General features: G+C 44.9%; 3 protein-coding genes, 2 long non-coding RNA genes and 1 pseudogene across 11 annotated transcripts in view; 4 read left to right on the top strand and 2 right to left on the bottom strand.

Annotated features, from left to right (window-relative positions):
- LOC136528767 (non-structural maintenance of chromosomes element 4 homolog A-like) overlaps positions 1 to 1,669 on the bottom strand; it is a 3,630-nt gene extending 1,961 nt beyond the window's left edge. The window contains exons 1-4 of the mRNA XM_066521749.1: positions 1,381 to 1,669; positions 1,178 to 1,258; positions 240 to 480; positions 60 to 153 (exon numbers count right to left, since the gene is read on the bottom strand). Of these exons, the coding sequence (XP_066377846.1) occupies positions 60 to 153; positions 240 to 480; positions 1,178 to 1,258; positions 1,381 to 1,525 (561 nt within the window). The 5' untranslated portion in view covers positions 1,526 to 1,669. The remainder of the gene's footprint in view (positions 1 to 59; positions 154 to 239; positions 481 to 1,177; positions 1,259 to 1,380) is intronic.
- A 7,250-nt stretch (positions 1,670 to 8,919) lies between these two features.
- On the top strand, positions 8,920 to 13,694 carry LOC136527881 (ribose-phosphate pyrophosphokinase 2, chloroplastic-like). The gene is made up of 8 exons (XM_066520737.1): positions 8,920 to 9,136; positions 9,232 to 9,423; positions 9,901 to 10,149; positions 10,875 to 11,018; positions 11,130 to 11,294; positions 11,672 to 11,741; positions 11,844 to 11,925; positions 13,127 to 13,694. Exons 1-8 carry the CDS (start codon positions 9,029 to 9,031, stop codon positions 13,305 to 13,307), a joined length of 1,191 nt encoding a protein of 396 aa, XP_066376834.1. The 5' UTR covers positions 8,920 to 9,028; the 3' UTR covers positions 13,308 to 13,694.
- A 1,422-nt stretch (positions 13,695 to 15,116) lies between these two features.
- On the top strand, positions 15,117 to 15,725 carry LOC136526303 (pre-mRNA-splicing factor CWC25-like). The gene has a single exon (XM_066519014.1). It carries the CDS (start codon positions 15,117 to 15,119, stop codon positions 15,723 to 15,725), a length of 609 nt encoding a protein of 202 aa, XP_066375111.1.
- A 17,144-nt stretch (positions 15,726 to 32,869) lies between these two features.
- On the top strand, positions 32,870 to 56,014 carry LOC136529703 (uncharacterized). 3 transcript variants are annotated; one of them, XR_010777394.1, is made up of 8 exons: positions 32,870 to 33,045; positions 39,947 to 40,156; positions 40,232 to 40,327; positions 40,448 to 40,567; positions 40,654 to 40,814; positions 40,898 to 41,055; positions 51,194 to 51,311; positions 55,735 to 56,014. It is a non-coding gene; the product is annotated as an uncharacterized lncRNA (long non-coding RNA). The 3 variants fall into 3 exon arrangements; XR_010777393.1 differs by lacking the exon at positions 55,735 to 56,014 and adding an exon at positions 52,384 to 52,591; XR_010777395.1 differs by lacking the exons at positions 51,194 to 51,311; positions 55,735 to 56,014 and adding an exon at positions 42,107 to 42,329.
- A 6,924-nt stretch (positions 56,015 to 62,938) lies between these two features.
- Positions 62,939 to 64,471, top strand: LOC136526302 (protein IQ-DOMAIN 19-like; annotated as a pseudogene).
- Positions 64,472 to 64,954: 483 nt separating this feature from the next.
- LOC136529847 (uncharacterized) lies at positions 64,955 to 68,177 on the bottom strand. Of its 5 annotated transcripts, none has more exons than XR_010777440.1 (5): positions 68,029 to 68,177; positions 67,662 to 67,789; positions 67,425 to 67,523; positions 65,343 to 65,627; positions 64,955 to 65,159 (listed from the first exon to the last, which is right to left on the bottom strand). It is a non-coding gene; the product is annotated as an uncharacterized lncRNA (long non-coding RNA). The 5 variants fall into 5 exon arrangements; XR_010777438.1 differs by having other exon boundaries at positions 65,343 to 65,624; XR_010777441.1 differs by having other exon boundaries at positions 65,343 to 65,624; positions 67,425 to 67,661; positions 67,734 to 67,789.
- Positions 68,178 to 71,307: the final 3,130 nt, after the last annotated feature.

The raw sequence follows: 71,307 nt of genomic DNA, 5'->3' as shown, positions 1-71,307 counted from the left end.
AAACAATGACTACCACATCAGCATATCTTCCATTACACTAATCATACATGAAAGGGTACCTGTTCAGGGCAAGCGCTTCCATGTGGCCTTGCAGTCCTCTTTTTCCTAATACAAACTCTTCGTGGCTTCACTTCTGTCTTCATGGGACCAACCCTGTCAAAACAAACCATGCAATTTTCAAATCCTTGAAATTAAAACAACCAAAGCTAACTTCAGAAAAAAAACAGTGGATCCATTACATGGTGGCACATCCAGATGCCTTCATGAAAACATGCGAGGTAGCAAGCCCAAGACGGGCCCAGTCCAACGAAACATTCTCATCATTGGGACCTCCTTTCTTTCCAAATTTCTTCAGCAGCGCAGCAATAAAATCAGAAGGTGTGATTCCCAGAACTGATTGGGACCTTACTGATGCTACCAAACTAGCGGTAAGGTCCAGCAGGGTTTCTGCGTCAGCTATTTGCTCCCTGGGCCTCTGAACTGCAGCAGAAAGACAGCGCACACTTAGTTTTTTAGTCAGATTTCTGCTAGCAGCATCAGTGATCAGCAAGTACTGTATGATATCTAAAATTCAAAACCAGTAAAAATACAGTACGGTACTAAAGCCTTTGTTTCAAATCTTTGAGAAATAAATGCAGTGGATATGATTATAGTATAGTTGAACGTTTGGCCATGAAGGAACTTCATGTATGTTATCCAATATGTTCAAATTTCAATAACATTTTTCCTAAAATGGATGTAATATCACCCTTATTAGTTACTGAAAAGTTCCCTGAGTTATCCCACTGAAATTAATTCCAAATAAGAGAGGGTGCAATTGACAAGCAACATTAAAACTAAGTTCACGAGTTACCTACTTATTACACAGAATTTTGCAAAATTCATTTGCATGTTTCTTAGAAACGTGGTGATAGCATGACCATATCTGTAACTCATTGACAGATGATGGAGCACTCAAACAAAATCACTAAACAGAAATTAGACTACATTGCATTTGCATAAGTGTAAAGCACACTAAGTCTCATCCTGTTGGAGGAAGACTTCACTCAAACGGTGCAGCTCACTTAAAAATAATAGTTAAATTCGCCAACACGATGGTTGCCAGTATAAGCGTTAAGGTCACCACCCAAATCATGAAAATCCGTTTCCACAAGCCAGCAAAAGCAATCGCACTTACCATGCTGGTGCAGGCTCTCCACCTTGTTGATGATGGAGCAGAACTTATCAGAGTCCACGCTCGCCATTTCATCCTTCTCATCTGCACACAAACACAGCCGCACAACACATCCCCAAAATCAAACCCAGCCAACAGCCGAAACAGCGATCGGAAATTTAGAATCACTGAATCAGTGCGAGTTTCGCACAGCAACACGGCCGTACCGCTGATTAGGCCCTTCACGGCGAGGTACTGCGAGCGCAACAGCCGCCGATCGTCCACCGCCTGGGTCTCCTCCGCCTGCTGCTCCTGCTGCTGCGCCGGCGGCGGCGTCACCGGCTCCGGCTCCCTCGCTCCCGTGTCCGCCATTGCGCTGGCAAGGCGAAGCACCGAGGCCTTCGACTTCCCAAACCCTAGGCTCCCGAACGAGGGCGAGAGGGAAGCTTGTTGTGATGGTGGTGGTTTTGGAGAATTTGGAGGCGGTGTGGTGTGCAGCGGAAGGAAGAGGAGGACGGGGAACGGCGGAGGCAGCGAGGGCACAAGGGGCCTCGGGGGTATTTGAACCACCGCTCCACGCCTCCACCCCACGAAAGCGTCCTGGAATTTACCCCGCAGCTTTAACAGTCTGCCTGAATTGTGGGTCCCAGAAGCGCGGTCGCCAGTATGGGCCCAGTGTCAGTGGGGTTGCTGCGGTATTTGGTGGGTGGTTTTCGCGTAGGGGAAGGACCGGTTCATTCGAAAAGGTGGGAGAGTTCCCGGAGAGAATTGCGTGAGCCGCGATGGCAAGGTAGGCGTGGTCTAGGTAGACAAGGCTCTTGGTTGGCCTATGGGCTAGGCTGTCAGGAAGAGGTTGGTTCATGGACGCGGTCTGCCTTCGCGGACTAGCCTCGCTTCGTCGTGTGGCCCTGTCGATTCCCGCCCGCGCCTGTACCTGTGCGCGTGCGCACGATGGTGTTAGACCGTGTCCGACAAGGAACCTATAGGGATCCAAATCTAAAATGAATAATAAGATATTTAAAATTAGTCTTTAACAGAGTACCTATATAGAAGATCTATTTTGGGTTGCTTAAGAGATACAACCTAAATATGGACATCCTCTCTCTTGGAAACCCATTTACATAAAGGATTCTCTTTTGGGTCTTGTTGCTGGAGAAGATGTTGAATATGTATTGAACCTTTTGCCTGTACAACCATAAACATTAGTGTATTAGTAGCAATATACAGTATAGTCATCAACCGACCTTCGTCGCTTACCTCAGAGCAAAAGATGATACTTATTATCCATTTAAATAACAAGAATCATTCACGCATTAGAGAAAATATGAATTAGAAGTAGCATTTCCTTGTTGAGCTATTTCAACAATTATTTCTGGAATGATTGAGACTTATTTTTCCCCTCTTAGTACTTAATTATATCAATAACCAACACTCTGATTATCAGATGGCATAAAAAACTTACACAAGAGCATTAAACTTTCCAACACATGGAATCACCTAAAACTAGTAATCGAAGAGAGGTAACAATGTAAAGCAGGCAAGTAGGTAACAGAGGAAGGCTTCATACATTTATTAGATCTTCATGTTAGGGCGTGTTTAGTTTCCAAATTTTTTTGCCTCATACAGTAAAAGAGCATGTTTGGACACATGCATGGAGTACTAAATGTAGACGGAAAAAAAAACTAATTGCATAGTTCTCGGCAAAAAATCGCGAGACGAATCTTTTTAAGCCTAATTAGTCCATGAAAAGCCTTAAGTGCTACAGTAACCCACATGTGCTAATGACCGATTAATTAGTATCATTAGATTCGTCTCGCAGTTTCCTGATGGGTTCTGTAATTTGTTTTTTTATTAGTATCCAAAAACCCCTCCTGACATCCTTCCAACACATCCGATGTGACACCCAAAAATTTTCGCCTCCCCAACTAAACACACCCTTAAACAAATCGTAGTAAGCCTCTGCTTCAAACTTTCAGATAATTATTGGATTGTGTTCCTCACACCTAGTGGGGTGGGGAGCAGTGGTACAGATTTCTTCAAAATTTATTCAAACTAAAAAAATCAATAGAAACTGTAGGGGTTTAGGGGGCTCTTGCCAGATCCAAACTCACAAGTACACGCTAGGGCTAAGAACATCAGACAAGCAAAGAAAACACTACCAGGCCCTTTAATTTGAATGGAGAAAATAGATCTCAGTAGCTCACAAACAAGAATACGCAGTACAAGGATTGTGCTTGTACCTCGGATAGGGTCGGAGGATGGCGAGGGGAGGGGAGCCGCGTTTCTTCCAAGCGGATGGAGTGCGCGGTGTTGCTTCCCGGCGGATGGAGAAGCGGCGCTGCTGGTACGAAGGGAATCGGGGCGGTGAGCGGAGGGGAGCCGACGTTTCTTCCGGGAGGATGGAGTGCGCATCGCTACTAGTACAAAGGGAGTTAGGGTCGGATGGAGATGGGGACAAGTGGCGCACGAGACTGGAAGTGGCGGCGCTCAAACCCTAGCCACCATGCCTCTCCATCCTTTGCGAGTCAGAGGCAGTCGACGAAACGAGCGAGCGAGACGGAGAGGCGATGGGAGACAGAAACACCACTCGGGAGATGATTTTTTATTCCCCCGTGGATCGACGGGGAATGGGCTGACAAGGCACGGGTCTTTCTTAGCGCAAGGGGTATCCAAACGGCAACGTGGAATAGAGGGGGTGCTGCTCCCATGGGCCTCGCGCTACCCGTGGATGAGGCGGGGATACCGACGGTATTGGGGCATCCAAAGGAGCCTTGAGCGTGCCACAGGTTAAGGACACACTAAGTTTCAGATTTTTCGAAGATGGTTTGTTATTTTCTATAGTTTAAATTAATTTCTGCGTGACAGTATGAAGTAATTAGATTTTGGTAGAGGTGGATGGAAAATTATATTATTTTGAGGGGGAATTCAACATCTTTTCTCTACTTTAACACAAAATAAATGTAATAATGACCAAAATTGATCAGGAAAATCTACGATTTTTGTGTGGGGCCATAATTTAGGTCTGCATGCTTGCCATAAAATTTTTAAATCATTTTAACAAAGTGGTACTATACGTTATTCATAAATGGACAGATCTTTCACATAGTTTATAACTATGTGAGAGACATTTGTGAGTAATGTATGGCATGTCTTTTTGAAAACATTATGAATTTTTTATTGGAACATTATACACCAAAAAACATATTGTCATGCAAGTTTGTAGAATTTTCTGTCAAAGTTTCTAATTATTACAATTATTTTATGTTAATTTGGAGATAGAAGGATGAATTATCTGTAGCAAACAAATGATTTTATTCATCCATTTCTAGATATGGCCTAGAGTGAAACATATAGCCTATTTTATGGTCAAAAAAGTTTGGAGTATGAAAGACATTTTGTAAAGGTTGTTTCACAAGGTGATTTCTCTATATACATGAATGGAAAACAAACATATATAAAAAAACCAAGAAACAATAATTGATATCCGAACAAATGTTGTTAATTGGTAGATCATGATTTTAGAAAGAACTAGGAAAAAGAAACATTTCATTTGGAGTTAGCATGAGGGAGAAAGACTAGTTATAAAATTTCACCACAGATCAAAAGGAGAAAAACCTTTGTTCATGTTCTTGATTTTCCAGTATTTTCTTGTGTGTTTTCCAAAAACCGTCGAGGTAATGTTTACTACCTGACGGTTTATGCAATAACCGTCAAAACAAATACGGAACCGTCAGGGAATTAAGAATTTCCCTAACGGTTATGTGTACTCACAGGTTAATTAGAAATTTTCTTGACGGTTAGTTAATTTCCCTGTGTGTTTCTCGGAAACCGTCAAAATAATGTATTTTCCCTAACGGTTTATGCAATAAGCGTAAAAAAAAAATTCAAAACCGTCGAGGAATTTCAAGTTTGCGGCAGTGATTGTTAATCGAAAACTCTAGATTGTGCGCGTGTGTCAAATTTTGCACCAAACCGAGAGTTACCTCCCCTAATAGAACATGGAAGAACACCCCGTTTACATCAGCCGACCATGCAGACATGCAGCTCGAACTAGTCCCAAGCTTCTGAAACGAGACATCCGAGATCGTTGTCTACTTGTCTAGGCCAAACAAGTACTGTTTGTGAGTGATGGTTTATTTTTATGATTGGCTTTTCGCTTTCTATGGTTTATATTTTAAAAAACACCGTGAGCTGGTATCATGAGATCGTTGGCCTGATAGCTGCCATGCTTCTGTCTTGTTTTGATTTTGATGCATGCGAGTTAAATGAAGAAACACAAGCTGATGTCTTATTTTCAGAAGGTTAGAAAGGAACTAGTTTCCCTAAAATTAAGGTTTGACAGTATAGTACGTATTAGGGCCGTTTGGTTATGTGGATCGATTTTGATTCTCCGATAATCATGAGACACAACACGAAGGCTATGAAAGCCAAGAAACGTTTCACGTTCTTTGTCTTCGCTCCTGAGTTAGCCGAAGGATGGTTTCGTAGCGACTTTGCTTCATTTCTTTTACCTATTGTATATGTATTAATTTTACCTTTTTAGTTACAATCTCTTTTTAATGCAATGAGTTGAATTGAATTTTATTTAAGTTGCCATTTGCCTGAAAAGTTTGGATTTTTTCAAACATATTTTTGGTAATATATTTTTTTTAAGAAAAGATAAAATTTTTCTCGTGAATAATAGAATCTAGCCTACTAGCTAAATAGTTTCATAAATTTAATCCAACCCATCTCCTAAAATACTTCCTGAGAGAATTCGAATTCAAAACTTATCTACGAGAGTCTGAATCTCTATCGGTGGTTTCATCTTTCATGTTTCAGTTTCTAATGCACCCATATTTTGAAAACCGTGCAAAAAAAACTCTCTTCACTTCTATGAAATTTTTATCATCCCTCTTTTTATTAATATACGTTGTCATATCATCATATTTAATATCTATAAAACTCTTATGAACCCTACATTAATACTGGCCGAACCAAGTAACCAGATGTTGGCACACGTGATGCTCTTGGGCCGTTGTTCTGCGTAGGAGTCCATCGTCAATTCGTCATCCTTGCTCTGCTGGTTGTAGTTCTGTAATGACGCAGCAAAAAACGGTAAAAGTCAAAAGAACAGAGTCAAATAGTTGTAGGTGGCCGTTGGCCCGTTGCCGTTTCGTCCTTGGCTTTGGCTTGGACTGGACCTGGACTCCCCCGTTCTCGGATCTCACAAGTCTCGCTCGCCTTGCCCGCGCGTGCGACGGGTAAACTGAGGTGGTGCTTCGATCACTGGTCCAACAACTCAAGTTTAGTCTCTAAATTTTAGTTTTATTGGACTGTACGGACTAAACTTTAATCCTCTAATCTACAATGATTGATTTATTCTTATTTAATTATCCATGCACAACCATGCATGCGAGCGACAGGAGGTATGTGACGTTCAGCGCCCGTCCCAAGAGAGTTTAGCCTAGTTTAAGGTCTTTTTGGAAGAAAAAAATTTTAGACTAGTTTTTAACATTTGCTCACTTTTAATGCCATGTCTGGCTCTCCGTCTGGAAAAAAAGCCTGGTGGCATGGCGTGGCGTGCCAAAGACCTGTGCGGCTGTGCCTACCCTGCCCAACCCGAAGGGGAAGGAAACGCCCGAAAGTCGTTTCGTGCGGACGCAGCCGCCGCGGACGACACGTGGGCTCCACACCAGCTGGCAGCTGGGGCCCACGCCGCAAGTTGCTCTGCGTACGACAAGGACGGTCCCGACGGTGGACGCGGTGGAGCGCAGACGTTGGCAGGTGGCCCCATGGCGCTCAGTGCGCTTTGCCACTTTGCCCCCTGGTTCATACGGAAAACACAAATGTTACCTCCTCAACGGTGCCTCAGTTTCGAGGATCCCATTTGAAGTTTTTAACCCGCTGAAAACAAACCATGGCAACACAGACTGACCTTTATTGGTGCAGTGCAGCACGAGGGGTCCTGCTTCCGTCCAAGGTCCACTACGATCGTTAAGAAGACAAGCTTCGCCTTTAGGACGTGTTTGTTTATATTAAGCGTTTTTCTAGGGAGCTCCAATGCTATAGGCAGAAGACAACGACGTTAGCCATAGGCGTCTGAAACCAGACGTATAGATATGGTGCCTGAGCAGCTTCGGCCAAGAGCAAACCAAATAGACCTTGATTCTACTCCATACATACCCCTTGGATCCTATAAAAAATAAAGTCCAATTTTGTTGTAAAAAAAAGTCCAATTTGTGCATCAAGAGGGCTCAAGCCTCAAATATCGGACATATTCTGGTGTTGGATTGAGCGATAACTTGTCATGTTATTTAAGATCTTGCATGCCAACCGGTTTCACAATGTCTTTGATCAAGAGCTTCCCTATAATCCTTTATATATATCTAGGTACATTTTTTTGAATACTTGTATGCGCAATATTACAGGATAGAGGGAGTACGTAAGAGAAACTCCACCAGATTCTCTTCCCCTTAAAATCATTTATAAAGAACTGAGAAAAATTGAAATTGTACTTTTAGGGACTACTATTGTTGCTGCAGAGCGAGAAAACCCATCGCTTTTTTTTAATTTGGGTGGGACCCACCTGTCAATGGCTAAAAAACATCTTCTTCTATCATGGTCTCCTCTCAATCTCTCATTCACGACATGCTCACCCAGCGCAGCAGCGGCTATGTGGCCCGCATGCTCGCTCGCGGTGGCGGTGTGCCTCATGCGCTCGCCCACGCGATGATGGCGAGAGATGGCCAGTGTGGGCCCGAGATGCTAGTGCTAGAAGGAGAGGAAAAGGGATTGAGAAAAAATGCCCTCTATTTTAGGGATTGAGTAGGGAAAGAGTACGTGCTCGAGTATTTTTTAACCTCATCCTCCTATATGACAGATTATAGGGTTTTTTTTCAATACGATGGAGTTGCCCTAAGGCCCTAACCGTAGAACCTATAATGTATTGTTCATTCTTGCACAAAATGGTGCCATTTTGTAACGAAATTTGTAGATAAATCCCTATATATCAAAGAAGCCCACAAATTTAGCGCTCCCTACAGGCTTCCACGAATTGACACGAAATGATTGGTTGCGACTGCAAAGTTGCAAGATTTCCCAACCGAAATGCTCAAAATAGCGGGATTCACATCATCAAAAAGCACGACCATGAATGCCCTACGCACCAAACCTCAGAACTTGTTCAGTTGTCTAAAGTTTAGGTAATATTTGGATACTAATAAAAAAATAAATTATAGAATCTGTCAGTAAACTGTTACTGTAGTATTTTATTGTTAAATCATGTACTAATTAAGTTTAAAAGATTTGTCTCGTAAAGTAGTCGTAATTTGTACAATTAGTTATTTTTAGTCTATATTTAATACTTCATGCATGTGTCATTTAATGAAATATGGTGTAAATTTTTAGGAGAAACTAAACAAGGCTCAATTTTAAACCGCAGAAAAGGAATTCATCCGACCATCCTTAAGGGGTGTATGGTTCTTTAGTCGCTCCTAAAATTCATGTCACATTGAATGTTTAGATAATAAAGAGCATTAAATATAGATTAATTACAAAATCAATTACATAGACAGAGGCTAATTTACGAGACGATTTTTTAAGCCTAATTAATCTAGCATTAGCACATGTTTACTGTAGCATAACGTTGTCAAATTATGGACTAATTAAGCTTAAAAAATTCATCTCATAAATTTGTCACAAGTTGTGTAATTAATTTTATAATCAGTCTATATTTAATACCGCAACGTCGGCGACGCGGTCACCACTCACCACTACGGCACCGCCGCCGCCGCCACCCTCGAGAGGCAACCCGGGGACGCCTCTCCCATCCACGCGCGCACCCTACCGCACTCCCCCTCCCAAAGACCTAGCCGCGCGCGCCACCCGCATCCCATGGCGGCCACCGCGGGGACCGGGTCCTCCTTCGTCTCCCCGCGCCGCAGTCACAGCGCCGCCGCCTCCTCGTCGTTCCGCGCCGCCGCCTCGCGCTTCCGCTCGCCGGTGAGCGTTCGTCTCGTTGTGGGGGCTTTCTGATTGATGTGTGATGCCTATGAAGTGTTGAGGTCTTGCGGTTGGTCTTCTTTTGGTGTGCGCAGAGATGCGTGCTCGGGAGCGAGCAGCTGCGTGTGGCGCAGGAAGGGAAGCGGATGGGCGGGGCCGAGCCCCGGGTCGCCGCGTGGACGCCAAAGGCGCCGGCGCCGGAGGCCAGGCTTGCTGCACTGCCAAGGGAGCTGCGGGACTCCAGGATGAAGATCTTCTCCGGCACGGCCAACCGCCCGCTCGCTCAGGTGGGGTCTCTGACTCTGTTCGTCCATGTTAGGCCGCTTGGTTCCGTCAGTTATTACAGGAAAGGAAAAACTTTTTTTTTTCATTTTTATGCAACCTGGGGACTATAGTGCTTTATTTCTTGTTCTTCACTGGTTTTAAGTCGTCAATGGCATTGTGCATGATAATTCTACTTATACAGTTACGCGCATAATTGCAGTTGGATTTGGTGCTTTACATGAAAGGGATGTCTCTGCAGTTGAAATTCGAGTCTTTTTTTAAACGTGCAAATTGTTTATTTTATGCATTTTATATCTTCCAGCCACGGTGAATACTGACTTTTGTGCCAGTACTATTAAAATAGTAGCTTTAAGGGGCTTGCACCTTTTCATTTGTATGGTTTCTAGATTTTGATGTTTGATTCACTATGGTTTGCAGCGACATTGCTTCTAAAAACACTACTGAAAATTGTAATGTCCTTCTCTGCATTTACTTTCTAGGAAATTGCTGCTTACCTGGGTGTAGACCTCGGCAAGATCCTGATCAAGCGCTTTGCTGATGGAGAAATTTATGTGCAACTGCAAGAGAGCGTGAGAGGATGTGATGTGTTCTTGATCCAGCCCACATGCTCTCCTGTCAACGAAAACCTCATGGAGCTCTTCATCATGATTGATGCATGCCGGCGGGCTTCAGCACGGTCTATTACCGTTGTTATTCCATACTTTGGTTATGCTAGAGCAGACAGAAAGGTATTAGCTAAATGATACAGTGATTTAGTTTATAACATAGTAAGTTCAGATTCAGAATTTAACGTAAAATATTTAAAAATCAGATTATTTTGAAGCGCATTGCTTCTGCTTTCAATGTGTTTCCTGCCAAAATGCAAATAAAAGCAACACCATCAAAGTAACCTTCAACAATTGAGCTCCTTGTCAAGGATAGCTGTAAGGGCAGTGTACACTGCTGATGAGGATTTGTGATAAAGTTTGCCACTTGTTTGGTGACCAACTTTACTATGGATCCAAAAAATCTTCCGATGCTGATTTTCATGCAATAAAGTTGGCATTTTGTCTTGTACCTCAGCTTTATTGTGGATCCAAAAATCAAGCATTCCCTGCTGCTGCCTTAACTTTGATAAAATCCATCTATTATGAATGATTTCTATTCCTCTATTTGTATTACTTTAAATACTGGTACCACTATGGGTTTCCAGGTACTCCCTCCATTCCAAATTATAAGACTTTTTTGGCTTTTCTAGATACATAGCTTTTGCTATGCACTTAGATACACTATGTCTATTTATCTAGAAAAGCCAAAATGTCTTATAATTTGGAATGGAGGGAGTATTAAGAAGGATCACAGCTGCCCAACTTAAATTAAAGAAAAAAATACTGCTCCATTTGCTTTAATATCTGAACATCTAGCTTTTCTTTTGTTTCTTTTGTTTAACTGCACAATGTCTTTGGTAACGCAGGCACAAGGGCGTGAGCCCATTACTGCCAAACTTGCTGCAAATTTATTTACTGAAGCTGGTAGTGACCGTGTCATTGTATGTGATATTCATTCTACGCAAGCGTTGGGGTACTTTGATATTCCTGTGGATCATATATATGGGCAGGTAGTGAGAGTTCTTTCTTTACATCGTTTGATTTGAATGTTGCATCTCATTGAAATCCTCATCTGAAATTTCTAGCTGATTACTAATTCGTGTCATCCTTGGTATCTGTAGCCTGTGATTCTGGATTACCTGGCCAGCAAGACAATATCCGAAGATCTTGTGGTTGTTTCTCCTGATGTGGGTGGTGTTGTTAGAGCACGTGCATTTGCTAAGAAATTATTGAATGCCCGTTTAGCTATTGTTGATAAAAGAAGACAGGGTCACAACATGTCAGAGGTTAGACCTTTGGATTGAACCAATCATTATTTCACAGCCCCACCCTTTTATCAAGGTTCTAGAAACGGGATAGGAGTTTTCCTGGTCAGCAGACTATAAAATCTGTCTTTTTTTCTTTTTCTTTTCTTTTTAAGTTCTTTGAGTTTGAAACTTCTCAATACAATGATTCACTATATTCTTTATAGCTGTATAATTTCATTAGTACTACAATTGTATGCAAGTATTTTTATCACCTGATGTTTTGTTAAGCTATCTATGTGGGTCATCCATGTTTCGACTTGTGTTGATCTGTGCAATAAAATTCAATTATAGCTTGCAAAATTACAGAGGCTTATATCATTTTGAGTTTCCTACTTCTCAGCACCGTTTTCCTTCAGGTCATGAACTTAATTGGTGATGTGAAAGGAAAAGTGGCTATCTTGATTGATGACATGATTGACACAGCAGGTTTGCAATCTGATTTTTAGCTTTATGGTTGCATGCCTGCATGTATTAGTCAGTTTATTCCATCCAATAGTCACATATTTTTAACATTTTGATCAAATCCAGGGACAATCACTAGTGCAGCGGCTCTGTTAAAGCAGGAGGGAGCAGAAGCTGTATATGCTTGTTGTACACATGCTGTTTTCAGGTTTTCTAGTTGGCTTTATTGGATATACTTCTGTTTTTGGTATTTTATGGCAGAGATCCTATATGTTGCGGCTTCATCGCTTGGCACTTTCTAATATTTCTCTGCAAGTACATTCATAACACCGTACAAAAAAGTACAGCAGCGGCAGTAGTTAGTAGTTAACATTTGTAGGTCATATTAACTTTGCTAATCTTGTGGGCACCCATATCACTAGCATTAGCAGCTAATCTTAATGATTTGATTGCTATAATCGTATGCAGTATGTTTTCTACCCCTTTTTTACTAGCATTTTCATGTGATGCTTTATAAAATACTTTCATGTATATTAGTGGTCAAAGTTCTAAAGTTTGCACACACATCCGTAATCATCATGCATCCGTAATCATAGCACTGTACAAAAAAGTACAGCAGCGGCAGTAGTTAGTAGTTAACATCTGTAGGTCATATTAACTTTGCTAATCTTGGGGGCACCCATATCGCTAGCATTAGCAGCTAATCTTAACGATATGATTGCTAGAATTGTATGCAGTATGTTTTGTACCCCTTTTTTTACTAGCATTTTCATGTGATGTTTTTAATTTACTTTCATGTATATTCAAAGTTCTAAAGTTTGCACACACATCCGCTATCATCATGCATCCATAATCATCATGCATTTGAGAATGGAGGGAATACTATCACCTATAATTTGGACTGCTCAACTCCAATTATAGAAGTAACCTTAAATTAGTTTTGCATGGCACCTTCCTGTTGTACATGTATTAGAGTACAAATTAACTCATGCACGGTTGAGTGTGAAATTGATTTGTGGTGGATGCCATTTTTGTTAAGGAAAAATTTCATATAGGTGAATATAAATTGCATTGTTTGCCATGGGTCACTCGTTAATCAAGGTTTACTTTGATCAGACTTGAAAATGGTGTCAATTTGCAACATCACAATCAGGAATACGAGGCCTCTGAACACAGCTCATGGTATTTTGTTGTAGGAAGGTGCCTGAGGAAATCTTGTCTGCGTCACTCGTCTAAATTTGACTACTTCTAATAAATTTGCTTGTTTGATGCTCAGTATGCTTGGTGACCTGCACTTTATTTCAGAAAGTAGCCGGATTCTTTATTTGGTTTGAACAGTTGTTGTCTTTATATTCTAACATGCTTATTTCCTTTAGAAGATTTTTATATTAACATGGTCGACTTTGCAGCCCTCCCGCAATTGAAAGGCTTTCTGGAGGCGTCTTTGAGGAAGTTATTGTGACAAACTCCATCCTGTTGCCAGAAGACAAATGCTTCCCTCAGCTGACGGTGCTTTCAATGGCGAACCTTGTAGCGGAAACAATTTGGCATGTTCATCGCGATGGCTCCGTCAGCAGCATCTTCCAATAGCAGAAACGCCTGACATCATTTCGTCTTTACATTCGTGTGGTATAGAGAAGGCACCCAGTGCCTGTGCTGTTTGCCTATTTTCATAGGGACTCAATTTTGGCGGCAAGATATAATAAGGTGGTATTGCCGATGTACGGGGTGATAATAAGGTGGTATACCAGGTGCTACGGTGTACGTGGGGATAATAAGGTGGTATGCTGGTGTATGTGGGTGATCAATTCTGCGTCATGTTACTAAAGTATGTTCAGCTCCTGACCTGCCTCTTATGTGGAGGCTCAGTCATAGTAATTGGATTGGATAATGTGGGGTGCGAGGGGTTCGGGTGTTAAATGTTCATGTGATCCTGACAAGATGACAATGACAGAGGGGGCTATTGCGTTCTTGCCTCTATTTTGAATCCCAATTGTGATTTTACCCTTATTTTCTTTCACTTTGTGTTTTTACCCCTGCTTTTTCAAAACGAAGGTTCAGTTTATCCCTACTCCGTGAACAGCAGGTAACGGTGTTAAAAAAGTTGAAAGATGACAAGTTTGCCCTTCCGAATATTGCGTTTTTGTCTCTATTTTAAACCCCAATTGTGATTTTACCCTCACTTTTTTTCACTTTGTGTTTTTACCTCTACTTTTTTAAAACGAAGGCTCCGTTTACTTCAATTCTTAATTTAGTTATCTACATTCGGATCAAAGCAATTAAAAATTAACAAAAGCCCTGTGAAAAGACAAACTTACCTCTTATCTCTCGGTCGTCTCTCTCAGGGTCGTTCCTCTCAACGCTAGCAGGCCGCGGGCGGCTGGGTGCGGCGGCGGTCGGGCCGTCGGGCGGGCGCGGCGAGCGGGCGCGTGCGGCCAGGCGGAGGAAGCGGCGCGGGCACGCGCAGCTTAGCCTGACGTGGGCGCGCAGCCAGGCACGCGGCTCTGCTTGGCGCGGGCGCGCGCGGCTTGGCCGGCATCGCGAGCGCGCGTCTCATGAAAGCAGCCGACCGTTGAGCCGAAGACCCGCCTCTCTCTCTCAACTCTAGCGGATGGCTGGGTGCGGCGGCGGCGGAAGGCCAATAGCGGGCCCGTCGGGCGGTGTGCGGCGAGTGGGCGTGTGCGGCCAGGTAATGGAGCGGAGACTGACAGGTCTAGAGCTATGATTTGGTACCTAGGCAACACCAAATCATAGCTCTGGACCTGTCAGTCTCCGGCTCCATTGCCTGGCCACACACGCCCACTCGCCGCACACCGCCCGATGGGCCCGCTGTTGGCCTTCCGCCGTCGCCGCACCCAGCCATCCGCTAGAGTTGAGAGAGAGAGGTGGGTCTTCGGCTCGATGGTAGGCTGCTTTCACGAGACGCGCGCTCGCGACGTCGGCCAAGCCACGCGCGCCCGCGCCAAGCAGAGCCGCGTGCCTGGCTGCGCGCACCCGCGCCAAGCAGAGCCGCATGCCTGGCTGCGCACCCATGTCAGGCTAAGCTGCGCGCGCCCGCGCCGCTTCCTCCGCCTGGTCGCACTCGCTGCGCCCGCCTGACGGCCGATGCTGCCCTTCCGCCGCCCCCTACAAATGGCGTGTTCGGGAGCCCAGAGACCAGCCGCCCCTACAAATGGAATAGCAGGGGCGGCTGGTGATACGAGCCGCCCCTACAAATAAATCAAATTTGTAGGAACGGCTCACTCACCAGCCGCGCCTACAAATGCTCCGACAAATAAATACTCGGAACCCGCACGCGACGCCGACCGTAGATCCTTCGTCTCTTTCTCCTCTCAGCCCTCCCTCTCTCGTTGGCGAATTGACTCAAACCCTAACCCCTCTCCTTGCCAATCCCCACCCATGGATCGCGACCGCTCCTCGCGCCGCACCCACGACGACGACGGGCACCACCGATCCCGCGACCGGGACGACGACCGACACCACCGCCGCAGTCGCCACAACACCGATGCTCACCACCGGCGCGACGGCGGGGACGAGGACCGCCGCCGCCGCCACTACCGCGACAAGGACGAGGGCGGAGGCAGCGAGGATGACCGCCGCCACCGTCACCATCACGACAAAGACGACAGCTGTAGCCACCGCTACCGCGACGGCGGGGACGACGATCGTCGCCGTGGGAACCGACGGTCCATTTCCCCGTCTGAGTCCCCGCCACCCTCGTCGAAGCGGGACCGCTCGTCTAGCCACCCGCGGGAGTCCGTCGAGCGCTGCAACTCCACCGACCGCGAGCCGTGGTCGTCATCGTGGAAGCGGAAGGGCCACGAGGGCAGTGGCGACGGGGACGAGCCTAGCCACAAAGGGGGAAAGCGGGTCAGGGCATCCGTAGATCCGCCTCCGCCCAAGGAGGAGAGGCCTAGGCGGGAGTGCCGGAGGTTTGAGGATGTCGATGCGATTGGGAAGAATGGTGATGTGAGTAAGCTGGGTAAGGAAATCTCATCTCATGAGTAGAAGAAGGGGGAGCTATCAATTAACGGGGATTCACAGAACGGCGATGCGCGTAATGTAAGTGTTATTACAGTTGCTGAGTTCCGTTTATTGTGTTTTCATGTTGATTACTAAAGCTTGGGCAAGAGAATGCTTATGAGTGCTAGTATATCCTTTTTGTCAAGTGAGCGATGGTCTTACTACTAGTTTCTGGGTTATGGAAACCTGGAGAAATGGAATGGCTAGATTATTGGGTCATACTATTTGCTTAGTTCATAGAATATCAGTTCATAATCTGTCATCTGTCTAGAAAATGTTGAAGAGCTTAAAGTCTTTCTGCAGAATCTGCGTTTTAAGGTTCATTTCTGCTCAAGAAGTTTATGCCATCTAAAAAATGAGTGGTATTGCTTGAATGTCTCCTTGTGAAAATATCTTAGGAGATTAACAGTTACTAAGCTTGATTTGATTAGCCACTGTTATTACAATGCCAACTTTTGCCCTAGATTCAGTAAGAATAAGGCAGCTATGGCAATGCTTCCTAAGTCATAATTATGACTCTTTTGTGCTGTCATAAGTCTACAGTATGCTTTGTTTGACACTTATCAGTTGGAAGTATGGTGCACTTATGCAACTTTTCTTATTATTGTAAATACATTTTAACATGCTACTCAACAGTCAAGACTTTAATGCAGTCCCCTATTGGTTCATGTTTGCCCAGTTATGGATAGTATAGTTATATTTTTGAGGAATCGAAATGATGTTTTAAATATGAAGTTGTTTGAGGAATGTCATAGTATTTTTGCCCATGCTATAATCTGCCTATTGGCTGCAGATGCTACTTTTGCATTTGGTCGTAGTCTCTTTACTCTCGCAAGGCTGTGGCATTTAAAGTGAATGCCTGTTAAAAATTGTTCATTTTGATACTTAGGGGCATCACCTCAGTTGGTTAGTATTAAGAAGGTTATCAATATTACCAAAGTTATACTTAGGGGCATGCATCACCTCAGTCGGTTAATATTAGCAAGGTTATCCCTAGAAGTTCAACTTGGTTGGCTGTGACCAGTTGGCTGGTGTAATAAAGTATCAGTTCGCCAAATTGGGTTCAACAAGAGCTTCTTTTTCAATGGGAGAAGCCCGATGACTAGTGGGGAATCTGCTGGTCTGCCCATACAGTGCTTGTTGTCATCTTGTTCTCATACCATATTTGTGATTACCTTTGGAATTGTTTTTGTGTACTGTATGTTTGGTACCAACCATTTTGACATATGTTGTAGCATAGCTATGGTAACTAGCTGCTGCTGGCTTCTTGGAATGTTTGATTCACTTGTTTGTGGGGTAGCCACTGGTGGGATTGGGCAGAGTTTTTAATAGAAAGTTTGTCCTCTATTTCTATATTTGTTTGAGCCGCAGCTTTTGGGCTTTTGCTTCTGATTGTTACCTCTTTGCTATTGGCTTTTGTAATGATTTTTTACCTTCTGAAGTGCTTTCTAAAGGTTCACAAAGGAAAGTACAGCCAAGTTTGGTGTGGTCTAAGAATGGATTCATTTCTTCGGGTCCAAATAGTTTGAACCGTCTGGTTTTGATAGGGGAAAACAGGCAAGGTGGATACTTAGTTTTCCTTCCCCTTTTTGTGCTAACTCTTTTAGTTTGTTAGACCTAAATGTTTGGGTGGTACATGTTTCACAATATTATTAGTTGGTGTTGAAAGGACCTAGGATGCCGCCTAGAGGGGGGTGAATAGGCGTTTCTTAAAAATTAACACCTTTAAATGCGGAAACGATTAGTAAAGGGAGTTTCCAAAAATAGAAACTCCAAATAAAGAGTAGTACCACCCCTCACAAGTTAGCCATAGAGTATACATGGTATAAAGAATGTATCTAGAAGCTACAACCCTACAACACAAAGTTAGAACTAAAAATAAATATTTTCTGCACAGAGCTCTAATACCGGACGTGTCCGGTATGAATACCGGACGTGTCCGGTATGCACGGTTTCTGCAGAATAGCCCCGAACTTGCTCCTTTCGATTTCTATCTTCAAACCAAACTGCAGGTACCTACTAGAAATATCAATATACACAGAGAACCTGCACAAGAGCTGGAGCAACACAAATATCAAATGAAATGCGAATTGAGACACGATATTTGTTTTACCGAAGTTCGGACTCGTTTGAGTCCTACTCTCGGTTGAGGGGGCTACGGGCGACCCAACGAAGGTCAGCCCTAGAGGATACCACGAAGGTCACTCTAGTCGGAGTCTTTTCCAACTCCTTTTCCTCCTTCCACTAAATGATTCCGAGGCGGCGGAATCGACCGTTACAAACTTCCGAAGCAACCACAATCTCTCGGTTGCTCTCCGGCGACGCCTAGCCATCTAGGACCGAAGAGTCCAAGAGTAACAAATGCAAATCACGAGATTGACAATATGCACAAGTGCTCAAGTGGTGGCTTGCTCTCTTTTTCAAATTCTCTCTTAACCCACAAATTGATTTTACAATTTGGATCACACACTCACTAAGAGAGGGTTTAGGAGAGTTGGCAAGGCTCAAAAACGTGTGGGTAAGCCAGCAGAATCAGCAGCCTCCAAAGGTGGAGGCTTGGGGGTATTTATAGCCCCCTTGAAAAACTAGCCATTTTATAGCCGTTGCCATACCGGACACGTCTGGTATGCATACCGGACACGTCTGGTATGACTTATACTGCCCCAACGGTAACTAAGTTACAGTAAAGTTGTGAGGCGTCGGAACTCCCAACTCACGCCGGAACTTCCGATAGTCAGAACTCCCGACTCGCGTCGGAACTCCCGACCTTCAGCAAATTTGAAAAACATGTAACTGAGTTGAAGTTAGTGAGGTGTCGGAACTCCCGACGCATGTTGGAACTCTCGACCGTCGGAACTCCCGACTTACGTCGGAACTCCCGACCCTCATGGCAGTTGAAAACTAGCCGTTGGCTTCTGGTCATCCATACTGGACACGTCCGGTATGACCAGGACAGTGAATCCTTCCAAGTAAGTTTAAAGTGTGAGACGTCGGAACTCCCGACCCTTGCTGGGACTCCCGACCGTCGAAACTCCTGACCTATGTCGGAACTTCTGATGAACCAACTCGAGAACAACAATTTTACAGCTGCTGGACAAATACCGGATACGTCCGGTATTGCTAGATCAGCAAGAAATTAGTTAGCTCTTTTGTCTCTCAAATACTCAAAACTCACATGGGTTGGCTTAAGCACTTATGAAATATTATCTATCAACATGATACATCCCTCTTAATAGTACGACAAACCTATTAAACTCAAGATAAAAGGAAAAATGAATTTATACCACTTGAGTTGATCTATTTTGAATTGATGCCGTCTCTTTCAATCTTCATCAAGGGGGCTAACATGTTGATATTGATCTTTTCACTTGAGCATAGCCATCTTGAGCATGTGACTTGATTCCATTCATCAAATTTGAATAATCCCAAATGTATCAAGTCACTTCCATCAAATACTTCATTATATATTTGATCCTTCACATCAATATGACCATCTTAGCTTGATTAGTACCTCAACTAAATGCAAGTACTTTCTTCTTCACCCTAGCTAGGTTCTTAGGCCACCAAGCTGTCGCTTGCCCTTCACCCTTGCTTAGTACCTCGAAGCCTTTCCTTGCTATCTTCACCATCTCAAGCCATCAAGTCACATCTTGTGTTGAATCATCCATTCATATGTATTGTTATCTTTTTCATTTCAATTTAGCAAGCTTCAAATATGAGACCATTCCATATGCAATCCCTCATGTCTCATTAACTAGTAATCATGAGCTTGCTTTCACATAGTACATGGAAATCCCACAATAAATAAGCCTTCACATGAATTCCATTTGCATTGTTGTCTTGTGCTTGAATTAGATTGTCTATACAACAACACATCATTTTGGCTTTCATTAAGTACCTGTGAGATAACCTATTACCTGTCCACACTTAGCAAATGGGTTAGTCCTTTAATCACGTTGTCATTCAATCATCCAAAACCCACTAAAGGGCTAGATGCACTTTCAATCTCCCCATTTTTGGTGATTGATGATAACTTGATTAAAGCTTACACAAGGATATAAACATTTAAACTTTTAGGTTCAATGATTTATGAGAGGCTCCCCCTTAATATGTACTTATGATTAGAATTCACAAAATGACCTCAAATGTCAATTGCACATACTAAAACATATAGGAGACTCCCCCTAAATCATTGCATCCATGGGGTGCATGTGTGTGTGACAAAGTGAAACCGTGATGCATATGACAATATATATCACACAAGAATAAATAGAAAGGTATCACATCAAATATTTTCATTCTAGCATACATAGTCCTTATGAAAATAAATATAACACATGTAATTCACACATAGCACTCATTACACATTTTTCTCAAGTCCACAAGCCACTAATATATAAATGAAGATCATGTCTCAAGAGATACATAGATAAAGCATAAGTGAATCTAATCTCTCATATGATACAAACTGTCTCAAACTCAAGATACATCAATGAAGCTTAAGGAACGAAAACTACAGCCTATAGTACATGTCTTCAGGTACAAAGATAAGCAAATGAAGCTATCCTGAAGCTTTAATCAGTCTCTCTCCCCCTTTGTCATCTATCACCACAAAGGTCCAACAATGACATACTAAGGACAAAGGGGCTACAAGCTGTCACTGAAAGCTGAGATCACTCATCATCATCATCATCACCAGCATCCTCATCATCTGAGCGTGCAACACTGGCTGGACGAGAACCACCCGCACCAGACGGGTCATAGCCACCAGACCCGTAGTAGCCGCCACCACCTATCAGGTCACTCCACCAATCTGTGGCATAGTCGTCTGTAGTGCTGGGACGTGGCTGAGAGTGAGTAGGCACACGAGCCTGAAGTGGTAGAGTGTCAGGGTGCTTAGGTGCTTGCTACTGCTGTCTCTGAAGGAACTCAGCATACTCTCTGTCATATCTGGCCTGCTGCTGCTCCTCAGTCTCAGGCTCACTAGCTGCCTCATCTGATACTGGAGACCTAGGAGGCTCAAGCTCAAGTCTAGAAGCAATTTGCTTCAAAGTCCAAGTATCCTTCCTCCTAACCTCCCTCTCCTTCTGCTGCCGGGTCTGGATGTCCCGACACATCCCAAATATGGAGCTAAAAAGCCTGCGGATAGGCGAGGGAGGACTGCCATGGCATGAAGTAGAACGTGAAGGAGCACGTGGTGAAGGTGAAGCTCCTGCTGGTGCACCACTCCTAGGTGCATCTACCTCTGGTGGTGCTGCTGCTCCTCCTAGTCCTACTGGAGGTAACCCTGTCTTAGGCAGATCTGCAACAATTTTCAGGGCCTTGTGAATCTTATCATACTCGAATGTGTGCCCTGTCACCTGCTCAATCATATGCATGATATAAGGAGCAAAACCATAGCCCTTGAGGGGCCTCTCTCCAACACTCCTGATCTCAGACCAAATAAAGTCAAACACACTGAAGGGCCAAGCATCAGGTGCCATCCTATGGAGTAGGTTCCTGGAGTAATCAGCAATGTTGCCCTTGTCTCCACCCTTGCAGTCAATAGTCTTCCTGAACATCCTGTCTAGATATCTGTAGGTAGGGTGAAGACCTAGAACCTTCCCCACTGCTCCTCTCTCACCACCAGGAGGATACATATATGCGAGCTGCTCCGGAGGTAACACCTACTCGGTGTGGATCCTGTCCCTCTGGAGATCATCCTCTGAGAAGCCAAGCTGGGCGGCAAAAACATCATAGTCAACACTATACCACTGGCCCTCAAGCATCCAGTGCATCCGCCTCTCATCCTCCTCAACGAACAGAGTAGCATAGAACTAAGCTACTACCTCTGTGTTCCAGTCATGCTGGAACTCCATGATCTCATAAACTCCTGTGCTCTGGCAGATGGCAATGACATGATCAACTGAGGCCTTCTGCAACTCTCTAATGTATTGCCAGTCAATCCACTGAGACCTGGTAATCACTGGGTTCCTGGTGAGAATCACACTAGAGTAGAAGTCCAGATGAAAGGCTGTCTGGAAGCGGTAATCGTACTGAACCTTAGGTAAGCCCCTCGGATCAACCCTTCGCTCATCTCTAGCTCTCCTAGTCATACCCTTTCCCCTGAAGTCAACTCTAGGAACATAAGAGGGCACATTGGGCAAACGTGTCTCAAGGAGACCATAATGCATCCCCTGACCAGGCTGGTGCTAAACTGGAGGAATTGGCTCCTCCTCCTCAATCTCCTGCTCCTCATCTGAGCTGTCACCATCTGATCCTCTGTGAGTGCTCTTTCTCTTTCTTTCTTCTCTGGACTCCACCCTAAACTCATTAGTGTCAGTGTCAGAAGAAGAGCTCCCTGACCCCTCTGCATACTAAGGTGCTGCACTAGAGGTAGCTCTGGTAGGCCTCCTGCTGCTCGGCTGGAATCCAGGATGCATCTCCTGTCTTGCCTTCTTATATTTTTCTAACGCTAGATCATGCCTGTGCTTGGACCTAGGCTCCTGTCGTCCACTCATGGCTGCTGCCCTATATCCAAATAACATCCCATATAGAATCAGTCTTAGAAGCAAGTCCAACAGATATCTTATTTTAGTTGAAATATAGGAATAAGACCAATCATTTAGTGCTTTATAATCACCTTAACCAAACCAAGGTCACAAGGTTTACGAAGCATTAACAACAACTGATCTTAGCCCTAGAAACAACTAATGAAAGGATCGGAACAAATGGAGCATAGGTCCTGCTCTGCTGAGAAATACCGGACGCGTCCGGTATCAATACCGGACACGTCCGGTATGGTCGAACAGCACCCTCACCGAGGGCATTTGATCCAATCCTCACCAATTTAATTCAAACTTTAATCACAGCTTCTATACCACCAATGCAGTAACTTGACATAAGGGTTTCGAAAATAAAACACTATCCAACAGATCAGAAGGGTTCCGGGATTTGAGATACCTAAAATGGGAAACTTGAAATCGATTACAAATCCGTGGTGAAGATCCTTGATCCTTGCTACATGGGTACTCCAATCCTTCTTCCTTCTCCCCTTCTTCCTTCTCCTCTTCTCCTTGCTTGGCGCGATCAAAGACGACAATGGGGCGGCAATGGGTTAAGCAGAGAGCCAACACCCCGTTGCTGCAGCTGAGGATGAGGGAGAGCCAACGGACAGAGGGCTCGCAGCGAGGAGGCAAGGAAGAGCGAGGGCGAGGAGGCACTGCCGATTGTGAGGGCGAGTGCGGGGAGAGCAGCAGCGCTGCAGGGCAAAAGGATGAAAAGAATGACTGGGCCTCGGAACTGGACCGAAGGGGTACGTTCGGTTATATAGTCCCGCTCATACCGGACACGTCCGGTAGCATACCGAGCATGTCCGGTATACGCGGGCTGGCCCAAATTATTCCAAAATGAGTTTTCTCTCTTCCAATCCCCTTTTCTGTTATTTCTTAGTCCAAAAAGGTATATGAACTTGATCCAAACTGAGTATCATCACTTTTCTTATCCAATGCCATAAAATTAATTCTCTTTTCCAAATATTTGGCATATACAAGATTTTGCTTACTTGAGAGAGATAGAGTGAGACATAGTAGATTGTGGACTTAAGAAAGCCATGTCATGTGTGATTAGCCAATCAAACAATCAAGGAGAGCTATAATCAACACATGACAAGGCTAGGTCACAAAGACCAAGATTCAAATAGTTTTTCAAATTCACACTTCCTACTCATGCTAGTTAGGGGTTTTGAAAAACATCTCTCCTATGTCACACAAATACACATTCTAACATATAAAGGGCCTTAGATGCACTTACAATGTATGTATGTAAACACATACCTTTGCCTTGAGCCCACAAGAATACCACTTAAGAAGATAAATAGCATGATGATCTTTATGTTGACCTCAATTGTCAAATAATCATGCTAGATACATTTTCATCCAAAGAACTACAAAGAATGCTAGATAAATTCGTTAGTCCACAATGGTGCAAAAATAGAAATTTAGCTCCCCCTAAATAAGTGCTTCAAGTAATTTGAATGACTTTCAACAAGCACTTTTATTCTATTAAGAAATTGAGAGCCAAGTTTCCATTTTGACCATAAACCTAATAAAATTGCCATATTTACAATTGAGTTCAAGAGATGCTCACAATCCACTTAGTTTTGATAAATCACAAGCTTCTGAGTAAGTTAAGGATATTTGAAAATATACGGATCAAAGACTCAGTTGTAATTCAAATTGTGTTATGGTTGCTGCAATACCGGACACATCCGTTAGGTATACCGGACACGTCCAGAATATAAAGATCAGAAACACTTACTTTCTGTCCCTGGCCATACCGGACACGTCCTGTAGGCATACCGGACACGTCCGGTAGGTGCAGGACAGACACAATTAATTTGCTGCTTGTGATTCTTTGTTTAGCTTTATTATTTATTGTATACTAGCATATGAACAAATAAATTACTCCACTAGAGAGCGATCAAAAGCATCATATGGCAAACATGATATATCTCAAGTGAAATTAATTAGCCACATTTAATGTTTCACAAATATACCTACTTGTGACCCTATTGAGCACAAAACAAATAAAGTGGCTATCCTATGAGGTTTAGGTACTGGTTACCAATGGTGATGATGAAATATATGATATGTTCATTGAATTATCTTCGGGTCAACCATATAAGGGATTATGATAAGAATTGGTTGATAGATTGAGTGAATTTTGTCAAATTGCTTGCTCAACCACCCCGAAGCCTTCATATCATCACCAAGTACCTACATCATTAACCTAAGCACACTTTGGTACCCAACTCTTGTTGGGTCCTTTTGAGTTAGTCAACAAGTGCTTAGGCACCCAAATGGCTTTAGCACTAGTTTGTGGTGAACACATCACCTTGCTAGTACTAACTCCATTTGTGGTCTTCCTAAGCATATCGTTATAAACAAGTGTGTTCGGCTTAGGTGAGTTACCATTTGGGCATTCATAGCTTAGATGCCCCTTTCTTTTACAAGCATAGCATATGCGGCATTTGTTTGCTCTATGCTTGCTTTGCTTGTATGGACATCTATCAACCTTGTAGCCCATCTCATTGCATCCATAGCATCTTCTTGTTGTAACTTGGGCTTCCTTTCTTGCCTCTTTGTACATTGGGCATTTCTTGGTAGAAGCCTTTTGATTTGCGGCTTCAACCTTGTTGGCCCAACTTTTGTGTGGACACATGGCCCACTCATGTCCATACAATCCACAACCATAGCACATCCTTTTTCCATGTTTCTTGCTCTTGGTTGTGTTGGCCTTGCTTGAGATGTGATTCTTTTGTTGGGCTTTGGAGGAAGCAAGGTTTGAACCCTTCTTAAGCTTCTTCACCATGTTATCACGGTTATCTTAAGAAGGTTGTGCTTTCTCCTTACCCTTCAACCGAATCACATCTTTCTTTAATCTTTGCACTTCTTCTTTGAGCTCTATGTTTTCTATAAGATTTAGCTCAATCGAAGATTGGCTTGCTTGAGGAGCACACTCATTAGTACAAGAAATATTTAATTGAGATGGTGTACTAGTGAGTGAATGTGTAAGAGGTTGAGAAAGTTTTATCGAGGTGATCATAACCTCATGAGCTACCTCAAGCATGAAGCTTGATTCTACTACTTCCTCATGAGAGCCCTTTAGATGAACATAATTTGCTTGTAGCACATTATATTTGCTTGATAGTTCATCTAACCTTGCCTTGAGCTCAAAGTTTTCCTTCTCTAGTTGTGAAACACTAGAAGAGGAGTTAGTAACTAAAGCATGCTCAATTGATAATTTTTCATACCTTTCACTTAGAGCCTTTAGTTCTTCCATCTTGGAGATGAGAAACAATTCTTGCTTTTGAAGTGATTGCTCTTGCTTCTCGATCTCTTCTTCAAGCTCATCATTCTTTTCAACTATCTTCATGATGATGAACTTGTCTTTGCGGTTGAGATGATCAAGTTTGTAGTTGTCTTCAACTTCAACATCACTCTTATCTTGATCATCTACTTGTGCTTTCTCCTTTTCTTGATCTTTCTTGCTATTCTTCTTCTTGCTTTTCTTGGCCATGAGACACAAGTGATGAGTATCATGAGATACTGAGGTTGACTCATCACTTGGTCGCCACCGGTCTTGAGCATCGTTGCAAATAGCAGCTTGCTGGTCTGCTGCCTCGGCCATACCGGACATGTCCGGTAGGCATACCAGACACGTCCGGTATGTGCAGGCAGACAACTGGTCATGCGCTGCTTGCACTTCTTGCTCCGGCTCGGCGCTCTTGAGGTCTTATGAGGCTTCTTCGCTGTATGATGACACAATGGACATACTTTCCATTGACTCGATCTCAAGTGCATCATCACATTTGGATTTTCCATATAAATCAAAAAGTCTAGTCCAAATGAGATGAGCACTCTCCGGAGGTGGTTGTCCATTGAAGATTACCTCATCTTGAACCTCTACACTCAATGTACTCAAAATGATATTAATAGCTTGAGCATTGAGTTGCACGCATATCTCTTCCTCTTTTGACAAATTTTTGTAGTTGCTCCAATCAACTATAGGAAGAGGTATGCTTGCATCTACAATATGCTCAATAAGAGGACTAATGTTTCTAAAAGCATTGAGTACATGTATTGACCAAGTTAGAAAGTTTGAACCATCATTTTGGAGAAGCACCGGCTCCAACTCGATAGGCGTCGACATCCTTTTCTCATGGCGGTGAAGCTTTAGGTGAGAACCTAGCTCTGATACCAATTGAAAGGACCTAGATGCCGCCTAGAGGGGGGTGAATAGGTGTTTCTTGAAAATTAACACCTTTAAATGCGGAAACGATTAGTAAAGGGAGTTTCCAAAAATGGAAACTCCAAATAAAGAGTAGTACCACCCCTCACAAGTTAGCCACAGAGTATACATGGTATAAAGAATGTATCTAGAAGCTACAACCCTGCAACATAAAGTTAGAACTAAAAATAAATATTTTCTGCACAGAGCTCTAATACCGGACGTGTCCGGTATGAATACCGGACGTGTCCGGTATGAATACCGGACGTGTCCGGTATGCACGATTTCTACAGAACAGCCCCGAACTTGCTCCTTTCGATTTCTATCTTCAAACCAAACTGTAGGTACCTACTAGAGATATCAATATACACAGAGAACCTGCACAAGAGCTGGAGCAACACAAATATCAAATGAAATGCGAATTGAGACACGATATTTGTTTTACCGAAGTTCGGACTCGTTTGAGTCCTACTCTCCGTTGAGGGGGCTACGGGCGACCCAACGAAGGTCAGCCCTAGAGGATACCACGAAGGTCACTCTAGTCGGAGTCTTTTCCAACTCCTTTTCCTCCTTCCACTAAATGATTCCGAGGCGGCGGAATCGACCGTTACAAACTTTTGAAGCAACCACAATCTCTCGGTTGCTCTTCGGCGATGCCTAGCCATCTAGGACCGAAGAGTCCAAGAGTAACAAATGCAAATCACGAGATTGACAATATGCACAAGTGCTCAAGTGGTGGCTTGCTCTCTTTTTCAAATTCTCTCTTAACCCACAAATTGATTTTACAATTTGGATCACACACTCACTAAGAGAGGGTTTAGGAGAGTTGGCAAGGCTCAAAAACGTGTGGGTAAGCCAGCAGAATCAGCAGCCTCCAAAGGTGGAGGCTTGGGGGTATTTATAGCCCCCTTGAAAAACTAGCCGTTTTATAGCCGTTGCCATACCGGACACGTCTGGTATGCATACCGGACACGTCTGGTATGCATACCGGACATGTCCGGTATGACTTATACTGCCCCAACGGGTAACTAAGTTACAGTGAAGTTGTGAGGCGTCGGAACTCCCGACTCATGTCGGAACTTCCGATAGTCAGAACTCCTGACTCACGTCGGAACTCCCGACCTTCAGTAAATTTGAAAAACATGTAACTGAGTTGAAGTTAGTGAGGTGTCAGAACTCCCGACGCATGTCAGAACTCCCGACCGTCGGAACTCCCAACTTACGTCGGAACTCCCGACCCTCATGGTAGTTGAAAACTAGCCGTTGGCTTCTGGTCATCCATACCGGACACATCTGATATGAATACCGGACACGTCCGGTATGACCAGGACAGTGAATCCTTCCAAGTAAGTTTAAAGTGCGAGACGTCGGAACTCCCGACCCTTGCTGGGACTCCCGACCATCGAAACTCCTGACCTACGTCAGAACTTCCGATGAACCAACCCGAGAACAACAATTTTACAGCTGCTGGACAAATACCGGACACGTCCGGTATTGCTAGATCAGCAAGAAATCAGTTAGCTCTTTTGTCTCTCAAATACTCAAAACTCACATGGGTTGGCTTAAGCACTTATGAAATATTATCTATCAACATGATACATCCCTCTTAATAGTACGGCAAACCTATTAAACTCAAGATAAAAGGAAAAATGAATTTATACCACTTGAGTTGATCTATTTTGAATTGATGCCGTCTCTTTCAATCTTCATCAAGTAAGGGGGCTAACATGTTGATATTGATCTTTTCACTTGAGCATAGCCATCTTGAGCATGTGACTTGATTCCATTCATCAAATTTGAATAATCCCAAATGTATCAAGTCACTTCCATCAAATACTTCATTATAGATTTGATCCTTCACATCAATATGACCATCTTAGCTTGATTAGTACCTCAACTAAATGCAAGTACTTTCTTCTTCACCCTAGCTAGGTTCTTAGGCCGCCAAGCCATCGCTTGCCCTTCACCCTTGCTTAGTACCTCGAAGCCTTTCCTTGCTATCTTCACCATCTCAAGCCATCAAGTCACATCTTGTGTTGAATCATCCATTCATATGTATTGTTATCTTTTTCATTTCAATTTAGCAAGCTTCAAATATGAGACCATTCCATATACAATCCCTCATGTCTCATTAACTAGTAATCATGAGCTTGCTTTCACATAGTACATAGAAATCCCACAATAAATAAGCCTTCACATGAATTCCATTTGCATTGTTGTCTTGTGCTTGAATTAGATTGTTTATACAACAACACATCATTTTGGCTTTCATTAAGTACCTGTGAGATAACCTATTACCTGTCCACACTTAGCAAACGGGTTAGTCCTTTAATCACGTTGTCATTCAATCATCCAAAACCCACTAAAGGGCTAGATGCACTTTCAGGTGTTTAAATATATGAAGAAAGGTTTCCATTTGCTTCTGATTGTGGATGTAGGAGGTTTTAGAAATTGTCCAAGCTAATCACACCAGTTACTTGGCGATGAGCATTTCTATCTTTTCAATTTTTTGCTCTTGTGGAAATCGGCACTAGACCACATCCATCCAGTATCAAAAGGTATCATGCTTCTGACTTTCTAGAATCTGTGGTAAAGTAGCTTACCTGCTTAGTTCTTAGAGATTCTAGTTCATGTGGTCATTGGTGAGTAGATTCTTTTGAGTATGCTTTCCTGAGACATTTTCTTCTCTTCATGTGTTCCCTTACCAATGCCTAGCATTTCTAGAAGAGCCATGTTAGCTCCGTCTGTTTTCTTATGGTTCTAAGGTAGAGTAATATTGGCTCGGATTAGAACTGCTACTTCTAGGTCTGTTCTCTTATGGTTCTAAGGTAGAGTATTGGTCCTGATTGGAACTGCTTCTTCCTGGTTAGCTTGAGCTTTGCAGCGACAACAGAAAGATCATCAGATTAGGCTGATTATTTGGCTTCATCAATACAATCTCTTTATAGATGCCCCATGTTCCTTTTGATTATAAGATACAAGGGGTCTATTGTTAGTCTTTCCTCTCTCACTTCTTTATTGATGATGCTCGGCTTATTGCTCAGCCACTAACTAAATGAAATATTATTGATTTTATTTGGTACTTTTGTGTTTCTATCAGATCACCACCGAGAGCCTGTTCAAGAACCTCACCCAGGAGAAGGCACTGATGTTTCCCCAGAATGATGAATTGAGTAGTGTAAGAAGTCTGGGGATTCCAATTATTAGCTTGTATCACCGGAGTTTGATGGTGGTTATTAGATCCTTAGTTGTTTCCTTATTTGGAACATTGGTAGTTGTATCATTTGAACTCTGATTAAGGTTGATGGAGACATGGAGTTGCACTAGCCCCTTATCAATTGTGTTTGGCATTCCGGTTGAAGACTACTACAACTGATGGTCCTCATCACCTTATTTCTTAGCTAAATTGATTTACTTTTCTTCCGTTGCAATGCACAGGATGATTTGGGGGAGCACGTGTTGGTAATTTGATTTTTTTGGCGGAAAATGCACAGTAGGGGCGGTTGGTACTATAGCCGCCCCTACAAATCGATTTATAGGGGCGGCTGGTACTGTAGCCGCTCCTATAAATCGATTTTAGGGGCGGCTGGTGTTCTATAAATCGATTTGTAGGGGCGGTCTGGGAACCGCCTCTACAAATGCATGATTTGTAGAGACGATATGGTAGGGGCGGCTGGCCGAACCGCCCCTACAAATGCTCATTAGCCGCCCCTGAAAATCATATTTGACGTAGTGAACAAAACACTAGGTCAATGCACCCCAAGAGCCTAGCTCGGCTGGGTGTTGCACAGTAAATCCTCTACTAAAACATGTCAAAAGCATCATGTTTATATGTTAATGCATGTGATAAAGTGTGTAGATCAATTCCTGTAACTTGAAACGATCAACTAAAATGCGAAACGAAAGTTGATTCAATAGTTCATGCATATCAAGTAGGGTTTACAACTAATTTTTATTAAGCAAAAATACTATAGAACATGTGTGTGATACTTAAATAAAGTTTGAAGTACAAACTTTGTAGATCGATTTATAGGGACGGCTGATAACACCAGCCGCCCCTACAAATAGATTTGTAGAGGCGGCCTGAGAACCGCCCCTACAAATGCATGATTTATAGAGACGGTATGGTAGGGGCGGCTGGCTGAACCGCCCCTACAAATGCTCATTAGCCACCCCTGAAAATCATATTTGACATAGTGAACAAAACACCAGGTCAATGCACCCCAAGAGCCTAGCTCGGCTGGGTGTTACACAGTAAATCCTCTACTAAAACATGTCATGAGCATCATGTTTATATGTTAATGCATGTGATAAAGTGTGTAGATCAATTCCTGTAACTCGAAACGATCAACTAAAATGCGAAACAAAAGTTGATTCAATAGTTAATGCATATCAAGTAGGGTTTAAAACTAATTTTTATTAAGCAAAAATACTATAGAACATGTGTGTGATACTTAAATAAAGTTTGAAGTACAAACTTTGTAGATGACAATGAAATATTTGCTTTTGAAAAATAATATTGCTTTATAATATTTTCAATAGCCTAGAAATCACAAATTGAAATCAAGTCCAGCTCAAAAACTTAGAAATTTCCAAGTCTGTCAATAGCTAGACATTGTTATGTTTAGCAATTTATTGTGAGAGATTGGGTTAAGGAGTGGTGTAGTATTATAGCTCGATTTGGTAGTCTCATGTGCCATCTTGAGTGTAGTGAAGCCGGTTTAGGTTTAGGAGCAACGGTTTGGTCGTGGTCAGCGCTTTAAAATTCGTGCGCGTAATCAGTCTCGGGTTGCCGGGTTCGGGTGCGTGGTCACCACGCGTGGCCGTTCTGCGTCGCTGTGCGGCTGTGCCCTTGGTCTGGCCGGTCGAGGCTGCCCTTGGTCTGGCCGCACCGCTTGCAGCCAGCCGTAGGCCGTCGTGCCCCGCCGGCCCTCTCTGCGCCCGATCGCCACTGCCACCGTGGCTGCCGCTGATGCTGCTGCTGCCCTCCATGTCACGCATCGCGACGCAGTCGCGGTCGCAGTCGCTGCCGCTGCTGTCGTGTCACTCCCACACTCGCGTCTGCTCGCTGCATCGTGCTGCTCCCTCCCTGGCCCGGTTGGGTGCCGTCCGCACGTGGCCGTGCACGCCTGCGGCGCGTGGGCCATGGCCAGTCGCGGACGCTTGTGCTCGTCCCCTCGTGCGTGGATGTAGGTCCCTCGGTCGCGTCAACCGCGTCCCGCCAAGGCTCGCCACGCCGAGCCCACTACCGCGCTCCGTCTCTCTCTTTTTCTCTTTCTCCCTCTGTTTTCCGCCGCCGTCGAGTCGCGGTCAGGGTGAGCTAGAGAGCGAGCACCTCTGATCAATTCCTCGTGCCCGCGTCTCTGTCTTTACGTCCTCTTGCCGACCGCCCCCACCCCGCCTTGATTGCGACTCAGCCGAGCTCCAATTTTTGGAGCTTTGCTCCCGCTGCCGCGCCATTATGGCCCAGCCCGCCTTGCCATGGCCAGCTCCAACCTCACTATCTCACGTCAAATTGGCCGCACCACTAGCCTCGCCTAGAACCCCTCTTCGTCGTGTGCACCCAAGTTGCAGCCCTATAGTCGCCTCCACGCCGCCAGCACGGCTGTGTCGCCGTGGTTCACCGTCGAGCTCGCCGCGCGCACGCGGCCAGACTTGCTTGGGGGGTCTCCGTCCAGGCCACCGCCACGGGTAGGATCGTGGTGCATCACTGATGCTTACCCGTCACCTCTATTATCTGTTGTACGCTGTGGCTCACCGGAATGCGGTTGCCACCGCTGCAGGTCACCACCGCTGGGGAGAGCCTGCTCTGCTTCACCCCCCTTCGTGCAACCACCATCCATCGTCGTGCGTCGGCCCATAGGTGAGCGTCAATCTCCTAGCTAGGTCTGCAAGGGTCCCGGGCGGCTGGCATACCGCCTAGTGCCACCGCCCGCTACGCCGGCGAGCGCAGGGCGTCTTGGGGAATACATTTGGATAACGCATCATTTTGTTCTTTTTACTGTGGTAGCAACGCACGGGCACACTACCCAGTACTCATATAATTCAGTTATGTCCACAGACAGGCCACCACAAGAAATAAACATAACAATTAGCATGCCTACGTCAACATACATATAATATCTTTGATTTGACAACCATAGAAATTAAGAAAAGCACCAGATTTCATAACAATTGTGCCTCATAGGTCCTACTAGGTCCTGAAGATAAAATCACTCAACATAAAACCTTGACAAACCATGGCCATGATGTGACAAAACGATCTCAAACCAAGTCATGGACAATACGTTTAGCCCGGCCCAGGTAGAGAGCCCACACAGCCCATGCAACAGGCTACACAACCCAAACTGAGTTTTCAGCTCTGACTTTTGTCCATTCCCTTTTGCTCGCGCACGCGCTCGTCTCCCGAGGCCTCGAACCTCACCGCCGGCGACGACCAAGAGGAACGCGACGATGGCGACGGCGGCGCTCAGCCGCGGCCCGCGCTCCGGCCTCCCACTCCTCGCCGCAGGCGCCGAGGCCGCCTCAGCACCCGGTAAGACCCGCGCACCCTTACCCTCCGCTCACCCGCGCCGCGATCCGATCGGGGTCTCTCTGTCATGCGATCCGATTGCCTCGTTGCCCTATTAGATCTGACGCATTCGTCGCATCCGAAAGAATCCATTTCGCGCGGTGCTAGATTTGCGTGGCAAAGCTTTAGATGCTCGCTTCGACTTTGCAGGGAAAATATGACTAGCATTTGCGAAGCGTGCAGCCATTTTGGTTAGCAATTTAGCATGTATTTTGATCTGGAGCAAATACGGAGCTCTTGCAAAAAGCAAGATTGCTCCAACGCTCCAGTCGCGGAGATGATTCTGGGGTTCATGTTTAATTCCCGACATAGCTGTAGATTGCAATTCGTTTCTGTCAGAATCGAACTGCACGAACTCTGATGTTTTCTGCTTACATTGTTGCATTGGATGGGTGCCTAATTTGTGTCCTTGCCTGTTAACAATGGTGGCAAATGCTACTATTAAAATGAATATGTTGTCTTGCATCACTCGTTCTCTACGTGCATGCAATATAATAAATCCACGAGAGAATGCATTTGGCCTCAAGGAATGGGTTAAGCGTAAGCAGACTAACAGAAAACTCTAAAAACTCTATTTTGAACTAGTGGCATAAGATAGCAATGTGAAATCCACAAATTTTGAAGGTGAAACAGCAGATGCTAAATTAAAGTATATTTATGCAATGGAACAGTTATTTTAGCATAAAAGAGGGGTTCCTAATCCAATGTACGTATCTTTGGAAGATGGAGATAAAAATATAGCTGCTCAGTAATTAAAATAAAATATAACCAATTATTAGCTTTCAACAAGGAAGAAACTAGTTAAACCATTTACCACCCAATTATAAAGTTGGATTTGTGAAAAGGCAATTGCGTTAGACTATGCAAGAAATCCGAGGTGGTGATATTGCTATGAATATAGTGTAGATGAGACCTTTTCAGAGAGAACACCTCTTTCCTTTGCTTTTTAACCATATGAGAGATGTGGACATGCTTACAAAGGTCATGGAAGGGTTCCCACAGCGCCCAAGTGGGGTAAAAGAAACCAGCTGTGGGGTGGTGGGTTTGCTAGCAAGAGCTCAGTCACAAAAGCCTTATAAGAGGAAGTCACGAAAGCCTTATAAGAGGAAGTTGCAGATGTATGAGTTGTGTTTTAGTGGTGTGACTCTATCTTGAGTTAAGTGTTTTGGTAAAGTAGGGGGTGTGGCTATGGTTGAGAAGGGAGGAAGGGGGATGGCTGTTTTTATTTGGTAGTTATGTACCTTTGATCTAATCTAAAAAAGAACAAACACATTTAGTCCAAAAAGGCAGAAATTACCTATCTCATTAGAGAAAGCAGCCATGGCCATGCACAAAGAAGTCCCTGCAGAGCCAAGAGTATCAATGGTTTCCTTTTTATGGTCTTGATTGGTTGTACTATTGATCCACTCCACTATGAGACCAATTTTTAAGGCTTGGATCCACAAGTGCAAAGGTCTAGAAAAGAGTAATGAAGTTTAGCAGAAAATAAAGGAAAAAAAGAAAGACAGAGAAGCCACAAGGATAAAAAATCATACGTCTGTTTCCTATGATTCAATAAGCCCATGTCCAATTTATGCTTTTGCATTATGTCAATGGCAACAGAATCATCTCTATCCCTCCAACTTGCCATCATATGTAACAAATTCTGTCCATTTTCATCTAAAGCTTCTGGATCTGCTCCCAAATTTAGTAATTCCTAGGATGACATAAAATGTAATCAAATACCAAATGCACTCAATACCACACTAGTCAATGTGGCTTGACTTTGATTATTCTTTTTACCTGTGTGCAGTTGGGTGAGCCTTGTTTGCATGCTAAATGCAATAAGCTATTTCCATACAGATCTTTTCTGGCTATTAGAATATCAAGCACATCATCTTCTCTGGCTATTTGTAGGAGCATCCTAGACAGATAAATTAGTTGTCAAGAGCGCTATATATGCACTTGTAGGAGCTCCCTAGACAGATAAATTAGTCGTCAAGGGCACTATATATGCAGCAGACACAAGTAGCTAAAGACCAACCTCAGTTTTTCAACATTGTCATTTGACAGACAAGCATTCAACTCTTCCTCTCTGGCAAGGTCTTGTTTGGAAGGTTTGTCCAATTTATAGAACTACTCACACTTATCAAGATTATTAAGCAAGTTGCAAGCTGCTAAGAAACAATGCACGCTTAACTGGGGGCATACCTCCATGTAAGACTCCCGCCGTCACCATCATGGCATTCAAAAAGTGGAAGTAGTAGTTCATTTAAAGTTGTTCTTTCTGAAGCTTCAAACTTAAGGCAAGAATCAATAATCTTGTCCAGTTGAGGAGATGAAAACCTGCCTTTTAAAAAGGGAGAAAGTTCATGTTTCTTCATGAAACTCATAACTTCATCCTCATTCATTCCATTCCATCTGCATTTCAATTATGTAACATAATAAGAATATGACCACCATTGATACTTATAAGCTATGGCCTCACAAAAAGCAAATGATTACTTACAAGCTGTGGCCTGTAAACATTTCATAGAAAATGCATCCCAAACTCCATGAAACAGATTTTTCAGTTTTTGTGGAAGGGTTGGTCCATATTTCAGGTGCCATATGTTTATTTATTATGGCATCGTCTTTGAAACAAGTAACATATGTAGTCCTCTTATGGTCAATTAAGATACTGTTTGGATCTATGTCCACACACTTGTAGGCTTGCAGCCCACATTCTACAGATCCAATGTTCCTCAAGTGATGTCTTCCGTCATCCTGTAAAAGCCATTGATCATGTAGTGCCATTTAATCTAGGGTCTATTCTCCACCAATCCAAACAAGAAGATTAGTCATGAGTAAGGAAATGTACTAACCTTAAAATACCTTTCAAATCCAGAGATGATATTCTTTTGCTTAAAGACATGTTATAGAAATTCATGATTATCCATAGGTAATCCCTATCCATGCTAGCATCATGTAGCACTGACACGTTTCTGCACATTTTGGAAGCTTTTTGAAGCAAATCCACCGTCTTCTTAAGCACTTCGGATCTATGGGATATCATCAGCTTCCTCGCCACTATGCCATGGGTATGTCCATGCTTCTTTCCATGTAAGGTTCCTTAAAAAATTGCATCACCTATTTCTTCATGGAGCTTTAAGATATGCGACTTCAGGTCCCAAGAGGTGCAACCTAAGTCCTTCGAAGAGGAAGGCGACATCTTCCATAATGCTCAATATATCACGCGTTAACACTTGCAACAATTCCGCACAACATTATAACAACTCTACACAAATTGATTCAACGGTTCCCTCAACTCTCACCTCGCTGGTAGGGAAGGCGTCGGTTGGTGGGGAGTCGCGATAGTCAGAGCGACATGGGGAGACAACGCCGTAGGGGAAGCTGGGGAGAGGGGAAGACGCGCCGCCACATCCCTCAACTAAGATGGACTCTGTTTGAGTTTTTCCTTTGGGGGGGGGCACTTGACCTAAATTTTTACTATTTGGTCTTTTTTTCGAAGAAAATTTACGTTTGGCCTCTTGGGAGACTTAAACTCATCTTTGAACCATGGGGGTCGGCGTTATGAGTCCTGGCGCCGAGGTAACACGTCTCAACGCCACAAATCTTGGTGCCAAGGTGCCTGGCCGTGCACTGCAGGGAATCCTAGGTAGCGTTGACGTGTCCGAGCTCGTCACCAGAATACATGGCGCCGAGCTCGGTGCCGTAGATCTTGGCGTCGAGCTCGGCGCCACATATCTTGACGCCGACCTGTTGGGTGCGGAAGACACGGCCACGAGGCGGACTGCGGACTACGGCGTGCGGCTGCTGCATGCGCCCCCTTCCTTGGGACGCGTGGCTGGGTTCGCAGTGTAAGCTGTCCTCGCACTGTGAGTCTCTAACGGGCTAGCTTTCAGCTATTTGGAGCCGCGCCGCGAGGCTGAGCGCGACGTGACGTGACAGAACGGCACGCGCTGTGGTTTATCGTTCGGCGCGGAGCACCACGTCCTGTACGGCAAACTTGAATTCAGGTACCCCATGCAATGGCACAAGTGGTGTTTCCACACTGATGCCTGCCCTCGTACTGCGGTAGATGCAGTAGATGCCCGCCCGCCTTCATTAGCCTGCAAATACTACTGCATCTACTGCATCTATCCCACACCACCACCTGCTGATCAATTTGTTGGTGAGGGAGGATATTACCGGCCGGTCGTAGCTGGAATGAATGATACAGTAACTAACCTGTTATCAAAAAGAGAAAGAAAAAACAACAACTGCGTGTGTTGCTCGATCGATCACTTGCATGCGATGCGAGAGAGATGGATGTGCAGTGCAGTGTAGCGGCCGCTCCGGCACGGCACTTGGTGTTGGTTCATCAGTAGCCATAAGTCCTGACGTACTACAAGGCACCTGCACGAGTAGTACTCGCCGGTCATCGATCGTGCGTCCATCTTGATGGCAGACACGATCCTGTCCTGTGGTGTGGGTGTGGCTGATCGGAGTAAACAGATCGATTATTGGTTCGCACAGTACTGTATCTGTATGTGCAGTTGCATTGCTTCATCACTCACTACTTGTAGTAGTAGTAGCTGCTCTGTCTGATTGGCAATGCCTGCTTCTACACACCACACTACAGTAGTCTCCCTTCACTTCACCTTCACCTTTGCAGCATCGGTCACTTCATTTTCAGCAGCTGTTGAGCAGTAGCATTGTGTACACCTAGCCCTGTTGTCAAATCTTGCAGTAGTTGCAGTAGTCAAGGGGCTTAGATAAATTTCATTTTCGACTTTGAGGCGCCTGTTGCTGCTGTCGGTGGCGCCAGGAGAGGCGGAGGAGGCGCCTGCTGCTGCTATCGATTTCATTGCGCTAAGGCGCCTCCTTTCTTTTCACGCTTTGCGGACGGGATCTGACGAGAGATGTGAGAACCAGGCCTATGACGCACAGTGCGCTGCAGGCCTCGTCTCGGAGACGAGAGCCCGGTAAACACTGCACTACGCGCACTGCACTGCACTCACCTCGTGTTGGGGAGGAGGACCCACCGCCCCACGCGACGTTACCTTTTAGAAAAAAACTGTGGCTCATTACTGCTTGCAAGCAAAATTGCAATTGCAATTTCCTTGTGCACTCAGCGGGCCAGCGAGGTATGAGGGCAGGCATCAGTGTGGAAACACCACTCGTGCCATTGCATGGGGTACCTGAATTTAAGTTTGCAGTACAGGACGTGGTGCTCCGCGCCGAACGATAACCCACAGCGCGCGCCGCTCCGTCACGTCACGTCGTGCTCAGCCTCGTGGCGCGGCGCCAAACAGCTGAATGCTAGCCCGTCACATACTCACAGTGCGAGGACAGCTTACCCTACGAACCTAGCCACGCGTCCCAAAGGAGGGGGCGCATGCAGCAGTCGCACGCCGCAGTCCACAGTCCGCCTCGCGGCTGTGTCTTCCGCACCCAACGGGTCGGCGCCAAGATCTATGACGCCGAGCTCGGCGCCATGTATTCTGGCGCCGAGCTCGGCCACGTTAATGCCACCTAGGATTCCCTGCAGTGCACGGCCAGGCACCTCGGCACCAAGATCTATGGCGTCGAGACGTGTCACCTCGGCGCTAGGACTCATGACGCCGACCCCCAGGGTCCAAAGACGAGTTTAAGTCTCCCAGGAGGCCAAACGTAAATTTTCTTCGAAAAAGGGCCAAATAGTAAAAAATTAGGTCGAGCATCAACAGAGTCCATCTCTAGCTGAGGGATCCGGCGGCGTGGCTTCCCTGCTGTGCGTCTTCCCCTCGTCCCAGCGGGTGCTTCAGGGATCCGGCGGCGCGGCTTCCCTGCTGCGCGTCTTCCCCTCATCCCAGCGGGTGCTTCAGGGATCCGGCGACGCGGCTTCCCTGCTGCGCGTCTTCCCCTCGTCCCAGCAGGTGCTTCTTCCTGTCTTCCTAGCTTCCCCTACGGCATTGCCCCCCCATGTCGCTCTGACTACCGTGACTCCCCGCCGATCGATGCCTTCCATACCAGCGAGGTGAGAGGTGAGGTGACCATTGAATCAATTTGTGCAGAGTTGTTATAATGTTGTGCGGAATTATTGCAAGTGTTAACGCGTGATATATTGGGCATTATGGAAGATGCCGCCTTCCTCTTCGGAGGGCTTAGGTTGCACCTCTTGGGACCTGAAGTCGCATAGCTTAAAGCTCCGTGAAGAAATAGGTGATGCATTTTTTCAAGGAACCTTACATGGGAAGAAGGATGGACATGCCCATGCCATAGTGGCGAGGAAGCCGAGGATATCCAATAGATCCGAAGAGCTTAAGAAGACGGTGGATTTGCTTAAAAAAGGTTTCAAAATGTGCAGAAACGTGTCAGTGCTACATGATGCTAGCATGGATAGGGATTACTTATGGATAATCATGAATTTCTATAACATGTCTTTAAGCAAAAGAATATCATCTCTTGATTTGAAAGATACTTTAAGGTTAGTATATTTTCTTACTCATGACTAATCTTTTTGTTTGGATTGGTGGAGGATGGACCCTAGATTAAATGGCACTACATGATCAATGCCTTTTATAGGATGGCGGAAGACATCACTCGAGGAACATTGGGTCTATGGAATGTGGGTTGCAAGTGTGTGGACATAGATCCAAACAATATCTTAATTGACAATAAGAGGACTACATATGTTACTTGTTTCAAAGACGATGCCATAATAAATAAACATATGGCACCTAAAATATGGACCAACCCTTCCACAAAAACTGAAAAATCTGTTTCATAGAGTTTGGGATGCATTTTCTATGAAATGTTCACAGGCCATAGTTTGTAAGTAATCATTTGCTTTTTGTGAGGCCATAGCTTGTAAGTACCAATGGTGGTCATATTCTTATTATGTTACATAATTGAAATGCAGATGGAATGGAATGAATGAGGATGAAGTTATGAGTTTCATGAAGAAACATGAACTTTCTCCCTTTTTAAAAGGCAAGTTTTCATCTCCTTAACTGGACAAGATTATTGGTTCTTGCCTTAATTTTGAAGCTTCAGAAAGACCAACTTTAAGTGAACTACTACTTCCACTTTTTGAATGCCATGATGATGACGGTGGGAGTCTTACATGGAGGTATGCCCCCGGTTAAGCGTGCATTGTCTCTTAGTTGCTTGCTACTTGCTTAATAATCTTGATAAGTGTGAGCAGTTCTATAAATTAGACAAACCTTCCAAACAAGACCTTGCCAGAGAGGGAGGAAGAGTTGAATGCTTGTCTGTCAAATGACAATGTTGAAAAACTGAGGTTGGTCTTTAGCTACTTGTGTCTGATGCATATATAGTGCTCTTGACAACTAATTTATCTGTCTAGGGAGCTCCTACAAGTGCATATATAGCACTCTTGATAACTAATTTATCTGTCTAGGGTGCTCCTACAAATAGCCAGAGAAGATGTGTGCTTGATATTCTAATAGCCAGAAAAGATCTACATGGAAATAGCTTATTGCATTTAGCATGCAAACAAGGCTCACCCAACTGCACACAGGTAAAAAGAATAATCAAAGTCAAGCCACATTGACTAGTGTGGTATTGAGTGCATTTGGTATTTGATTACATTTTATGTCTTCCTAGGAATTACTAAATTTGGGAGCAGATCCAGAAGCTTTAGATGAAGATGGACAGAATTTGTTACATATGATGGCAAGTTGGAGGGATAGAGATGATTCTGTTGCCATTGACATAATGCAAAAGCATAAATTGGACATGGGCTTATTGAATCATAGGAAACAGACGTATGATTTTTTTATCCTTGTGGCTTCTCTGTCTTTCTTTTTTTTCCCTTTATTTTCTGCTAAACTTCATTACTCTTTTCTAGACCTTTGCACTTGTGGATCCAAGCCTTAAAAATTGGTCTCATAGTGGAGTGGATCAATAGTACAACCAATCAAGACCACAAAAAGGAAATCATTGATACTCTTGGCTCTGCAGGGACTTCTTTGTGCATGGCCATGGCTGCTTTCTCTAATGAGATAGGTAATTTCTGCCTTTTTGGACTAAATGTGTTTGTTCTTTTTTAGATTAGAACAAAGGCACATAACTACCAAATAAAAACAGCCATCCCCCTTCCTCCCTTCTCAACCATAGCCACACCCCATTCTTTACCAAAACACTTATCTCAAGATAGAGCCACACCACTAAAACACAACTCATACATCTGCAACTTCCTCTTATAAGGCTTTTGTGACTTCCTCTTATAAGGCTTTTGTGACTGAGCCCCACAGCCACTGACTAACTCAGTTGACATCACACCTGCTCAAGGCAAGCCCTGGTGCATAACCCTTATTTTGATTAATCGCTGGATATATATATGTGATGTGCATTTATGTTACATGATTTATATTGAAACTACATGTATAGATAAACCTACCTATGAGTCCTACTAGCATAGGTCGAGTACTGCTATGCATAGGCTATCGGTAGCGTGAGTAACCTGTCGTTACTCACAATAGGTGATTATTATTACCCTCATGATAAAATGGTGAAAGGAAATAGAGACCGGACCGACTGATTGGAGACGTGGATGGTGGAGGTCTAAGCACCACACTAAATCCTAGACTCAGGAGTGGGGGTTTGGAGTCCAAGTTTGGATGGGGACCTGGACCCCTTGATAGGAGAGTGATGTGTTAGTCTTGCTTGTGCCTGGGGTACAAGCGGGGCATGTGTTTTGGGGTACCCAACTGGGATACATTGATTCACGAATCACCATGTGATACGGTATGACTTGTCTACAATCTAGCATCCTAGTAAAAACTAGAAGATAAAAGATGGTGAAATAGATCTGATTGCTCAACTTTTGATTGAAAGTAGAACATGTGCTTACATAGAATGATTAGATAATAAACTAATCATGACTGCTAATAAGAAACATACATAAAGATTGACTACTAGTATTGCTTTTCTTAAAAAGGAAACCTAGTAAACCATAAAGCTTATCGTATCCTTTAGAGTCGAAAAATTATTCCCACTAGTCGGATAAGTCTTGCGAGTACATTGTGTACTCAGGATTTATTTACCCCTATTGTAGGTGTAGTTTGAGGAGTGGCTGTGTGTGAAGTATATTTCTGGTGGGCACAGGCGGATTCTTGTATCTTATCGTTAGATATTTATTTCAATTCTTAAATTCCGCACTCTGAACTTGGTATTGTAATAATGTATTTTCGAGAACTCTTGTTGTATGGAATGGACTAAGTATTGTAAACTCGTTCTCATTATTGGATCCTGGGTGAAAAATGTGGATTGTTTGAGTTCTTTGGGGTGTGCTCGATGAAACCGTTCAATGTAGCTAGCTTTCGGGGTTCTTAGTGTTTGGTGGAAGACGAGCTCCTCCAAAAACATGCTATTTTAGGCGGTCCTGTCACAGGTGGTATCAGAGCCAGGTTAATGAGTTACGAGTTTCATAACTCGTTTCAAAACCTAAAATTTGACCAACAAAAGCTTTGCAAAAAGTAGGATACGATAAAATTTTGTAAATAAGTATAAGCCCTAGTAATATGGTTTATCTAGGATAGCAGCACTGGTTTTATCTAATCAATTTTCTGTAGGTACACTAACTTATGCTGCGTAAGAATCGTTTAGCAAGCGAAAAGTGAGTGTGTGATGTGCCAAAATTTTTTGCGAATGCTGCTATATTCCGGCTTGAGTGAACGTGTAGGCCATGCATGCATCATGAAAAGAGAATCTTGCTTAAACTAAACTCCCCCCACACGTATAATTTGGATTAGTGAATTGATAGGATAACCTAAAAGAATGCTTTAATAAAAGTCTTATCATTTCTCTAAGGCTCTTGTTCCTAATCTGGAGAGTCGATCCTAATGGTTGGTTCCTATCTGTTTACAGATGAACCTGAGGTCTGGTCACAAGAGTACTAGTGCTAGGGCAGACCAGGGTGATCACAGTCGCGGTGAGGACAATGGCTACACCAATGGGGATAGCCACGAGGCCCCACTTCTGGCTCCTCCTTCACCACCACCACCTCCGATGACCCATGCGGAAATGATGGCAGAAATGCTGGCTACTCGGCGCGAGTCAGCCCGTGCCTTGGAGATGCTTGCCCAAGCTATTGGCGGCTTTGCTCGTGGAGGCCCCGGTGGCAACGACGGGAACAGGGGTGATGCCCATGCTCCCGTGGGGCCCTGTTCCTACCAGGACTTCCTGAAGACACCCACCCACGTTCACGCTAACTACTAAGCCTCCGAATGCGGTGAATTGGGTTCATATTCTAGAGCAGAAGTTTTAGCTGCTCACTGTGACTGAAGAGCATAAGGTGCGCTTTGCCGCACAGCAGCTTCTGGGGTCTACCAGTGCATGGTGGGATACTTTCAATGCCATGCAGCCTGTGGACCACTGTGTGACTTGACAGGAGTTTACCACTGCTTTTCGTGAGTACTATATTCTCGTTGGTTTGTTGAATTGGAAGTTGACTGAGTTCCTGGATCTAAAGCAAGGGAGTATGACTGTGATAGATTATGTGAACAAGTTCAACCATCTTGCACAGTATGCTAGGACCCATGTAGACACTGATGAGAAGAAGAGGGACCATTTCTACCGTGGCCTCTCTTGTATCTTGCAGAAGGAGCTGTACACTGGGGGATATTAGACTTTTGGTGCTTTGATGAATGCAACCATTGCTATGGGGGGACTTTAGCGTGATTCTCAGGCGGAGTGGAAGCGCAAGCAGCTGATCACTAGATCTTCTAGTTACCCGTAGGCTCAGAAGGTGTAGGTTGTCAGGAGGATGTCCTATCACTCTTCGGGTGGACAGCCGTCCCGTCAGTCTTAGCAGGCTTACCAGGCACCTCTCACCCAGTATCGTGCACCTACTCAGCAGGTGCAACAGCAGCCTTAGGGACAACAAGTTCTGCCTCGTCAAGGATAAGGGAACAAGTCTGGATGCTTATTTCAAGTGTGCTAAAGAGGGCCACTATGCTCGAGAGTGTCCACAGAACCAGCCTGTGTAGTCTTCCTAGCCTTTAGCCAACTCTCATCTAGTCAAGAGGACGATTATCAAGAAAAAGGTGCCCGTAAGCCGCTCTGAACAAATCAACTTCACTTAGGCTGAGGAGATTCTGCAGAATGATCCTGTGATGGCTGGTATGTTTACCATTGATTCCCACCAAGCATATGTGTTGTTTGATTCTGGTGCACCACATTCATTCATAAGCATGGGGTCTGCATAGAGGAACAATATATCTCTTATGGCTATTCCTATTGCCTATAGAATTAGTACTCCGGGTGTGCAGTTGTGCGTTAATACTCGGATAGACACAGTTAGATTATTGCTAGCCATTCACACTTACCGCCTCCAGTTTATGGTGCTACCTGGGCAAGGCATAGATGCAATTCTGGATATGAACTGGTTGCGAGTTTATGGGATAGTGTTGAACCTTAAGCGGAGAGTTGTTGAGTTACAACTTCCTTCTTCCAAGGATAGGATGTCTCTTCTTATGCCCTCAGATCCAGCCTTACCAGTGTTGCTCATGTTGAAGCTTCTCTTGCTCTTGCTTCTATTCCTGTGGTCTGTGAGTTTTCGGATGTCTTTCTAGAGGATCTACCTAGGTTACCATCGGATAGGGATGTGGAGTTTACTATTGAGTTAGAACCTAGCACTGCTCCTATTTCACGGCGTCCCTACCTCATGGCTCCTAAAGAACTAGCAGAAATGAAGAAGCAGTTAGAGGAATTATTAGAGAATGGCTTTATCTGTCCTAGCTCTTCACCATGGGATTGCCTAGCTATTTTTGTGAAGAAGGACGGTACCCTGTGGATGTGTGTGGATTATCGCCCTCTCAATGTGGTAACTATTAAGAATAAGTATCATTTACCTCGTATTGATACTTTGTTCGATCAGTTGGCTGGTACAAAGGTGTTTTCAAAGATTGATCTTTGTTCTAGGTATCATTAAATTAAGATCCAGCCATAAGATATACCAAAGACAATTTTCTCTACTAGGTATGGGCTGTATGAATACCTAGTCATGTCTTTTGGTCTCACCAATGCTCCTGCATTCTTCATGTATCTCATGAATTCAGTCTTCATGCCGGAGTTGGATAAGTTTGTAGTGGTGTTCATTGATGACATTTTGATATACTCCAAGAACAAAGAAGAGCATGCACAATATCTTCGGATAGTACTGACTCGATTAAGGGAACTCAAGCTGTTTGCTAAATTCAGCAAGTGTGAGTTCTGGTTAGATCGAGTGCAGTTTTGGGGACATGTTCTGACACCTGAGGGTATCTCTGTGGATCCAAGCAAGGTGCAAGATGTGTTATATTGGAAGTCTCCAAAGTCAGTGTATCAGATTCGTCAGTTCCTTAGTCTTGCTGGTTATTATCGGCGCTTTATTCCTGACTTCTCCAAAATAGCCCAACCAATAACCAAGTTGCTCCAGAAAGATATCAAGTTTGTATGGAGTTTAGCTTGTGAAGAAGCTTTCCAAGCCCTGAAGAAGTTTTTTTACCTCTGCTCCTGTTCTTGTCTAACCAGATATTGATAGGCCGTTTGATATGTATTGTGATGCCTCTAGGACTGGACTGTGATGTGTGCTTATGCAGGATGGGCGTGTGATAGCTTATGCTTCACGCCAGCTAAAAAAGCACGAGGTGAATTATCCCATCCATGATTTAGAGTTGGCTGCTGTGGTGCACGCTCTAAAAATTTGGAGGCATTATTTATTGGGAAATAAAGTGCATATTTATACGGATTATAAGAGCCTCAAATATATTTTCACTCAGTCCGAGCTGAACATGTGGCAACGGAGATGGCTGAAGCTAATCAAGGATTATAATTTGGAGGTTCATTACTATCCTAGAAAAGCTAATGTGGTAGCTGATGCCTTAAGTCAGAAGTCGCATCAAGTTGAAGGAGAATCTTTGTCTCTCAACCATTCTGAGGTGTTAGCTTATATTGCTCTAGTCTTGGATTTACTTGAGCAAATTATTATCGAGCAAAGGCAAGATGTTTCAGAAATTCCTCATATCAAGGAGTTAATTGTCGAAGGGCGTGGTCCTCATTTCAATGTTGACGACCAAGGTGTAGTGAAGTTCAAGAACATATTAGTTGTTCCCTCAAGTGATGAGCTTAGGAGAAAATTTTTGGATGAAGCTCACAACTCCAAATTATCCATTCATCCAGGAAGTAACAAGATGTATCATGATTTGCGTCACTTGTATTGGTGGCCAAATATGAAATAGGACATTACCAAATACATCTCGAAATGTTACATTTGTGGAAGGGTTAAGGCGGACCATATGCATACACCTAGATTTCTATAGCCTTTGCCTATCCCTATTTGGAAATGGGAGGATATTTCCATGGACTTTGTTGTGGGTTTGCCCCGCACAACAAAGGGGTATGACTCTATTTGGGTCATTGTGGACTACCTTACTAAGTCCGCTCATTTCCTTCCGGTGGATACCAGATATTCAGCCAAGAAGTATGCCAAGTTGTATTTTGACCGGATTGTGACCCTCCATGGAGTTCCCCTTACTATCATCTCTGATAGAGGATCAATCTTTGTCTCTCATTTCTGGGAGCAACTTTAGAAATGTCTTGGTACTAGTCTCCTTAGAAAATTCAGCTTATCATCCACAAATTGACGGTCAGATAGAAAGAGTCACTTAGGTATTTGAGGATATGTTGAGGGCTTGTGTCATCTCCTTTCTAGAAAAGTGGGACGAATGCTTGACTCTAGCTGAGTTTTCTTATAACAATAGTTATCAAGAAAGCATTCGAATGGCACCATTTAAGGTTTTATATGGCAAGAAATGTAGAACACCACTTAATTGGGTTGAGGTGGGAGACCGTGGTTATTTTGGACCTGATTTTATTAAAGAAGCAAGAGAGCAAGTCAGTGTTATTCAAAGTCATCAGAAGACTTATGCGGACAAGTGAAGAAGGCCCTTGCAATTTGAAGTTGGTGATCAGGTGTATCTCAAAGTGTCGCCCATGAGAGGGGTGCATCGCTTTGGTGTCAGAGGAAAGCTAGCCCCCCGCTATGTTGGACCTTACAAGATTTTGGCCTGGTGTGGTTCTGTTGCCTACCGTATTCAGCTTTCGGATATTTTGTCAGCAGTACATAATGCCTTCCATGTTTTCTAGTTAAAGAAATGTTTGCGGGTCCTCGATGAAGCTGTGGAAATTAAAGGACTTTCCCTCCAGCCCGACTTGTCTTATATTGAGCATCATGTCAAGATCTTAGATGAAAAAGAAAGAGTGACTAGGAACAATGTGGTGAAGTTTTATAAAGTTCAGTGGCAAAATCACTCGGAGGATGACGTAACGTGGGAGCGAGAAAGTTATATCTTGAAGCATTATCTCCACCTTCTTTCTAGTTCACCGAGGTAATTATTTAAATCGGAATTTATTTCTTATCTCTTTTCACACACTAGGCACATGAAATCTCGGGACAAGATTTAGTTTAAAGGGGGTAGAATTGTAACACCCTCGGTGTTACACAGTAAATCCTCTACTAAAATATGTCATGAGCATCATGTTTATGTGTTAACGCATGTGATAAAGTGTGTAGATCAATTCCTGTAACTCGAAACGATCAACTAAAATGCGAAACAAAAATTGATTCAATAGTTCATGCATATCAAGTAGGGTTTAAAACCAATTTTTATTAAGCAAAAATACTATAGAACATGTGTGTGATACCTAAATAAAGTTTTAAGTACAAACTTTGTAGATGACAATGAAATATTTGCTTTTGAAAAATAATATTGCTTTGTAATATTTTCAATAGCCTAGAAATCGCAAATTAAAATCAAGTCCAGCTCAAAAACTTAGAAATTTCTAAGTCTGTCAATAGCTAGACATTGCTAGGTTTAGCAATTTATTGTGAGAGATTGGGTTAAGGAGTGGTGTAGTGTTATAGCTCGATTTGGTAGTCTCATGCGCCATCTTGAGTGTAGTGAAGCCGGTTTAGGTTTAGGAGCAATGGTTTAGTCGTGGTCAGCGCTTTAAAATTCGTGTGCGTAATCAGTCTTGGGCCGCCGGGTTCAGGCACGGGGTCACCATGCGTGGCCATTCTACGTCGCTGTGCAGCTGTGCCCTTGGTCTGGCCGATCGAGGCTGCCCTTGGTCTGGCCGCACCACTTGCAGCTAGCCGTAGGTCGCCGTGCCCCGTCGGCCCTCTCTGCGCCCGACCGTGTAACACCCCAGGTGCTTGTCACCAGTTAAGCTATGGGTTTGAGCTCAAAATGACAGATTAAGTGACGATGAAGATGCCAAGGTCAAACCTTTGGAAATGAGCCTCAACCTAAACTCGGATATTGCACCCTTGCTTTACATATAGGCCCTTTTTAGGATATATGCTTGGCTGGTGTTATTGAAATATCTTCATGTGTCTCACATCAATATCTATCTATATTGATCGCTGGAAAAGTTTCATGAAGTTTGGAATCAAAGTCACATGAAATGATAAGTTATATCCTTATTGGAATGACTTTACTAAGTGCTTGAATTGCACTATTAAGTGAATGGAAATGTAGGTCATCAACCAAACCTTGCAACCTTGCCCAAATGATTCTAGATGAACTCTACAACAAAAGTCATGAAAGGTTAATGTTGGGCAAATGCCAAGAAAATGCTCCAATGGATCAAAAAGGATAATCTAAGCTTTATCGTGATCCTACTTTGGTCAAAGTAGAACTGTAGGTTTTATACAAGTTTTGAAGTTGGACATTAAATAAAAGTTGAAGCTCATGTTATGTAGAAGAACCTTTGTTTTTGGAGTATACCATGGATCGGCTCGGAACCAAGTCTAGCAGTGGCTCAAAGTTGGAACCTGCTGCTGATTTCAGCACTTATAAATATTCTAAGTCTAGAAATTCATCGACCTCAGCATTGGCGTCTCGCGTTCTCTGAAATTCGTTAAGCATCTCAAGTTTACCCCAAAATAAAAGTTGGAGCTAAGTTCATGGAGAAGATCATGTAAAAGGATGACACTCGTTTGCCCTTGTTATGACCCTCAATTTTGGAGTTTGTTAATCGCCGTCAATGCACTGACAATGCCACTTTGGAGATTAAATTACCCACGGTTATGTTGCTCAAATGACTGGAGTGCCTTAATGAAAAATGTAGAGCAGGCCGAGGTGAACAAACTTCATTTTTGGCCCAAGGTCTGATTCGGCCTAGTTGTGGCCCAAATCGGCTCCCCACCTCGCCCACACCGACGCTCGCCACGTGCTCGACGGTTTGCCTGCGTGGCCGCCATGCACCAAGTGCGCTCTGACATGGCCGACGCGCGTCCCACCTCAGTGCCACGCGCCTCCTTGTGCCCTGCTCCTCCATAACGCGCGCCAGAGCTGCCCCATGCTTTCCCCCACTCGCTTTGCCGCTCCCTTCCTCGCGCTGCCGCTCGTGCCCAGCGCCGGGGCCGCCATGGCCGGCTGGCCAAACATGCCGCCGCAGCGTCCCTGCTGCCCCGGGCTCCTTCGTGTTCCCTCGCGTGTGCCACCGGCTCCGCCAACCTCTCCTCGTTCTCGTGCGCTCCTTCGTTGAGCCCACCTAGGCCAGGAGGCCGGAGGACCACCGCCGCCACCACTACATGCCGCCGCCGTGCGTGGCTAGTGAAGCACGGTCCATCTCCCAGCCATCCGTGGCAACCTTTGGGTGCGAATGGACCTCCTGGTGCTTCCCCACCATTCCCCCGCCACCTCCAGCCCTTCTCCGGCCGCCATCGGTCAATTCCACGGCGTCCTCTGTTTCAACCTCGCGTGGAGGACCTCGGGCTCAAATTCGAGTAAAGGTGAGGGCCTAAGTGCATAACCACTGACTCATATGAATAGTGCCATTGAGGACCTTTTTTGCAGGAAATTTCCTGAAGTTTGGAAATTCATAGTAATTCATAGGAAATTCGTAAAATAGTAAATGAGGACTTTTTGGAATCCTTGTGAAATTGTCTATGCAGTAGATCTATAATATGACATGTTTTAGTTTAAATATTTTGTGGTAAAAATAGATTTGTGTAGTAAGGTTGTAATGCTAGTTGAATTTGTTATTTTCCATAACCGCAGATCTAGGGCTCCAAATGAAGTGAAATTTTTGTGGCATGCTACTCATATGATAGTTGATGTGTAAATTTCATGAGTATTGGATGAAGTATGAGTGAGTTATTGGTTTATCTCGCTCTCACATGATTTCTTGCAATAGCAAATTGTCTTTTTCGTAGAGGCAGTTATACTTATGTAAATGGTATAAAATTTATACAGTAGACTATTGAGAGGATATATGAGCTACTTTAATTTTTGTAGAATTTATTGTGCATTTTTGGTATATGTTCATAAATACACCTTGATGTCTAAATAAATTAAGAAATGCTTTAAGAAAATTTATTTAGAGGTGAGCACCATGCTTTCTGGTGTTCTTTAGTCATATGTGAAATGTTGGTAAAGTTGGTTTTTTCTAATTATGTGTTTGCAACATAAGTTAACAATTATTTTCTTGCCGATGTGGTTTATGGACAGATCTGGGAACTTAGCAAAGTTCTTCATGATAATGTGCTTTGTTGTGAAACTTGTTTATACAAAAGTTGTAGATAATTCATGTATCTAGCTTCTGTTAAAATTTGGTGGTATTTGGTCTTGTGGTTTGTGAGTTATGCCTGTTTAAAGTTGGGTTTCAGAAATGACTGCTCTCTGTCAATTGTGGACCAGTTTCTGTAAATATATAATTTTGACCCACTTAACTTGAGAATCATGCTAAGATGATTAAAGATGAATTGTAGAAAATTCCATAAGCTTTCCAGAATGTCTTGTTGCATGGCTATTGGATTTGTATAACTCTAGTTATGATCCAAACATGAAGCTGTTATTTCCAGTTCTGAAATAGACATATGCTAGTTGTGGTTGTTTACTCCATGTGTTGCTAAGTGTGGCTTATGCCCTTGTTGATGGTCAAGTTATGATACTTGTGACCTTGTTAAACTTGTGTCATGCTTGATGTGCTTGCTCTCTATAGTTAGTTGTGTGATGTTAGTTAAATAGCTATTGGTGTCTATGTCTTGCATAATCTTATGTTTGTCTTGAATGCTTATGTGATGCATCTTGTGTTACCATTCATCACCTTCATACACATGCATCTTGCATCTCATTTATAAAAGCACGTGAAGGATGTGATGTGGAGCCGAACCCGAAGACGGTGTATGGTGGACCTATCCCGAAGGTGGAAGGAGCAAGGAGAGGACTTGCCCGAGTGCGTGGATCATCAACCTAGTTCGTTCAAACGAGGCAAGCCCCAGAGCATTCTAAGTCTCCTAATTTATAAAAGCAATTCTTTCTATATATATGAGTTTATATATTGTTGCATTAAGTTGTAGGAGTTGATTGAAACCGTTGATGCATTTATTACTATCCTTGCCTACCTTATTACCTTTTACCCTGTTAGGTTAGGATCGAATAACTGCTTAGCCTTGTTTAGACCAGTAGCGATCGGTGATATCCGGTCACCTACATTATAGGTGGTTACTGGAAGAATTTAGCTATGGAAAAAATGATATCCTAGAATTAACCATGTGTGATGGATAATTGGAGACCGGACGGAAAAAAAGTTGGAGGCAACCAGACAGGGTTCTGGGGTGCTGTTAGTTTCCGTCTGTGTCGATTAAGGACCGATCGTTGCTCGTCCCTCTTGTCATGTTGAACGCATGCCTCACATTTAGCTGGCCGAATAAAGTACCTTTCGACCGCGAAGCTAGTGACACTATTCGAGCCAGGATAAACTCGGATTGGCAGACTGGTGCTGAAGGGGGTATGACGGGGACGCGAAGAGTGAGCCCAAGGTGTGTCCTGGCAGTCGGGCGGTCCCTGGGTAGTGCGGTCCCGGACTGTTATCCCGCGGCTACTTGGAAAGTGTCATTGGTGATCTGTAGCTCACTTGATCGGTGAGTGTGGTTTGTGTGAGGAATAAATCACCAGCTGGTTAGGAATCGATTCGAATCGCCATCGCTCCTAGATAGTGAGCACTTGACTCGAGCTACGACATCGTAGTAATTATTATGGAACACTAATGGTTATCTGGATGGTATGAGATATGCTAAATCTAAGTTGGTAACTGGATGTTATTGGTTTATCAAGTGATTGGTATAGTACAGGTGCTTACCTAGATGGATAGGTCATAATAAAGATGATGCAAAGTACTTAAAATGGTTCCTTCATGATAGTTTATGCTTTTCACAAACAAGTCAGCTAGCCCACTAATGAAAGCCTTGCATAATCCTTAGTGTCGCTTTATTTTGGTTTAAGACGGGTAAGTCTGGCTGAGTACATTCGAGTACTCAGGGTTTATCCCACCATGTTGTAGGTGGAGTTCTCGGCCTGTTGAAGATGGTGGCTAACCGCCGGTGGGCTCGGTGATTCTATAGTTACTTCTCATCTATATGCTTTTGTCTGATGATGTCACTTATGCTAGCAATATATTTGGAACTTATATTAATGTAATCATTTGAAAGCTATGTTGTTTTCACTAAGCGGTTTTGAAACCCAAACTTGTACTATTATTTGTGAACCTATTTGTAATATTATTTTCGCTGCAACTCTGCGTATATGATGTGTATTTGCTTAATCACGCGATCTTGGTTGTGATGTTGATTTACCGAGGTCTTTTGGAACACTCGGCAGACTACCGGGTTTATATAGGTGAAAGTATGCACGTGTCAACGTGTTAGCGGGGACAGCCGTACTTGATCTTGTATAAATTGGGCGGTTCTGTTACAGACCGCCACTGCCATCGTGACTACCGCTGATGCTGTTGCTACCCTCCATGTCGCGCGTCGCGACGCAATCGTGGTCGTAGTCGCTGCCGCTGCCGTCGTGTCACTCCTGCACTCGCGTCTGCTCGCTGCATCGCGCTGCCCCCTCCCTGGCCTGGTTGGGTGCCATCCGCACGTGGCCGTGCACGCCGTCGTCATGCCATTAATGGCGCTGTGGTGCACGGGTCTCGTGCTTGGACATAGGTCCCTTTGTCGCGTCAACCATGTCCCGCCAAGGCTCACCTCGCTGAGCCCACTGCCGTGCCCCGTCTCTTTTTTCTCTTTTTCCCTCTGTTTCCACCGCCGTCTAGTCACGGTCACGGTGAGCCCGAGAGCAAGCACCTCTCATCAATTCCTTGTGCCCACATCTCTGCCTTTATGTCCTCTTGCCGACCGCCCCCACCCTGCGTTGATTGCGGCTCAGCCGAGCTCCAATTTTTGGAGCTTTGCTCCTGCTGCCGCGCCATTAAGGCCCAGCCTGCCTCGCCGTGGCTAGCTCCAACCTCACCATCTTGTGTCGAATTGACCGCACCACTAGCCTCGCCTAGAACCCCTCTTCGTCATGTGCATCCAAGTTGCAGCCCTATAGCTGCCTTCGCGCCGCCAGCATGGCCGTGTCGCTGCGGTTCGTCGTTGAGCTCACCGCGCGCACGCGGCCAGACTTGCTTAGGGCGTCTCCGGCCAGGCCACCGCCACAGGTAGGATCATGGTGCATGACTGATTGTTACCCATCACCTCTATTATCTGTTGTACGCTATGGCTCACCGAAACATGGTTGCTGCCGCTGCAGGTCACCGCCGCCGGGGAGAGCCCGCTCTGCTTCACCCCCGTTCGTGCAACCACCGTCCATCGTCGCGCGTTGGCCCATAGGTGAGAGTCGGTCTCTTAGCTAGGTCTAGGGTCCTGGGTGGCTGGTGTACCGCCTAGTGCCACCGCCCGCCACGTCGGCGAGCGCAGGGCATCTCGGGGACCTCTCCAGTGCGAAGGTGAAAAGATAAGAGGGCTCCGTTGCAAAGTCGTTGTCTATAGAAATAGTACGTGTAGTGTTCGCGCTATTGTCTGATAACGTGAGGGCGTTTTTGCAAGAATGCCAGCGCGCGTGTGGGCTCCCCGCCACAGGCCGCCTCCGCGCGTGGGCCGCGCCTCGCGTGGCCACGTTAGGCCAAAATCGGTTTACCTTTTTCGTGGAAAATAGAAATAGCTTTTCATTTTAATTCTGAGCTAAACTTTGGTAATTAATATAAAATAATGTAGATATCCAAAAATTGTGAAACAAATTTTGTTAGGTTCTTAAAATTGTGCTCTATCTGTTAGTGTATTTAGTTCATATATGTGCTTGTTGATACTAGGAGCTATTAAATCATTTGAGAGTGCTCAATATTATTAAGTTAATTATTGTAAGAATTTTTATGGTATATTGGTGATAGCTTTAACTCTGAAATTTTGTAGTAGCTTCATGGCATTATTAGGTGCTTGCTATAATTTTTGTAGCCCTAAAATAGACTAGTTAATATGGTAGCTAAATACCCATTAAGGCTAAATGAATAATGGCATGATATTGGTTTATAAAAATTAAGCACTTGTAGGGTGAGCTTAGAATCTATTTGGTAGAGATAATGATTAACTTAGTATCTTAGTCATTAGAGCTAGCTTAGTTGCTTAGCAAGTGTATTCTTATTTTAAGAGTTGCTGTTGCCAAAATATAAAGTGTTGCATCATCATTGCATGCATGTAGAGAATGAGTTGGTGGAGTTTGTACCTGTCGAAGAGCAGGAGTACGAGGAGGTGATCGAGGAGTACAAGGAGGAGGTCCTCGTATAGGAGGAAGCCCCCACAGCCACTGACTAACTCAGTTGACACCACGCCTGCCCAAGGCAAGCTCCGCTGCATAACCCTTATTTTGAATAATCACTGGATATATATATATATATATATATATATATATATATATATATATATATATATATATGCGATGTGCATTTATGTTACATGATTTATATTGAAACTACATGCATAGATAAACCTACCTATGAGTCCTACTAGCATAGGTCGAGTAGCTACTATGCTTAAGCTATCGGTAGCGTGAGTAACCTGCCGTTACTCACAATAGGTGATTATTATCACCCTCATGATAAAATGGTGAAAGGAAATAGAGACCGGGCAGGGATATGGTACGGGTATTGGTGGGTGTAATAGGTTGTGTCTCACAGCCAATGGGACATGGCTTGATTACACTATTTTCCCTGTCCGTGTTGGTTAAGGACCGTCCGTTGCTATGGATTCTAGTCAGGTCACCGACTTATTATCCTGAGCACATACTTGCTTATGGAAACAGGAAGGCTCGTTGCTCTCTTATCGTGGGTTTTGGCTCTTTCCAGACCGACTTATTGGAGATGGGGACGATGGAGGTCTAAGCACCACACTAAGTCTAGGACTCAGGAGTGGGGGCTTGGAGTCCAAGTTTGGATGGGGAGCTGGACCCCTTGATAGGAGAGTGATGGGTTGGTCTTGCTTGTGCCTGGGGTACAAGCGGGATGTGTGTTTTAGGGTACCCAACTGGGATATATTGATTCGCGAATCGCTGTGTGATATGGTACGACTTGTCTATGATCTAGCACCGTAGTAAGAACTGGAAGATGAAAGATGGTGAAATGGATCTGATTGCTCAACTCTTGCTTGAAAGTAGAACAGATGCTTACATAGAATGGTTAGATAATGAACTAATCATGACTGCTAATAAGAAACATACATAAGAATTGACTACTAGTAATGCTTTTCGCAAAAAGGAAACCCAACAAATCATAAAGCTTATCGTATCCTTTGGAGTCAGAAAATTATTTCCACTAGTCGGGTAAGTCTTGCGAGTGCATTGTGTACTCAGGATTTATTTACCCCTGTTGCAGGTGCAGTTTGAGGAGTGGTTGTGTGTGAAGGATACTTCTGGTGGGCACAGACGGATCCTTGTATCTTATCGTTAGATGTTTATTTCAATTCCGCTGTTTAAATTCCGCACTCTGAACTTGGCATTGTATTAATGTATTTCTGAGAACTCTTGTTGTATGGAATGGACTAAGTATTGTAAACTCATTCTCATTATTGAATCCTGGGTGAAAAACGTGGATTGTTCGAGTTCTCCCTTGGGGTGTGCTCGACGGAACCGTTCGATGTAGCTAGCTTTTGGGGTGCTTAGTGTCTAGTGGAAGACGAGCGCCTCCAGAAGCGTGCTATTTCAGGCGGTTCTGCCATAATGTGGGCAACCAAACACACCCTTAGCTTTGAGATTGTTCAGTTTAACACTCAAGAATTCAGTTTTAGTGCACTTCCATCAAAGTTATGTGACATGTGCTTGTGCTTGACAATTGGATGAGGAGAGTGAATCACTATGTCATCCTAAAATTTGCATTTTATCAAATAGAATTTAAAATAATTTAATTATATATTTTCATGCACATTAAGACCTAGGGAAAATAATATTTTCTGCTAACTTAAAATTCATCATAAGGTTAGGTACATGTTTATGCATTCATGTTGTTGCATAAAGTTAACTGTGTTGACTGGCTTTGACTAAAATTCAAAATGATTAGAATTTATTTTTAAAAGTGCTTTGAAACAAAAGAAAAAACCCTCTTTATTTCTCTCACCCTCCCTCAGTCTCTCAATAATGTCTGAGAGACTCCACAACCCACCTCTTTCTCTCTCTCGCAAAGGCCCAGCAGCCGACCAAGTAGAAAAGCCACTGGACCGCCCACACCCTTGCTCTCTCTTTGCCATGTAGGTCATGCCCCATCTTTCATTGTCTAGTGGGCCTGACACATCAGCCATCACAACCATTGTCTTCCTCATATTTCCTTTTCAAATGACACCACCTTCCCTTATGAATCTGAGCCGACCTTCCCTCCCATCCTTCCTTCTTTGGAGCCGTCTTGGGCAATATAAGCTGCCCCTTGCTGCCGCTTCTCGCCGCACTCATTGAGCCTTCAAACTGCCACCACTATGCCTTAGAAGTTGCGCTCGAGCTCCCAAACCCTAACCGTCGCCATCGATCTGCTGGATTGTCGCTTCCCCCATCGACAAAGACCCCTTTCTAAACTTTGGAAGACAATGAGGAAGCTGAAAGGTTCTTGTTTGGTTTTGGTAATTGAGTGACAACCTTAGGTGAACTAATATGTGTTTGAGTGAGATACATAGGTGATTAGTCCACATGTACATGTGTGTGAGCAACTCATAGAGGTGAAATGGCTCAGAGATGTTGCAAAGTCTCACACATGTGATGAAGGAGCTCATTGCATATGAGACATGACATTGAGTCATGTGATCAAGATGGAGAAGATCAAGACAAGACTTGGCTCGACGAACCGGTTGCAAGTGTGAAGGGCAAGTTGAGATGACTTGGCGCCGATGGACCGAAGCAACGGTGAAGAGCAAGTGAGGTCAAGATTGATGAACCAATATGGTCACGTGATGATATGGAGTGGATCATATCATTGTTGATCATGTTGGTGCATGTGTTGCATTGACATTAGAGGAGATGGAATGTGATGCGCAAGACAAAGGTATAACCTATAGGGCATTTCATTTCACCGGTCATAGGTGTGTAGAGAAGTTTATGACCAGGTTTAGGATAGATGGCCGTACTATCAAGAGGGGCAAACTTGTTTGCATACCGATCATCTAGTGCCACTTGAGTGATCTAACTTTGCATCGTTACTAGGATCGAGTGGCATAGCAAGTTGAGTGGCTAATCCTTTAGAAAAATGATTGTGAAATGCTAACACACATGCACATGGTGGTGTACACTTGGTGGTGTTGGCACATTTGCAAAGGAGAAGAAGTTTGAGTTGAAAAGGAGGTTTTCAGGCGTGACCGGACACTGCAACAGTGACCGGACGCTAACACAAGAGTGACCAGATGCTACTAAAACAGTGACTGGACGCTAGTGCGACATGCGACTAGACGCGCCTATCAACTGTTCACAGACAGGCAACACACGCGGTTGGGTGACCTGACGCTGGGTGAGTCCGGTCAGTGGTGACCGGACACGTTCGGTCACAAAAAATCATCTCTGGAACCTCTCTATTCGTGACCAGACTCTGGGGACACCGTGTTCGGTCATTAGGATAGGCGCGTCTGGTCATTAAGAGATGAGGTGCGAGTGATGTAGCCGTTGGAGTCCAATGGTTGGTTCGAACACTAGGGACACGTGGCGTCGATCTAAGGACCGGACTCTACGACTAAACACTGCAACAGGGACCGGAGGCTATTGCAACATGCCTCGGATGCTATTTCAACAAGCACCGTACGCTACTGCAACAATCGATCGGACGCGTCCGGTGCTACTGGCAAAGAGTCCAGTCAATGCACAGAAAAAGGGTAACGGCTCTATTTGACCTTTGGGCTATAAATAGACGAGTGTCTCGGCCATGGATGAGGTTGAGCACCTAGGGGGACTTTTTGTCCATGCTTGAGAGTGCTTGGAAGCTCTCCAACTCACTTATGCTTGTTAGATTGCGAATCAAGAGCTAGTGAGTGATTCTAGTGCGATTGCTTCGTGAGGTTGCATCTAGTGGCACTAGGTAATCGAGTTGCAAGTCGGTGGTGCTTGTTACTCTTGAAGGTTTCCACCTCTGAGACGGCTTGGTGGCTTGTGACTCCGTTGAAGCATACGAGAAGATTGTGTGGTGCTCCGGAGGAGGATTTGTGAGGGGGATTGTGCTCACCCCGCGAAGATCGTGAAGAGCAACTCTAGTTGAGTGTGTCATTGAGCTACCCTCACTTTTGGGGTAGGTTCTTGCGGTGCCCGACGTGCGGGCTTGGCGGGTGATGCCAATTAGCCGCTGAGCCACCAAGTGAGCGGTCGATACAATGGGGACTAGCGTGTTGACAAGCACGTGAACCTCGGGATAAAATCACCGTGTCATCCTTGTCTTCCCGTTGGTTTGCATCCCCTTTACACAAGCTTGTATTTCCTTTCTTATACATTGTGTTTGTGTAGTTGCTCTTGTAATTAGTTTGCTTGTGTAGCTTGCTAGTTATCTTCTTGCTTGTGTACCATAGAAGTAGCTCCCATACGTGGCTAATTTGGTTTTGGTAACCTTGTTAGTCACATTGCTTAGTTTGTGTAGCTAAGTGATTTGAGCTCTCTAATTTGGCATTAGTTGCCTTGTTATTGAGCATTGCTAGTGAGCTTAGGCTTTGTACTTTTGCATACTAGTTGTGTAGGAGCTCCCCCGTGCTTAAAGTACTAGTGGCATAGGTTTATGTGACCTTGCTTCTAGAATTGTTTAGGTGAGCTCTAACTAATCTGGCATCTTTGTTGCCTAATTTGGGTCCTTTTAAGGTGCTTGTAAACTTAGATAGAGGGGGTGTAGTCTTGGCTAGACCAATAGTTTTAATTCTGTATTTGTTTCGGTCAGCCGACACGATTAATTTTAGAAAGAACTATTCACCCCTATAGTCCGCCATCTTGACCCTACGTGGAAACACCCCCTTCTCTCTTTCTCTTTTTGTTGTGCATGCACATGCCCATGACTTAAAAGAAACCTAGTGACGGAACTTGGATAGATTTCAAGAGATAATTTTGGCAGCAATACATCATAATATGGTATTGCTTGGGTGATCAATTATACATATTTGAATAATGTGGGGCGTATTTTTTATGTATCTGTAAATAAGTTTTGGAGTACTATTTTGCAAGTGTCATCACAAATGAAAGTGTTAACAATCAAAACTGGCCTTATATGTTGTTTTTGGGAAAATTCGGTCAGACATTAAACCAATCAAACATATAATTTTCCCAGCCCCAGTGCAACTTAGAGATTCATGTAGAATTTGACTTGCAAACGATTCTAATCAGGATAAGCCAACCCACCCTATCCATATCTATACACCTAATAATAAAATCAAAAGGGTATTGTTCCAACCATCATTTTTTTACTTTTCACGATGCCTTCACATCTCTCCCTGTCACTTATGTGATCTGCACTCATGATCAGTGATCATACGAGTTGCAACAACATGCATCCAGCGATAGTATGACGCTTAATTTCAAGATGCATCCAACGATATTATAGAGTCTAATTTCAAGACGTACTAGAATAAATGATGCAATCGTATGCCGCAACTCGTCCAGGTGATGAGTACCTATGCCCCGGTCTCCTCACCAACCAGAGAGCTTGCGCTCTGTTCGTTTGACTTATAAGCCTTACTTTTTCAGCCAACGAACAATATTTTTCTCTCACAACAAATCAACCAACAGTACTTTCAAACATAACGAACAAGGCTTTGGTCATAGCCACCTCAAAGCCACAATCACATGGTGCTAGGCAGACGAGTGACCAAGCAAAACAGATGTCCGTGGCACCGGACCTAGGCACGAAGTCCAACACCTGAGTAGGTGAGCCGCGCTGACTAACAGAACACTCGGCAAGAATCTACGACAAATGAAACCAGCCCACCAATTTCGAACTCGGGACGCTAGGCCAGACAACTAGATGCGTGACCGCTCGACCTGACACTCAGTTGAGTCAAGGAAACAGCACCCCGACCTCCAACCCCCAGCCAGAGGGTTCTCTTGGTCTCTAAGAGCGTCTTCAACGTGAGAAGTATATCACCAGTCGATTTAGATGCTGGAAACAATAAAAAAATAGAGTGAATGCAGAGGATAGGTATGCAGATCATCAGAACTTAGAGAGGAAAGTTTTTTGGACTCCGTGCGAGACAAGCGACTGTGCAAGCGCTTGCTAGTTCGTCTCTCTCCTTAGCGTCCAATAGCATTTCACGGCAGATGACGATTTAAACACCATTGGGACACCCTAAGTATACCCGTACCATGCAAGACCCCACATAGGTCAAACCCGCACGGGCACTAAAGTATGTGTAGTGAAACTAGCATTAGGGGAGATCCCAGCTGTGTGTTTCGTTCAGGAGATGCTAAAATTAGTTGTAAACATGAATTGCTTTTGCTGTCCAAACTCTTAAAACTGCTCATTTATATTTTTTCATTTAAATCCCTACCGGTAACTGTATTCCTACAATTGAGGAACAAAAATAATACAACGATGATTCAAGTTTGAATGTGTCTGTCGTTCTACCGAAAAAGCTCCCAGGTAGGTGATACCAAAAGTCTAAATTCCCACATAATAAAGTGAGACACTGAGATTTTTATTTGTTCTCATATAAGCCAAATTCATACCAACACCAATCTTCTTAACCCTAGAATCCTAGATCCACGTGTTTGCATCTCTGAGAGCTCTAGTTTGATTTTGGTGAATTGATGAAACCCTATGTGCTAACCTTTGCTCTAAGTGAACATGAGATATGTTAGTACACATTCCAAGTGAAGGAGCAAATGAATGAAGATCATGATGGTGGTGATGGCCATGGTGATGATCAAGTGCTCGGGCTTGGAAAAGAAGAAAGAGAAAAACAAAAAGCTCAAGGCGAAGGTATATTTGATAGGAGCTCTTTATTTTGTGTTTCGCTGCGGATTTTGCTTGTTACTCTTGGTGGTTGCGGCCACCTAGACGGCTTGGTGCAGCGAGGATCGTCGAGTGGAGGAAGGTGATTATCTCTGGCTCCGATCGTGGTGATTGTGAGGGGTTCTTGACCTTTCCCCGGCGAGAGCCAAAAGGTACTCTAGTGGATTGTTCGTAGCTTGTGGATCCCCATCTTGTGTTGGTTGTGCGGCACCCGATTACGGGTTAGGCGTGTGATACCTATTAGCGCGTGAACCTCCAGGTGGGTGAATCGCTACAACGGGGACTAGCTTACCGGCAAGCAAGTGAACCTCGGTAAAAAATCATTGTGTCATCTTGTCTCTGAGGAATTCATTTGGTATTCATTGTGATTGATTGATCTTCTCTTGCCACGACGGTATAACTGACTACCTCTCTTGTGTATTTACTTTCCTAGTGTAGCTAAGTTCTTTAGTGTAATTAGTTTTAAGAGTTAGCTTGTGTCTTGTCTAGTTTGGTTAGTAATGCTCTTTAGTTAGTCTTTGAGAGCTTACTAACTTAGAGAGTAGTGACTTAGCCATTGTATGAATTATAGATCATAATCACTAGAATTGTGGATAAGTGGCTTGCATTTTTTATAGGCTAGCGCAACACTCGCTTCGCTTCATATTTGTCTAACCACTTGGCTTAAGTGTTGTTGTAGAAATTTTTAGAGGCTATTCACCTCCCTCTAGCCATTAAAACCTTTCAATCTCTTACATAGCTCCGCCCCTACCACACTCATGTACTTGTGTCTTTGTGTTGCCGCCGCCTTGCCATTACCTGATTGCAATCTAAACCTACTTAAGGTGAAGGCAAATAATGCATTAGGCCAGTCTCAGTGGGAATTTCACCAGCGTTTTATTTGCATTTAATGAGCTACCACATAAGCACTTTTGATGATGTGTGTGGCAAGGTTTTTAAGAAGAGAGAGAAGTGAGCTTCATAGGGATAAAACTCTCTGGACACGATTACCAACTCTCTATGAGTCATGGAATTAAATGCCTATGAAACTATAGAATGAAACTCTCCATTGAGAGTGAGTGTTTCGTCCATGTTTCATTTCATTCTACATGACATGGGTGTCTTGGAAATAACGCCATGAAACTCTCCATTGAGAGTGAGTGTTTCATCCATGTTTTATTTCATTCTACATGACATGGGTGTCTTGGAAACAACACCATGAAACTCTCCATTGAGACTGGCTTTAGAAGGAACATCACATATGTTTTGTGAGAGTTTAGAAACATCTATTGTTACCTTTCTAACATTATGACAATACGAGAAATAGTCCCATACATGATTCTACTTCAACATACCCATATGGGGTAGCAAGCAAAAGCATTTACAATGGGTACATGGCACAAAATGCAAGTCCATTATATAGCGAGTCCATTACCAAATAAGGCATTAAAAAATCAATTTCTCAACTCAAACATATATAGACCAGGGTTTATAAACGTGGTTAAAACAATATAGTGGCTCATTGGATGATCTCCTTGTGCCAACCGTGATAAAGGGTGAACGCTGTGCACTACTATTTCTCTCTTTCAAAATTGTCTTTCTGTCAAAATATAAATGGTCCATTCTAGTTTGACAGGCCCATGTTTCATTAATGGAGTTTGCTAGTTTACTGATCTTCTCTTTCTCCCAGACTGGTAACTTAGCAGCACATCAGTTAGTCTTCATGTGCATGATTTTTTTGAAAGGTCGGCAGGGAAGGCCCCTACCTATATTTTTGTACGAGTAAAATGTACCAGAGGTTCATTAACTTTTAAAGGGGTATTATCTAGGTCCATCAACTCTCAAACTGTATTTTTAGGTCCCTAAACTTTTCAAATGGTTCACCGGAGGTCCATACCCCTTCGTTTATATTTGTATTTTGTAGAAACTACCCTCTATTTCTTTTTTCTTTACACACTTACCCCTCTCCGTCTTCCAGCCACCGCGCACTAGCTAGCCTACTGCTCCGGTCCTTCGATTGGTTGCTCCATCGATCTTCATTGAACAGCGGCCACGACTCCCTCGTCAGTAAATGACTCCCTCATCAGTAAAGCCATGGCATAATCCCACACGAACGCACCAGCCAAATCTTGCTCGTCCTGCCCTATCAGGCGGCTGACGGCGCTAGTGCTGCCGCTCTTGGGGACGACCACGACGCCGGCGTCCAGGCCCAAGGAGAAGCGAAGGTGGAGTTTCCGGCGCCCGGCGGCGTTGCCCGGCCCAGGTCGGCGGCCAAGGACGCTGCACAGGGCCACCTCGAGCCCTACGGCTTCCTGGAGCCGCGGATGGACCCGGACCAGCACGTCGTCGCCGTCACAATTGCCACCGCCGTAGGCGTTGGCGCGTGGCCACCTGGTGCGGCGCCAGGCCAGCCACACCCTGTGCTGCATGCAAAAGCTCGTTGTTGTTGCAATTGCCACCGCCACAAGCGGTGGTGCGTGGCCACCTGGTGCGGTGTCAGGACAGCCACACCCTGTGCTGCATGCAAGCGCTCGTCGCCGCGCAAAACAGGGCGTTCATCCGGATGCTAGAGGAAGAGAAGCTCGTTCGGACGCCACGGACGACGCTGACCCTGCGCAGCTCACCGCACCACCCCGGCTGGCACCAGCAGGTACGTGGCGATCCCTACGTTCTTGACACTTGACGCCGCTGTGCCGCACGCCGTTCAAACGAGCTGTACCACAAGATCTCGTCAACGCCGTCCGCGCTTACCGACGCCAGTGCGCACACGTACAGCGGCTGGCACGACGACTTCTCGTTCGCCACCACGCGGGCCAGCCCGTACCGCTATGCCTACGCGCCGTCCAGGCAGTAGCAGCAGCACGACGATTGCGCAGACGATAAGCCCGCGGCGGACCACCCGCTGTTCGTGCCCAGCTACATGGCCGTATCGTCGTCGTCGCGGCTGCGGCTGTCGGTGTCGTCGTCGTCGTGATCTGCCGCCGAGGCGGCCTGGCAGCCCAGTGGGTGGCATAGGGCGTCGCTGGAGGCACAGGCGACGCTAGGCGCGTGCGGGCTGGAGCTGAGGTACGACCCCACACGCGTGCAGCGGTGCCCGTCTCATGCCACCGTAGCAGGTCCAACGTCCAAGATCAGGCGGTGGCAGCTGAGCGGCACAAATCCAATGATGAGCGCGCAACTCTAAAACTCACGTCGTCATGCATGGTCATGTGTGTTCATCCATTGACAAGCGCAACACTAGAACCCACGTCATGCATGCTCCCGTGTGTATGATCGGTGGCAGAGTTGCAGCTGGCGGCGCCGGTGAGGGAGGTACCGTGTTTGGGACCTGCCTTGCCATCGACCCCACGTGCTCGCTGTGCTCCCCAGGCAGCTGTGTGGCTGCACGCTGTCGTGCATGCTCACTGTGCTCTCAATACTCTGGCCGGAAGACAGAGAGGGGTAAGTGTGTAAAGAAAACAGAAATAGAGGGTGGCTTCTATAAAATACAAATATAAACGAATGGGTATGGACCTCCGGTGAACCACTTAAAAAGTTTAGGGATCCGAAAATGCAGTTTGAGAGTTGATGAACCTAAATGACACCTCCTAAAAAGTTAATGGACCTCTCATGTATTTTACTCTTTTTTATATATATATGAAAGTGTGTGCAAAGAAGTTACAAGGCTCCTAGAGCCAAAGAAAAAAGGGGGAACCAAAAGATAAAATAATTGTTTCTCCACAATCTCCACTAATCTTCTGTTTGGCCTTGATACAAACCAGGCCAAGTTCTTCGAAAATTTCATTCCTATTATGCAAATTTGCACTTTTGTCGTAAAAAATGACCATTCCTGACAATCCAGATTATCCAAACAAGAATAAATTTAACCCAGCCTGGTACATTAGCAGCACATCAGTTAGTCTTTATATACACGAATTAAACAAGAATAAATTTAACCACAAATATCCCAGCAGCACTGCTAGTTAATAAATCAATCTTGTAAGAACCAATGTTGTCAAAAAAAAATCTTGTAAGAATCAAATCATAGTTGGAATCTGAGTGCCATAACCACAAACCTCATTGTGGAAGGAATTTGCAGGCAGGCGTGAATAATGCCTTGAAGCAGATTAAAACATGTGATTCGTGATTACAATTGCAACCTTCTGAACACCTAGACACGGTGCTCGGGTTCACGGGGGGCGGATGGCATGACGGGGTCACCAACTCTAGCCACAATTGATCATGATGCCATGCTTGAACAAAAAATTACCATCTCAACAGTCATCGCCTATTGGGGTGACACCGCCAGTGTGGGGCATAGCTGGTCATGATCTGCCATTTTGACAAGCTTGCATATGCTGCTGGTTGCAATCAGCGGCCTTAGTTTTAGAAAGGGAATAATAATAAAAATAGTTGCACAAGTAAAAATAAGTACCTAACAGTGAGAAATTAACGAAAGAAAAAAAGCTAATGAAAAGGGAGTTAGATACATATTAGTGAATCTGATGGTTAGCACATTTATCTTACTCTCAGTATGTTAAGAAGCTTCAATTTTGTTCAGTTGTGCAGTACAGTTCAATTAAGAAAAGAACAATGAAAGTAGATAAAAATAGCCTATCCCAAATAAAAATGGCTAATATTATTGCTGATGTGCCTTATAAGGAGAAAGATTTAGCTGCACAGTCACAATGCAACTTGACCGGCTATTATATTTCTTATATGTCTCGAGTGTTACAGGTTTTATCGGCATCCAGTGGTGTCCTGATGTGCATAGGCAACATCAGTAATCACTACTTAGTCAAACATTCTTTGTAGAGGAAAAGTTGAACATACTATTGCTGATGTGCAATTGATTATTGTAAGGTGGAGCTTCTTAGGCAAGTGAAAGCCAACTCATCGAAAGTCAATGTGAGTTTGAGATTAGAAAAACAAGAATACTTTGCATGGGCATAAACCTTATGAAAAACAATGGGATATAGGCACTGCACAGTCTAAGTTAACTGCTAATATTAGTGCTTGAGAAAGACCGAGGATAACAGAACACAAGAGGATAACACATGAGAGAAAGTACTGAAGGCAGGCATCATCCACATATGAAAAAAACAACTTATACTGTTACTTAAGAATATACAGCCTGTGCAGAGAAGGCAATAGCAACAAATGCTTGTGCAGGTGGTGAAAGAAAAGAGAATTCAAATAGTCAGAATTGATGACTATTTCCAATTGCAGTGTAACCATTCACTAAAGCCAATTCAAATGGCCATATGAGATTGATGCTTATGAATTTGAATTTAGACACCGTAGCATGACAGTGGCATTATCTTCATTGGCCGGAAGGTTGGCACCTTTAGACCAAAATAAAAAAAGGTTGTACGAATCACCTTACAGCTGATTGACAAGTTAATTCCATGAATTTTGTTTTGGAAGATGATGGCCATCGCATATGCAGTCTTTGGGAAAAGTGAACCAAACCTTGGAACTGTTTTGGATACCAACGTGTCCTGAAAATTTTAGCTATTGGAAATGGTTGTATTGTACCATGCTTGTGTTGCTGATTTTGCTAAGACATCCTACTTAAAGAAGCTTTGTTGGAAAGGCTAAAGCTAGGCACTAAAACTTTTGTGCATTATACAAAAACAGTTTTGGATCAGGATGCGTCCATCCTAAATCCGGTTTTGCCCTAATCAAATCAGACTTATAATAACATGTAATACCACAAAAGATGAACAGGCTACTCATGATCTAATGAAGTCCTAGGTGATTACAAAATAGAAATATAGCTACAGCTACCAGGAAATAGGCCATTAACAGGAAATAGGCCATCTTTCACATCGATTGAAATCACTAAGTACTTAAATTACTCACTGTATGGCTCATTGTGCAGCAGCAGGGGGCAACCAGGCAAGGGCAGAAGCGCTAATTAAAATCATTTCATCCTATAGTTAGTTGTACTATTGGTTTACAGCCATTTCATGATGTACATACATTAAAAATCAAAATCATTGTCTCCCGAATAGCAATATGAAAAACTCTATTGGCCTAATCGTAAGTGTTCTCCAGGAGAAAATTAAAAGGTTCAATCATTACATTATCCTCGTGGGAACAAGTGAAGACAAAAAAAAAAAAAAAAAGCAGCAGACACCATCAGTTTTGCTTACATTGTCTTGCTTGATTCTGTGACTCCACTCCTCTGTCTTGCTCTTTATCTCTTTAGTATTTGGGTCAGCAAGCTGCAAGTTCTCTCAGATATGTTGTGGCTGTAAATCAATACACCGTGAAGGAATCAGCAAGCTGCTATACCTGACTGCTGTTGTAAGTCTGAAAGTGAACAACTGAAAAACACAGCACCTAGTCGCTGTGAAATAATTCAGATTAAAACCAATTGAGGGCTGTACCTGAAGCAGAAAAACCATGAAATAGAAATAAACAGAAATGTCAAACAATTTGAGGGCTGTTGGTGGACGCACATTGTGGACATAGAACCAATTGGCAATCAGTTTTCATTCAGATAAAGTTTCACCACCTGCAAACATAATGGCAGCAGGTCAAAGGAGAGCATAATCGATAAGCATGAAGCAAGCACTAAAAGGATCAACCTTTTATATGGGAAAACAGGTTGCTAAAAAAATCTTCTAGGGTCGATTAAAGATGCAACCTCTGAAGTGTGAGAAAGAACAGAGAAGCCAATAGCAACAAATGCTTGTGCAGGTTCCTATCACATTTACATCTACGAGTTACCAAAAACATGGATACAAAACTGACCAAATTCCACTGCCTTAGGGATCTGCGTTTGTCTTGTACCTGTTGTGGGATTGGACTGTTTTTTGAGGCCAGAGCCTTACCGATGGTCAAAGAGCTACAACTGTTGTTTCAGAAGATACTAAACATGCAGGTTCTCTTGTCATGTGGGGGCGCCATTACTCCCGCAGGCAGCGCAAGACCAGGGCCACTGATGGCTCCAGCAAGGCCTAGGCGCATGGTGACTGCCCTCAGATGGCGCCCAGAGCAAATCAAGGAGAGCAACATGCAAGGAAGGCTAAGTTTAGGGGTTTTATAGCTTTCAATTCCTATCTTTGAATGGGCCTAATAGCCTATATATAGTGGCTGTAATCAGACGTGAAGAGGGGAGAAAAATGAGAAACCAATTCCCTAATCTTCCTATGCTGTCTTAATCTCACCTCTTCACCATTGGGCGTCCTGGAGAAAAACCCCAGCGCCAGTACCAACTCCGGTTACGAACTCCGTAGCCGAGGACCTCCTGTCTTGGGCCTGAACGCCCTTGACAACCTGGTATCATCATCCAGACGATCCTCATCCACCTCCACCACCCCGCCACTGACCCTCACCACGCACGCGCCACCATCTCCAACCGGATCGGTGACATCAGCCATGGCCGAGCCGACCGCTGCTGAACTAGCCACCATCATCGCCAACCTCGCCAAGACTGTCGAGAACCTGACAGCCAAGGTGGACGCCATTCAGCAGGCGTCTCCAGCGGCTGCTGCATCGTCCGGCCATAAGGGAACCGGCTCCGGCGAGCACCACAACGATCGGCCGCCGCGTTTCCAGAAGATGGACTTCCCCCACTACGATGGCAAGTCTGATCCATTGGCCTTTATCAATCATTGTGAATCATATTTTCACCAGCAGAGAATTGCGGAGGAGGAGAAGGTGTGGATGGCTTCCTACAATTTGGAGGACGCTGCACAAATGTGGTACATCATGGTTCAGCAGGACGAAGGCACACGACGGTGGCGCCGCTTCACCGAGCTGCTCCACCTGCGGTTCGGACCTCCCCTACGATCCAACCCCCTGGGCGAACTCATGGCGTGTCGCCGCACGGGCTCTGTCATCGAGTACCAGGATTGTTTCGAGGCGCTCCTTCCTCGAGCGGGCCGCCTCGACGAGGAGCAGCGGGTGCAGATCTTCACGGCGGGGCTGCAGCCTCCGCTAAGCATGGATGTGGAGATTCACAATCCCCAGTCCCTCGCGGTCGTGATGAGCATCGCGCGGAAGCTGGAGATGCGCGATCAGTACGCCGCGGCACTCGCACCCCCACCCGCGCCACCGCGACAGCAGCAGCGAGCCCTGCTCCCCGCGCCCCAGCGGCAGCTCGCCCTGCCGGCACCTCCGCCACCAGCGGCCAACCCAGCGAACACGGTCACGGTGGAGGGCCGGCCGGTTCGCCGCCTGTCCGCGCCGGAGATGGAGGAACGCCGCCGCCAGGGACTCTGCTTCAACTGCAATGAGAAGTTCGGTCGTGGGCACAATTGCGTGTGCCAATGACTCTTCTTCCTCGACAACAACCTGGCCGAAGCGGACGAAGAGGAGGACGCGTTGCCCGCGGCCGTAACCCCCGACGCGCAGGATCCCCTGATTTCCCTCCACACGATCGCAGGGGTCCACACCAGCGATATGATGTAGATGCGGTTGCGCATCGGGGACGTCGACCTCCTCGCGCTCATCGACTCGGGGTCCACCCACAACTTCATCGCCGAGGACGCCGCCAACCCCACCAGCCTAGCCATGGTTCGCCGCGGCTCGGCCTCAGTCACCGTCGCCAACGGCGAACGGGTCCCCTGCAACAGCGTGGCCAAGCTCGCCGCGTTCTCCATCGATGGCGAACACTTCACCACCAACCTCTTCGCGCTGCCACTGACGGGCTATGACGTGGTGCTGGGCACCCAGTGGCTCGCCACGCTCGGCCCCATCCTCTGGGACTTCGCCACCCTAACCATGTCGTTCTGGCACAAAGACCACCAAGTCTGCTGGCATGGAGCGGCCACTGCATCAGCACCCAGTCTCCGTTCCTGCTCTGGCTGGGATCTGCTCGATGCGGTGCTCCATGACTACGCCGATGTTTCTCCGAGCCGCGCGGTCTGCTGCCGCCGCGATCCCGCGACCACAACATCGTCTTGCAGCCGGGTGCCGCGCCAGTCGCCGTGCGGCCGTACCGCTACCCGGCCTCGCACAAGGACGAGCTGGAACGCCAGTGCATGGACATGCTGCAGCAAGGGCTCATCCGGCCTAGCTCCTCCGTGTTCTCCTCTCCCGTCCTCTTGGTGAAGAAGGCGGACGGCTCCTGGTTGTTCTGCATCGACTACCGCGCCCTCAACGCGATCACGGTGAAGGACGCGTTCCCGATTCCGGTGGTCGACGAGCTCCACGGCGCCAAATTCTTCACCAAACTCGACCTACGCTTGGGTTACCATCAAGTGCGGATGAACCCCGACGACATCACCAAGACGGCGTTCCGCACCCATGATGGCCTGTATGAATTTGTGGTTATGCCGTTTGGTTTGTACAATGCGCCGGCAACTTTTCAGGCACTGATGAACGACGTCCTGCGGCCTTACCTCCGTCGCTTTGTCCTCGTCTTCTTCGACGACATGCTCATCTTCAGCTCCACTTGGGCGGATCACCTACGTCACGTCCGCACCATCCTCGACACGCAGCAGCAGCACCGGCTGTTCGTGAAGCGGTCCAAGTGCACCTTCGCCATGGAGTCCATCTCCTACCTCGGGCACATCATCTCTGCAGCTGGGGTTGCCATGGACCCAGCCAAGGTGTAGGCGGTCCGTGACTGGCCTACACCCCATTTGGCTCGTGCCGTTCGCAGCTTCCTCGGCCTTGCGGGATACTACCGCAAATTTGTGCGTGACTACGGCACAATCGCCGCCCCGCTCACGGCGCTGCTCAAGGAGGGCTTCCTGTGGTCCAGCGACGCCATAGAAGCTTTCGACACACTGAAGGCGGCCATCACAGCCGCGCCCGTGCCGACGCTTCCGGAGTTCGACCGCCCGTTCGTGGTCGAGTGCGACGCCTCCACTCATGGCTTCGGCGCCGTACTGCTGCAGGATAGCCACCCGATTGCTTACTACAGCCGGCCAGTCGCCCCTAGACACCGCTCGCTGGCCGCCTACGAATGCGAGCTTATCGGGCTCGTCCAGGCCGTACACCACTGGAGGCCATATCTATGGGGTTGCCACTTCCTAGTAAGGACTGACCATTACAGTCTCAAATTCCTGTTGGATCAGCGCC

This window comes from Miscanthus floridulus, chromosome 19, assembly GCF_019320115.1.
Source record: "Miscanthus floridulus cultivar M001 chromosome 19, ASM1932011v1, whole genome shotgun sequence".
In the NCBI taxonomy this organism is placed as follows: domain Eukaryota; kingdom Viridiplantae; phylum Streptophyta; class Magnoliopsida; order Poales; family Poaceae; genus Miscanthus; species Miscanthus floridulus.
The sequence above is the reverse complement of the archived record's forward strand: the minus strand, read 5'-3'. Positions and strand labels throughout refer to the sequence as shown.

Coding starts and splice junctions, on each gene's coding strand:
- LOC136527881 (XM_066520737.1), top strand. CDS start 9,029: ATGGCGGCCACCGCGGGGACCGGGTCCTCCTTCGTCTCCCCGCGCCGC. Junction 9,137..9,231: donor CCTCGCGCTTCCGCTCGCCG/GTGAGCGTTCGT, acceptor TGGTGTGCGCAG/AGATGCGTGCTCGGGAGCGA. Junction 10,150..10,874: donor ATGCTAGAGCAGACAGAAAG/GTATTAGCTAAA, acceptor TTGGTAACGCAG/GCACAAGGGCGTGAGCCCAT.
- LOC136526303 (XM_066519014.1), top strand. CDS start 15,117: ATGGATCGCGACCGCTCCTCGCGCCGCACCCACGACGACGACGGGCAC.